Source organism: Cervus canadensis, chromosome 13, assembly GCF_019320065.1.
Source record: "Cervus canadensis isolate Bull #8, Minnesota chromosome 13, ASM1932006v1, whole genome shotgun sequence".
In the NCBI taxonomy this organism is placed as follows: domain Eukaryota; kingdom Metazoa; phylum Chordata; class Mammalia; order Artiodactyla; family Cervidae; genus Cervus; species Cervus canadensis.
Genome location: NC_057398.1, coordinates 73,653,134 through 73,722,874, shown reverse-complemented (window position 1 = coordinate 73,722,874; position 69,741 = coordinate 73,653,134). Strand labels below are relative to the sequence as shown.

At 53.1% G+C, this 69,741-nt stretch overlaps 2 protein-coding genes across 3 annotated transcripts; both read right to left on the bottom strand.

Moving 5' to 3' along the window:
* Positions 1–15,055: 15,055 nt before the first annotated feature.
* On the bottom strand, positions 15,056–32,781 carry NUAK2 (NUAK family kinase 2). The gene is made up of 7 exons (XM_043485800.1): positions 32,398–32,781; positions 23,214–23,334; positions 20,656–20,807; positions 20,262–20,327; positions 18,278–18,397; positions 17,749–17,881; positions 15,056–16,927 (listed from the first exon to the last, which is right to left on the bottom strand). The coding sequence occupies exons 1-7, from the start codon at positions 32,647–32,649 to the stop codon at positions 15,864–15,866; spliced, it is 1,908 nt and encodes a 635-aa protein (XP_043341735.1). The 5' UTR covers positions 32,650–32,781; the 3' UTR covers positions 15,056–15,863.
* A 14,520-nt stretch (positions 32,782–47,301) lies between these two features.
* KLHDC8A (kelch domain containing 8A) lies at positions 47,302–53,995 on the bottom strand. 2 transcript variants are annotated; one of them, XM_043485367.1, is made up of 5 exons: positions 53,135–53,988; positions 50,342–50,506; positions 49,896–50,111; positions 49,207–49,308; positions 47,302–48,344 (listed from the first exon to the last, which is right to left on the bottom strand). In XM_043485367.1, exons 1-5 carry the CDS (start codon positions 53,508–53,510, stop codon positions 48,151–48,153), a joined length of 1,053 nt encoding a protein of 350 aa, XP_043341302.1. In that variant the 5' UTR covers positions 53,511–53,988; the 3' UTR covers positions 47,302–48,150. The 2 variants fall into 2 exon arrangements, with proteins under 2 accessions (XP_043341302.1, XP_043341303.1); XM_043485368.1 differs by lacking the exon at positions 50,342–50,506 and having other exon boundaries at positions 53,135–53,995.
* Positions 53,996–69,741: the final 15,746 nt, after the last annotated feature.

Here is a 69,741-nt window from a genome sequence, read left to right as displayed (position 1 = left end):
CCAGCAGCACCCAGTACTCCTGGCCACGCCCAGTGATACCAGCCTGTGACTTCAGCAGCTAAGTGAAGGGCCGTGAGGCCTTCATGAAATCTCTGGCCAATGCTCCCATTATACAGACGTGGAAACTGAGGCCCAGAAAGGGCCAGTGACTTGCTTGAGATGGCCACAGTGAGGTGCAGCTGAGTCTGGGCTCTCACTGCAGATGACACACACACCTGGAAGGGTCTGACTGAGGAACCCCTGTACTCTGCACAGGGTCGGAGAAGGAAGGTTAGGTGGTTGAGGGAGGCAGAGGGGGTCCAGACTCCACCCCTGACTAAAGGAAACGCTGCAGACAGGGAGGAGAGAGAAGGTGGGAAGAAGGCCCTTGTCAGGAGAGGTCGGATGGGGACATGGCAGAAAGCTTACTTCCAAAGCCCAGCAGCATCATCCACTGTCTTACTGAACCCTCAAAATCGAGGCCTATTTAAGCTAAATGTAAAGTAATAAAAATTTGATAAAATTAAAAATCCATTTCCTCAGCTGCACGGGCGCATTTCAAGTCTCAGGAGCCACATGCCGCTGCTGCCTACCATACTGAACAGCCCGGATGGAGCACATTTCCATCACGACAGGGGTGCTACTCTAGACACTGCACCTATCAGTTCGGTTCAGTTCAGTCACTCAGTCATGTCCGACTCTTTGCGACCCCGTGAACTACAGCACACCAGGCCTCCCTGTCCATCACCAGCTCCCAGATTTTACTCAAACTCATGTCCATCAAGTCGGTGATGCCATCCAGCCATCTCCTCCTCTGTCGTCCCCTTCTCCTCCTGCCCCCAATCCCTCCTAGCATCAGGGTCTTCTCCAATGAATCAACTCTTCGCATGAGGTGGCCAAAGTATTGGAGTTTCAGCTTCAGCTTCAGCATCAGTCCTTCCAGTGAATACCCAGGGCTGATCTCCTTTAGGATGGACTTGTTGGATCTCCTTGCAATCCAAGGGACTCTCAAGAGTCTTCTCCAACACCACAGTTCAAAAGCATCAATTTTTCGGCACTCATGTATAATCTCATTTAAATAGCATTTCCCGAAGATCATTAATACATGTTTGTTGTAGAAAATTGGAGAAAACTCCAAAACAGAAGACGCCGTCCACCCACCTTTATTCTTTCTTTAAAAGAAAATTCAAATAATGCACAGTTGGTGTATGAGGGCACAGAGAGTAAAAATGTCCCTTCCCAGAGGAAAGTTTTCCCTGGGGGCGACTTGGCACACGTGGCTCCCGAGTCTGGTTTCCCTCTGCCCCAGTCTCAGGAGCACAGAGGGCCGGCTTTAACCACAGGGCCGCCATTGCGCTAGCTCTGCCTCCAGCAGACTTCCGGCGCCCTCCTCCCACTAACCGGAAGTGCCACCGGCCCTGGACCCAACGCCCTCTCAGTGGCCCCTGCTTTGGACCCGGAAGCCCCTCTCTCGTCTTCCCTCACTTGCGCCGTCATCTCTCCCGGCCATCCTGGGGGGACAGGAGCAGAATTGTGGGGCGGCCCAGAGCGCAGGCGCTGGGAGCAGGCCGTCGCAGGTGACGTCTCAGCTCTACCGGTCATGGGGTTCCTAGATCCTGACGGCGGATGTGACCTCTGAGCCTCGGTTTTCTTATCTGAAGGTTGGAGACAGCGTCCACCTCAAAGGGTTACTGTGAGCGTTCCGTGAGATGCGTGCTGAAATACATTCTGCGTTTAGAGATGCTAAGCAGTTGTCGTTTTGCAGATGAGAAAACTGAGGCTCAATGAGAACTAGACACGGCTCAAGTTCCGGCTGGGAGGAGGTAGCAGGAACTGGGGTTCTGACCTCGTGTGTCAGGCTCCAGGGCCCACGCTGCTGTCCCCACAGGCCACCGCTCTCTTTTGCCCCTTGGAGCACCTTCATGTGGGCCCACAGAGAAGCAAAGAAGCACGGATGACAGAAGCCGAGCTGTACCGCGGCCCCACCCCTCAGGGCTTCCCCCAGTCAGAGGCTGCCCGGGCGGGAGGACAGCAGTCCCCGCCACAGCAGACTGGGCAGCCTGCTCCTTGCGTCTGCTCTCTGACGGCCTCAGTGTCTCCGAACATATAACAACTCTCCGAACATATAACAACTCTGACAGCCCGTCATTCTGCGCTTCCGCGACCTCCAACCCCAGGAGGCCTCAGGGACCCAGACTCGCCTGGAGGTGGGAGGCCTGCCTGCCCAGAGCAGACCAGGCTCTCCCGGGGCCCTGAGGCGGGGGCGGGGCTGACAGGCCTGCTTGATGAGAACAAGTTTGGAAGGAGGTTTGGGATGGGTGTGGTGGAGAGGGCACGCCGGGCAGGCTCAGGTGTGGTCACCAGAGCGGGGGCACGCCCGCCAGCTTCTTCGGCTGTGCCAGACGGGCCGGGCAGCTTCTCCCACAGGCTGCGCCCCTGGGCTGCCCTGTGTGACCCCCGCCCCCTGCCCTTAGTGAAGAGTGGCGGAGGTGGACACCCTCCCCTCAACACGCGTCCTGGGCCCTGCCCCACTGGGTGGTGGCTGAGGAGGGGCCCCGGAGCTGTGACGCCAGGCGTGGGAGACCTGTCCTCACAGGCCCAGCTGGCCAGAGGCCTCGTCTGCCCCAGCCACCCTCCCCCAGAGGGAGCTGGAGCAGACAATACCCATGGGTGACTCACCAATGAGCCATCTTCCATCCCCAACCCTGGCCTGGCCCAGGACATCCCAGCCTGTCTGTCAAGGGGACTGGAGACTAGTCCCTTCCTCTCTCCTCACCCAGCCCTGGGTCCCGCCCTGTGCAGAACATCAAGGTCCGCGGAGGGAGGGATTTGACCACAGCAGATCCAGGCAGTTAGAGAAAAACTCATTTGTGAAAGCAGACACAGGGTCCCAGGCCTGCTCTTCCCTGCACTGCCCCTCCTCCCCTCTACAAAGCAACACCAACTCTCCCTGAATCCCAGAGGAGGAGTAGTCATTGTCTCTTCTTCTGGGATAGAGCTTGGACTGCAGTTTATTCCCTTCCGCAAGACCAAATATGTGGGGCAGTGAAGAGTTCCAGTCTGTCTACTCCCTGAAGGACTGAGCTCACTGTTAGAAAATATTTCCTTTTGCTGAGTTTCTATCTGCCTCCCTATAGAATCCACTATATACGATTTTTTTTTCCCACTATATACGATTTTAAGAATTTAATGTCCACTCCTCCCAATCTTCCTCTACTCAACCAAAGTCATTCCTCCTAGAAGACTGGATTTAAAACATTTTGACACCTTGGCCTGTGTCCTCTGGAATCATTTCCATTTATCTGCTTTTTTCTTGTAACATGGTCTCTAGAATGGGACTTGGCTTTCCAGCTGAAATCAGGCCAGCACAGGTTATAGTACAGAATCATCGCCTCCTAAATTTTGGCATGATGTAGATCCCATGAGCTCTATCATCTTGCTGGTCTGCATTGAACTTGGGGTCAACAGACACCTCTTAGGTGATTTTGGACTCGTGACTGTTTAGCCATGTCCATGTTGAGTGGGTACACAGTTCACCCAGCTTGCGTGACTGTGGCCTCCAATGGTTTGGGGCTCCTCTGCCTTCCTGGGTCAGGGTTCCCTGGCAGAGTATCCCCAGGGATGAAGCCCAAGGCTCAGGCAATGGCTTTCAACAGATCTTCATTGTGGACTTTCTTGAGGGTCTGATGAAAAACTCGGCACCCTCTTCCCAGAAAATGTACCTTCTCAGAAAACCTTGCAAATGACACGGACTCCCTGAAGAACATCTGGATCCCAGGTTAGGAATCCCCAGCTGGAAGATGGTGCCTGAAAAATCAACTCTGAGATAGCCTTCCTCTTCAAACTGTAGGATCTGAGGGTTCCCACAAGTTACAGACTCTCACACCAGTGCTTTATAGCTCACAAAGCATGTTCACAGATACTGCCTCAGACAGACCCTTAGAGTACAGATTGTGTGCTAGGTTGCTTCAGTTGTATATGACTCTTTGCGACACTATGGACCGTAGCCCACCAGCCTCCTCTGTCCACGGGATTCTCTAGGCAAGAATACTGGTGTGGGTTGCCATTGCCTCCTGCAGGGGATATTCCTGACCCAGGGATTAAACCCCCGTCCCATGTCTCCTGCATGGGCAGGCAGGTTCATTACCACTAGCACCACCTGGGAAGCCCAGAGTACAGGTTACAATTGAACAAACAGGAGGTCAAGGTCCAGGGACTTGACCAAGGTCATGTAGACAATCTAGGCAGAGTCAACACTCTCCTACTTACGTGGGGCCTCAGAAGAGCCCACACAGTCTGTCCGCCAGCGGGGAAGACGCAACAGAGAAGCGGCTGCCCTTGGCCACAGGGGAGACTGGTCCTGACTGGTCCTGACGGGCCTAGCGGGCTCCCACCGCTGCTCCGGGAAGACACACCCAGCTGCTTCCATGCTGAGCTGTGCTTCTCACAGCGTCCCTCCTGGCTAAGCAGTGCCAGGCTGTGGCCTGAGGGAGAAGAGAGACAAGGGCAGAAACCAGGCCTGGAGCCTGAACCCCAGGAACCCAGTGGACCGGGAAAGAGCCTTTGGACCCTGCCTCTCCTTGGGGTGCAGACACCTGGGCAGATCAAATGGGCCTGGGAGGGAGTGGGAGTCAGGACCCAGAGAATACCCGAGGGATTAAGGTTTGCATGTAGGCACCAGATGACTATTTGAGGTCAGTTTTAAGTTGTCAAGGAATTCTGGCTTCCCTAAAACACCGCTACTTGATCCAGAAAACTCTTCAGCTTGCAACACCCAGCTCATTCCCGCCAAGAAGCTTCCCCCTCTTGCCTTTGATGCCCGGCTTGCTCCAGCCCTGTGCTCACACCCTCCTCAGGCGCTGTCTGGTCACTCACTGACCCCTGTAACGGCCATGTCCCCAGCAGGCCAGGGCTCTGGACTCAGCATCTCCCCTGGCCCCTGGCAACAGGGGCTCAATCCATGTTTATTCAGTAAGCTAGAGACCAGAAACAGGGAACTGTCTTTTGTCTCTACCTGTTGTGTGACCTCAGGTTGGGTTCTAAACCTCCAGGGTCAAAGAAGGCCAGCCCCGCTCACACACACCCCTTTAATCAGAAGCCAATAATGACCTTTAGAAACCCTCTCAAGAAGCGTCTAACAGTTTTTCCCAGGCTGGCATGGGGTGAGGGAGAAGGTTCAAGGAAGAACACTGTCATTTTTATGTCTTTCCCCAAACTGGGATTATTTTCCTTTGCTCCAAGCAACCAGCAGAGATGTGTGGGGAGAGGAAGGGTCTGGAACTTGGAGCGTTGCTCTGCAGGCCTCTGGGCTGTTTTCTGTCCTCAGCTGGGTTGCAGCCTGGCCTGGACTGGTGGTTGCTGATGCAGAGGCCCCGGTTTGCAGGGGGTGGGTGACTCTTAGCACAATGAATTCATAAATTCCTGTCGGTTTTATACACCTGTCTTCTCTACTGGACTTCCTCAACTGCTCTGGAGGGCAGGAATCACATTTTATCCAAATTGAGATCCTCAAGGCCGGATACAATGCCAAGTACACATTTGATGCTCAGTTACATAGTTTAAGGCCGTTTTAAAAAAAAAAAGCATCGTAACCTCCCTGCTAGTCTTATGTCTGGGGCACCCTTGCCTCTCTTTATGGAAAGAGCTTCTTAAAGTTTCCTCATGCTGATGGGAGGAGGAACCTGTCACTGGCCTCCATTCTTTTAGCTGGAGGGGTGGGCCTTTCTCCTCTGGGCTGCTCCTGAGACTAATTCTTTGTTTCTATTTATTTCTAGCCCCAAATATGCCTCTTAGGTTTTCCTGTCACCTGGCCTGACACCCCAACCACCCCAGCTGCATCTCTGCAAAGCCCCACCCAGACATGAAGGTTCACCCCTGGCTTCCTGACAGCACTCACCCCATGGCAGCCACAGCTATTTTTAGCAGAGCTAAGTGACCTCACTGCCTCCTGTTTTTGACATCCTCCAGAGACCTCAGTCCTTGCCTGCCCCCACCCAGCATCACTTCCTCCTTTTAACAACAACAGATACTGGGTTTCACTTTCCGTTGCTTTTGCTCATCCTCCAGCTGCCTGGGTTTCCTCCTGGAGGGTGAGTGAACCTCAGGCCAGCTCAGGGAAGATCTCTGGTGCTCGCACCCCCTCCAGGCTGGCACCTCCAACCTTAAGCATTTAGGGCCCTCAGACCCATTTGTTTTTGTTAAAAGCTGTCAGAAATTCTCCATTTCTGGGTCAGGATCCCAAAATCTGATTCAAGTTCTCAGCCTGACCTAAATCTTTCCTGCTGTCAGGGTTGCCAGATTAGTAAATAAAAATACAGAATGCCCATTTAAATTTGAATTTCAGATAAATAATACATACTTTTTAAGTTTAGTATGTTTTAGGTAATATTACACTACAGAATTATTCATTGTTTAATTGAAATTCAAACTCAACTGAGAAGAGAATCCTGCATTTTGTCTGGCAACCCTACATGCCATACTCCTTATTGGTAGAGCAGCAATTTTTAATGTTTCGGTCTCTTTAGACTAAAAAATTATTGAGGACACTCAAAGAGCTTTTATGTCGGTGAAATGATGTTTACCATATTATCAATTAAAACAGGAACTTGAAAATATTTATTAATTTATTTTAAAAGAACAGTCTAAAAAAGCAATGGTAATAACTCACTACATGTGTATATATACAAAACACTTTTTACAAAAAAAGCTATTTTTTTCAAAACGAAAAAAATTAGTGAGAAGAGTAGGATTGTTCTACGTTTTTGCAAATGTTTTTAATGGTTGGCTTAATGAAAAAGAGATAAATGTTTTTTTAATTAAAAAAGTTAATTGCCGTAACAAAAAACATAAAATTTACCATCTTAACTATCTTAAGTGTGCGGTTCAATAGTATTAAGTATGTTCACGTTGTGCAGGACTGGATGCTTGGACCTCCTCAGCATTCAGCCTGCTATAATAGCACACACCGTGAAGCTTCTGGAGGATTCCACCACGCACTCATGAGAGCATGAGAGTAAAAAGGCAAATGACGTTTTCACATTGTGATGAAAACAGTTTGACCTTGTGTATCCTGTGAAAGGACTTGGGGATCCGCCAGGGCACCCCGACTACCCTTGAGACCCGGTGCTCCAGAGCGACACCAGAGACTTCACTGATGACCAGTACCTGACTTTCATCTGCGCTGGGTACAGTACGACACACCACACATGGCTGAATGTGATTCCAAGCTGCGTCTTATTTCTGAGCTAAGCGGTGGGGGTGGGAGAGACTGAGGCTGGGTCTTGCCTAGTGCCCTAGCAGGGATGAAGAAAAAATGGGCCTAGAAAGACTCGTGACCTAGGGACCTAGCAATGTCACACAAGCTGTGAAGCATACCAGGCTGGCTTAGAGAGACAATTCTGCCTCATCTTGAGGCTCCGGGAGACTAAAGAAGGCAAACTCCTCCAGGCAGGGAGGAAACAATGGATGCTTTTCTTAGGACATGGTCAGTGAACCAATATGCTCAATGCCCCAACCCGCCCTCATCCATGGCTGGTGAGGCGGGAGCTGTCCCTGCCCGATGCCTGCTCATTCTGACCCTCACCCTCCTTTCCTGCCACAGCTAGTGGCTATGAGGAAGGACCGCTGGGCCCTCACGTTTCTACTGAGTGGACTCAAGCAAGACTCGGTCTTGGGGCCTGCACACCGTGAGACCCTAGGGGGGCTTATTCCTTTCCTGACCAACCTAGTGACAAAGGACTGGTGGCCCACGACAGCCAGGGGTCTACCCCTCAGCCACACGAGTGGTCCCGTTACAGCCAAGTCCAGGGGAACCTGGACACATTTTCTGTACCAGACACACACCCTTAGCACGCGCACGTCTGTGCTGTTCACGGTCATCCTGTGGGTGTTTTTTTATGGCTTCAACTTTATTATATACACATTCCTTGAGGGAGGGAGCCATGCCTTGACTGCCTCTGTCTTCCATGGCGCCGGCAACAAAGTAAGGTCTCAATACGTGTTGATGGGTTTATTAGGGGGTGAGTTTTCACTGGTGTAACTATCAGATTCCCTTTTCTAAGGGGCTGGGGCCATGGAAGCAGGCGGAGGCCCTTTATTAAACATTTATTGAGCACCTTCTCCCACTCCTTCGTTTTCTTTGGGGAGGTGTTGCTTACAAAGCACGTTTAGGAGTCATCCTGTGATATCCCGGGGCAGCAGAGCTGACGTGAGTGCACTGGGAAAGTGACTGTCTAAGTGATTGCACTGTGCTCTGCCTACAGGAGGAATGTGCTAAGCCAGGGAGCTTGTCTCTGGGGTAGTGTGCGTGTGGGAGGCTCTCCAGAAGCCTGCTGGGGGAGGGCACCCTGAACCAGCCACCTGGTGTGTCCTGGCTGAGAGGCTGCCATGCCACGCAGGCCGTTCATGGCCACAGTCTTCTCTGCCCAGCTTCCATGCTGAGTAAGCTTCCCTCTGAATCTCAGCTTCCCATTGTGTGGAAGCAAAGGGTGAACACGCTCATCAGCAACCCAAGAGCCTGGTTGGTTTGACAGCAGTTTACAAACCAACAAACTGACGTTCTGGCTGTGTCTGTTCATCTCCTGTAGCTTTGTAAGTCTGCCCCTGAGTCTCCTGGGCCTGTGGCTAGCAAGATTTCTGAGCAGCCATGGGAGGCTCAGACCCTGAATTGAGAAAGCGTCTCAAAGGGGACCTGGCCACCACGTGAGACTCTGAGGAGGAACCAGCCAGCTCTCCCCAGGTGCCATCCAGCCAACGGCTTCTCCATTCCTAGAGCACTGGGCTTAGAGACAGAGCCAGGCCAGGGGTCCTTCAGCAGAAGGGGGGCTCCATGCCAGGGGCCGACCTGCTTCGGTAGGAAGCCAAAGGACCAGGAAGACACTGCAGACCAGGCTGGAGGTGGATTCGGAATCCAGCCAGAGAACTTTGAAAGGTCACTGCACCCTTCTCCCTGCTGCTGGGTGAGGCATTGGTCAGCGCTGCTGGGGAGCTGGGTCAGCACCCCTGGGAGCTGGCGTCCTCCGAGGAGGGGGAGGTAGGGACGAGCAGGGAGGAGGTGGAACCGGCTGGGCCCTCGCTTCCACCCGGAAATGAGATTTTGGCCTCTCCGGCTGGGAAAATCCCGCTGTGCTTTTCTGTTTATTAGGGAAGCTGAGTCAGTCTCCTATCTCCTAAAAAACTGTTGTTTCTAGAATCTCATTGGTCAAAGCCGGCACTCTCCTCTCCCAACAGCTTCCTTTTCTCTGGGGAATTCCTGTGGGGGTAGGTGACAGAGGGGAGGAATTGGAGAGTGAGACCTGAAATCAGAGTTTTTGCCCATTTATGGACTTGAAGCCCCCTCCCCAGCTCTAGGATGACTCATTCCCCCAACCTGACCTAAACATCCCCAGAGGGGAAAGGGTGAAATTGAGTCAGGGGATTAGCCAGAGTGAGGAGCGGAGAGCCTGAGAAGCATAGGGTGCAGTGCTAAGTGGCTTCAGCCGTGTCCGATTCTGTGCGACCCCATGGACTGTAGCCCCCCCAGGCGCCTCTGTCTGTGGGATCCTCCAGGCAAGAATGCTGGAGTGGGTTACTGTGCCCTCCTCCAGGGGGTCCTCCTGACCCAGGGATCCAATCTGGGTCTCTTATGTCTAACCTGCCTTGGTGGGTGGTTCTTACCACGTGTCACCTTCTTATGAAAAACAGTCAGTAAGGAGGATTTTAGAGCCAAAAGCAGGCAGAATAAAAGAGAGAGAAAGAAAAAGAAAGAAGTTTGCAACCTAGAGAGGAAGCTGCCTGCCCAGTGGCATGAAATTTCTCTAAAGGCAGCAGCTCTGTAGAGATAGGCCATTAAAAGCCCTCACTTGGAGTCAGTCCTCCAACTCTGGAGTCATCAGAGCCACTCACCAGGCCTGTTAAAATATGGGCTGTGCAGAAGCTCGCCCGTGATCTGAAGCAGAAAGTTCTGAAACAGCGGAAGAGATCCGGGGATCCGGGAGCTGGCTTGTTCTCTGGGGCCTGGGCTGTACAAGGCGACTCCCCTCCCCTCTGCCAATGTCAGAGGCAGAGCCCTGGCCCAGGAGTGGCATTTCCAATGTGCTTATAAAATCTATAAAATCTATAAAGGTCTTTTAGCACAGCCCTCTTGTATGGGAAGACAAAGGACGATCCGCCGCAGTCTTCTCCTTCCATCCCTGGGAGAAGCCTGTGTCTTCCTCAGGAGGAGAAAGTCAGTTGCATACAGGCAAAACTGCCTTCCTGACCCAGCAACACCCATCTCCCCCACTGTGGAGCTTTCACAAGCTGATCAGCCACAGAATAACTGCTTTCCTAGTCAAGGCGTGCACGCTAAGTCGCTTTAGTTGTGTCTGTCTCTGTGAGACCCCACAGACTACAGGCCGCCAGGCTTCTATATCCATGGGATTCTCCAGGCAAGAATACTGGAGTTGGTTGCCATGCCCTTCTCCAGGGGATTTTCCCGACACAGGGATCGAACCCGTGTCTTTTTCATCTCCTGCATTGGCAGGCAGGTTCTTTACCACTAGCGCCACCTGGGAAGCCCTTCCTAGTCAATGAAATCCAGGAATCTTTAGCTCAGGGACTTCAGAGATCAACTAAGCTGATTTTCCACCCAAAGCAGAAATTCTTTCCTAAAAACAACTCCTAAGTCTTTATCTCCAACTCACATGTCTTTCCAAAATTCCAGACTCCTTATACCGTTCATCTCCATTGGAGATCTAAGTGCTCCCTAGCTTCCTGCCCCAGCCCCAGTCTCTTATAAATGCCAAGGCTGCTCAGCTAACCCTTTGTCCTGGGTCCTTCCCAGCTCAGACATGCTCTGGCTCTCAATGAGTCTCCAGGTTCTGACTGGCAGAGCTGAGCAGAAGCTCTGGTGGGGTGTGCGCACTATGTCATGCAGAGGACTGCCGTTCCCCACCCATCTGAGTTGCCATTTCCCCTTCCTGCCAGCCCACCAGAAGGGTCCGAGGCAGCCCAACTGGATGGGGTCCCGGGGGGATCGGATGGCTCCTTCTGACTTGCCGCAGGGGTCTCAAGTGGAGCCCCCATGCTCCCCAGCGAGGGGGTTTCCACCCAGGGACAGCCTGGATGGACTTGCCCCAGGGAAGGGCTCAGGGCGTGGAGAGAATTCTGACCAAGACTTTCTGGTCTGGTTTCTTAAGGCCCTTTCCTGTCTCCCAAAGTTGCCCCCCGGTGGTTGTCTGGGTTATTCACATTCCGGAAGCGCTGATGTGGCACTAAATATTCCTAGGGCCCCAGACATCCCCCCTGGGGCTCAGAGTCATCTCTCTGAGTCTACTTTCTGGAATGTTTTTGGTATGAAGCATCTGGCAGGTGAGGGGAAGGGCCCAGCAATATGGAATCCATATCCCCAGAGCCTGGGTCTCTTTACGGACTGGTATAATAGATACTCTCTCCCCCACCAGAGTCTCTTTCCCCAGCGGCCTGCCCACTCCCAGGTCCATTCTCTCCTGCCCACACCTCCCCCCCTCTGGCTTGAAAGAGATTAAGCAAACAAAGCTCAAAGAGGACGAAAGATCTCAGCCCTGGAGAATTCCATGGACTGTGTAGTCCATGGGGTCCAGAGAGTTGGACACGACTGACAGCTTTCCCAGCCACAGCCCCGTCTTAGACAGTCCACCCCCAGCAGTGCTGGTGGGATGTGCTGCTGGAGCTGTGGTGTCCCTTCTGCCATTCTGGCTCCCCTACCAGCTTCTCTCTGTTCTCACTTACCCTCTGCTTTTCCAGCTCCCTTTCGAGCCTTTGGAGGGAAGGGGAAGGCATTTGGAACAGAAATAACTGCTACCCTCATTGTGTCTAGACAAAAGCAGGACCTGCACATTTGTAGTTCCATTCACTGATATTCACGGGTATTCTCCCAACTCTCCAAAGCCTATCTAGATTAAATAAATCCCACATCGCCCACTCCTGCTGAGATTTGGCATTCCCCCAGACCTGGATTTCAAGAGATGTGGTTTTATCCCTGGGATGGGAAGATCCCCTGGAGGAGGAAATGGCAATCCACTCTAGTGTTCTCGCCTGGGAAATCCCACAGAAAACCTGGTGTCGCAAAGAGTTGGACATGACTGAGTGATTAACACTTTTCACTTTCACCTGCTGGTTCAGTGGTAAAGAATCCTCTTTCAATGCAGGAGACACTGTTTGATCTCTGGGTCAGGAAGATCCCATGAAGTAGGAATGGTAACCCATTGCAGTATTCTTGCCTGGGAATCCCATGGACAGAGAAGCCTGGGGGGCCACAGTCCCTGGGGTCACAAGAGTTGGACATGACTTGGTGGTTAAACCACCATCACCAAGTGGTTGATACATAAGCACTTAAATGGTAGCCCCTGTTACCTCCTAAATTGCAATTATTTTCCATCACCCCATTTCCCCTTCACCATTATCTGAATTTTTCTATTGAACTTTATTTTTAATACATGCTGGCTTGCTGTTCAGTCTGCATCCTCTTTGAGGTTAAGATCTGTGTTGCACCAGCAACAGAGCAATTACCTCTGCTTTCACAGAGCTTTCACTTTTTTCCTGAGTCAGTGAATAAACGAACACAGTTGACTCCACATCTGAACTCTCTGCTTCTTGGGTAAAGATTCTCTCTGAAGCTTTTCCAGAGTTTGATACACAGCTCCGCATTCATTTGGACCACAAACAAAGATATCAGACTGAAATATCCCATTTGCAGCCTGAACAGTTTGCTTCCTTTCCCATCCTGACCCCACAGTTACCTGGGCTCCTCACTTCTTTCCCAGACTCAGCAACTTTGCCAGCTTCGCACACCAGGGAAGGGGGAGGAGAGGGCAGGTGCTCCACGCCAGCAGGCACTGCAGGCTGGCGGGAGGGCAGGTGTGTGTGGAGCGGGCAGCTGGAGCTGGGCAGGACTGGGGCTGTTTGGGGGCCTGTGCACAGCAGAGGCGGGTAAGGCATGGGGGTGGGAGCCTGCTTGGAGCCGGAGCCAGCCGGTTGCCGGCCTGCACTTTGTCCTTATCCTCCCTTTCATCCTGGCCCTCGGAGCCTGGGAGTTTCTCAATGGAACTGGCGTCCGGGGAATGCTCTGCAGGGGGTGGAGAGGGCTGGCCAATGAGGGGGGCATTCCAGGCATTCTTTACATCCTCCAGGAGCCAGGCAGTTGGGCGCAGAGTGCCGAGAAGCTGCCCTGAACTAGAGGGAAAAGGATTTCTTTGGAAGGAGAGAATAAAGGTGGCGGGGGGTGCCTTCAAGCAGCGAGGGACAGCGCTGGGTGGGGGAGGAATGGAAGGGCTATATAACCTGACAAACCCAGTTCTTCAGCGCTAAAGGCAGAAAGGGCAAATTGGGACCCCCAGTCCAGGGCTCTCTCCCCTCTGTGCTTACAAGGGCAGAACTGCTGCTGGAGATATACCTGCGAGTCTTTTGGAGCTAAGAGCCGGGTTTTTGTTGTGTTTTGCTTTCATTAAGCAGGTTCTCCATTTTTCACTCCAGAGTCCAAGGAAGTGTTAGGAGAAAACTCAAAGATCTGTGTCCCACTACCCAAACAGAATGACTGAAGCTATTTTCCAATCACCATTCTCATTTTTAATGGGGTGGTTCTTTCTAGTCACAGGAGGGAAGAGGGACCATCAGGTAGCCAGAATCAGGGCATGGAGTCAGGGAGCCAGAGACCCCTTCCAGATAGTGCAATGGGACATGTAGATTTACAAAAGATTCCCACCCCCACAGCTTTTAATCAGTAGGGAAGCACTGCAATAATACCTCCCAGTACACAAAACTTAGATGTCATAGTGGAATTCCCCAGAACATAGGATTCACATTATTGAAAATAGTAACATTAGTTTTTTTTAAAAACACAGAGCTGAAAACATTAAAATAAATAAGAACTTTCTAGGGCCCTAAAGGCCCTAAGAGAAACAGATACATCCATTCTCAATAGCAGGAGCAGCTTGGAGGCTGGAGAAGTTCAGAGTCCTTGAGGTCCAAAGTGGGGTCCAGGGGAATCTGAGCCCCTTGAGATGAAGTCCATTAGCAGCCTGAGCCTTTTCAAGTCTTTTAGATTCACAGCAGCGACTCCGTTCGCCCTGCGGCATGAGGACCTCCTGGCTGACCTGGTCTCTCCCTCAGGTGGACAGCTGGTCCCTGGGTGTTCTCCTCTACATCCTGGTGCATGGCTCCATGCCCTTTGATGGGCAGGACCACAAGACGCTGATAAAACAGATCAGCAACAGGGCGTACCAGCAGCCTCCTAAACCCTCTGGTGAGTGAGGGATGTGGGCATTCTCACCCACACCCTCGGTGTCCTCTGCTAATTCCTGATGCAGGAATTAAACAGTGACAGGAAAGTGAAGCTTCCCCGGTGGCTCAGACTGTAAAGAATTTGCCTGCAAAGCTGGAGACTGGGGTTCGATCCCTGGGTCTGAAAGATCCCCTGGAGAAGGGAATGGCAACCCACTCCAGTATTCTTGCCTGGAGAACTCCATGGACTGAGGGAATTGTCTGCAATTGCAGCCTGGTGGGCTACAGTCCATGGGGCTGCAAAGAGTCAGACGTGACTGAGCTATTTTCACTTTCACTTTCCAGGTTTGGAGGATGGGAAGGGGGAGAGATCCTTTGAGGAAACAGAGGTTGTGTTCTCTTACTGCTCAGGTGAGTAAGGAAGGGCACACTCTAGGAGACCATTCCCAAGCCACCCCAGGGAAAACTGGGGGGGGGGGGCACATTACAGTTTGAGTGGTTCTGTTAGGGGAAGCACATTGACTGGAACCGCCCACCCTGGCCAGGCACCATAGCAACCATTTGCTTGAGTTGTTTTATGACAAGAGATCCTGCTAAGGAACGCAGAACTAATAAGCCTCCACCAACTGGAAAAGTTCGGGAAAGGTCAAAAGGAGACACCACATGTCCGACCACCTCCCAGAATCCTTCTCTCTGGCATCCATCTTGGCTGAACAAGGCGTGCACCACCAGGAAGGACTCTGAGTCAGAATGATTGGCTTAAGACAACCCGGAAACTAATCCCATCACCATAAACCCCGAGACTGCGAGCCACTGGCAGAGCAGTCCTCCTGGGTTCTCTTACCCTCCTGCTCTCCACCCGGGTGCCTTTCCCAATAAAGTCTCTTGCTTTGTCAGCACATGTGTCTCCTCGGACAATTCATTTCCGAGTGTTAGACAACAGCCCAGTTCCGGGCCCTGGAAGGGGCCCCCCTTCCTGCAACAGCTGGTGAATAAGGGAATGTGTATGTGAATGAAGAGCTTCCAGCCCCACCTTGGCAGGACGGCATCACACACAAACTTACTCTTTACAGGAGCTAGGCACTGATAGAGCGCCCTATCCAGCTTCCGTGGCCCTACTATGGGGAGAGCACAGGCGACCCTGTCCCCGCAGGAGGGCGGGCACCCAGCAGCGACCCTGGCCGCGGGCCTCCACGGCTCAGTGGCTGTGACGCCAGCATCTGCTTAAGAAGTCCAGGAGTAAGAACTACATGGCCCAGACCCTCCAGGGGGACGCCGCCCCTCGTCCTGGTATGGGCGGCCTCAAGCTGCCAAAGGCATTCTCAAGAAGAAGGCGTCAACCCCCTCAGAGGGGGCAATGGGCAAGGCAACCTGGAAATTAACAGGCAACCTGGAATCGGCCACAGGCCTTCCTCGCTGCTTCTCTACTCATATCCCCTCTAGAGCTACCTTTTTGGTTCCACGGGGCTGAAGACGTTGAACCCTCAACGCACTTCACTTGCCCACTGCCCACATCCAGCCCTTCCCAGGGCTCAACTGAACCACCTCAGCCTTCTGGGCTGGGATGCGGGTCCTGGGAGGCAGGGAAGAAGGCAGTCTCCCCCTCAGGGTGCATCCAGCTGCATCTCAGAGCCTGCCCGCACGGGCAATGCCCACCCCGCCCCGCTTCAGCTGAGCTCCGAGCAGACCCTCAGTCCCTGCTGGCAGCCCTCTGTCCCCTCCGGGCAGTCCAGCAGGGAAAAGCAGCTAGTCCCCAGGGGGTCCTGCCTCCAGCGCCTCAGGCCTCGGCTTCCAGGGCCCTCCGAGGGGGGTGCCTCCAGCCCCATGAGGTCGTCCACAGACACACAGCCCCGCAGTGGGGGCTCAGGGAGCCGTTCGGGCAAGTCCAGCTGGTCAAAGGACTCAGAGGACAGGATGCTATCCTCACTCACGGCCCCTGAGGGGCGGCTGGCCCGGGCTGGAGGGTGTGGGGAGGTCAGTTCATCCAAAGAGCCGAAGGTGGCAGGGGCTGTGTGCTCCAGGGCCGCGTGCGAGAACTTGCCGTTGTGTTTGAGGATGCCCTTGCGGTGCGGCAGCCGCCCTGAGGCTGGCGGGGGCTTGGGCTCCACCGTATCCCCACTCACAAACACGTCCCCGGCATCCAAGAGCTCCCCAGACTCGCTGGGCTCAGGGGACGAGTAGTAACCGGACTCCCGCTGGCGTGCCTTCTTGAGGATGCCCTTCTTTGGGAGCAGCGGGCCAGCCTGGCCTGGGTTGGCGGGGTTGGGGCCGGGCTCAGGGTCCTCTCTCGCCCCCTCTGTGGGATTCGACGTCTTCTTCTTGAGAATGCCTTTCGGCAGCTTGAGGCCACCCTTCCCAGGGCGAGGGGAGGCGTCGGCGGCCGGGGCCCCCTGGAGGGTCTGGGCCATGGCGTTTTCCTTGCGGGACTTCTTGAGTGAGTGCTGGCGCTCCAGGCCGGGGGCAAGGCCCCTGCCACCCGGCGCCTGCTGCTTCAAGAAGCCGCAGACCTTGGCGCCGTTCTCCAGGAGGGGGCGGGAGGAGCGTCGCAGCCACTGAGCCACGGAGGCCCGGCCGGGGTCGCTGCCGGGGTGCCCGCCCTCGTGTGGGGCCCCCTGCTCCCCAACACGGGTGGCATAGCCCCAGTTGACCCACCAGTGGCTGGCCACGTCCTCCAGGCTGGCCCGGCGGGTAGGGTTTACCATCAACAGCCACCGGATCAGGCCACAGGCATCTAGAAGGAGAGAGACAGAGGCTCCAGCTCCATAGTCACGAGCACGGCACCCACAGTGTCCCTCCCGGCTCACCCCACGGATGCTAAGATGGGGCTCCCTCCCAGGTCAGCTGTGCCCCCAGGCAGGCTCCCCAGCCTCCAGGGCCTCAGGACCATAGCCATGTTTATTACATGTGTGCTCCTTTGTTCCAATGAAATGCAGGCCTCTGGGGGGTGGGGCTTGCCGCTCAAGAATATACCAAGGTCCTCACACCCTTCTCACCTCATACATCGTACATGAAAGGACAAAAAGATTTCTAAGGACAAATGTAGTAGGAAATGAGACAACTGTGGCAAAGAGGATCTAAACTAGGCTTTAGGAAGCACCTCCCAAATAAGCATGCCCATAAAGGAAGATCCAGCCCCTCCATCCTGCAAGGAGACAGACACAGGAGGCAGAGAGATAAGAGCAGGAGGTGGGGTGGAAGGCACCTTCATCTTGAGTGGGTTGCTGTCTTCACTTGGAAAGTGAAAGTGAAAATAGCTCAGTCACGTTTAACTCTGCAACCCCATGGACTGTAGCCCACCAGGCTGCAATTGCAGACAATTCCCTCAGTCCATGGAGTTCTCCAGGCAAGAGTACTGGAGTGGGTTGCCATTCCCTTCTCCAGGGGATCTTTCAGATCCAGGGATTGAACCCCAGTCTCCAGCTTTGCAGGCAACTTCTTTACAGTCTGAGCCACCAGGGAAGCTCCACTTTCCTGTCACTGTTTAATTCCTGCATCAGGAATTAGCAGAGAACACCCAGGGTGTGGGTGAGAATGCCCACATCCCTCACTCACCAGAGGGCTTAGGAGGCTGCCGGTAAGCCCCATTGCTGATCTGTTTCACCAGCGTCTTGTGGTCCTGCCCATCAAAGGGCATGGAGCCATGCACCAGGATGTAGAGGAGAACACCCAGGGACCAGCTGTCCACCTGAGGGAGAGACCAGGTCAGCCATGAGGTCCTCATGCTGCAGGGCGAACCCAGAGCCCAGTGCATCCGAGGACCCAGGGGCAGAGAGGGCCATCCTGTAGAAGGGACTGAGATTCACGGAGAGAGGTGTTGTCATCTGCCTCAGCTTGGGGAGGCTGGCCGGGGGCCAGGAGAGGTAATGGGAATGCAGAAGGTGTGGGGCACAGAGCCAGGCTGTCAGGGGTCAGGGGCCTTCAGCTCTCATGCCAGTTTTGCTACTCCCAGCTACAGAACTGGCTAGGCACTGCTTTGGCGGGGAAGTGAGGCTTGCAATCTGAGAAAGGGAATCATTAGAAAACCAGCTCATCCCTCTCTCAAGATCTAAGCCGAGAGATTAGGAGGAGGCCAGGCACTCACCTCTGGTCCCGTGTAGGGCTTTCCATTGACGATCTCGGGCGAGGCGTAGAGCGGGCTCCCGCAGAATGTCTGCAGGAACTTGCCTTGGTGGTAGAGGTTGGAGAGGCCAAAGTCGGCGATCTGTAGGATTGGGTCAAACACGGACAGGGTCACGCCAAGGCCTGGACTGTTCTGTAGCTCCTGGTCTGCCCCTCTCCAGAGCACGAGGAGACACAGGCCCTGGCAGGAGCAAAGGGTGCCCATGACCCCTGCCCCATACTGGGCACCACCAACACAGCTCAGGCCCTGGAAGAAAGAGCCCCTCAGAGGCTGAGTCAGTGAGGCGTGCCTGGGCAGAGGTGAGGGGAGCCCCGGGTCCTCACTGTTCCCCTGGCCCTTTGCTCATACTGCACTCCACTCCACAGATGCTCACTCTGCCTACACACGTCCTACACACCCAGAAGGCCCACCTCCCCCAGGAAGCCTTCTACGGCCCTGCGATCTCCTCTTCCCATTGAGCCGTTACAGCTTCCAGTGGCTCACAGAAGCCCCAGCTTGTCAGTTCTGTCTCCTCATGCAGCCATGTCGATAAGCTGCCCTTGTGGACCACCTGCCCCCACCCCTCCTGCAGCTCCCAGCACAGCTATGACCCGTTGACGGGACTAACGGCCACTTAGTGACTGAAGGCAGGCTCTTGGTTGGAGGGGGAGAGACAGTGTCTCACATCAGCGCCGAGGACCTCAGAACACAGTCACCCCATGGGCTTGGGGTGCCCTTCCCAGCAAAGGGCTCATCTAGGCCCACATCCAGGCGGGAAAGTGGTGGGGGGACTGGGGTCAGCCCAGGAGACCTGAGAAGCCACAGTGAAGGCAGAGCAAAGATTAGGGCCATCGTCATGGCCCAGGAGAAGGGATCGTCCTACAGGACCTCCTGAGCCCTCTGATACTGGGGGTTTGAGGGCCCCCAAGCCCATCTTCTCGCTCCTCAGAGAGACCCTTCCCCCAACTCTCCTCAGACAGAGGCTGAGACCTACGCCCTTTTGCTCCCAGCCCTCCTCCCCAGCAGAGGGTCATGTGTGCCCAGGGTAGAGAGGGGCTGTTTATGAACTCTGGCTCCTTCATTTATGGGTTTTATTGGCCTCTTATCAAGCAGTTACCTATTGACGCCCATAACGAGGCAGATGACTGGTACAGATGGGAAAGTTCAGGCCTGCCTGGATTATGTGTATTTATTGGCTCTGGCATCCCCCTCCCTGGTCAGCATCAAAGCGAGCCCCACCTACTCCAGGAATTGGAAAGGAGAATGAACTCAGGGCACCTCAGGGCACAGGTCAGGGGCCACTGGGGAAGAGGCTGTGGCCTGAATTCGGGAACATTCTGAGGAGGGTCCAAGTGCAGAGTCAGAGCCCTCCCAGGTGTCTGCAGGGCAAGCTCTTGCTCCCTGCCTCTTCCAGCCCTGAGATCCGAGCTTACCACCTCAACACGAACTTCTCAGACCTAAATTTAACTACTTAACTATGGGAATTCAGCAGCAGAAGGAAGCAGGAAGCTGCCGCTGGAGTGCTTGCTGTGGTGAAAGGTGCCAAAGGGCTGTTTAATTGTAGCAGATTAAAGTGCGCATGCATGCGTGTGTATGTGTGCATGCATCTGTGCATATGTGCAGGTGGGGCAAATGCAGGCCATGGCCTCTCCCTGCCAATCCTAAGGCTGTGAGCGAAACCAACCCTCGATCTAGACTCCTTCAGCCTTGTGACGTTGAGGGAGTTAGAAGACTTTGGTTCCAGCTGACCTTGCTAGCCATGGGACCTTGTGCAAGACACTCCTTATCGTGAGGCCTCAGTTTTCAACCCACAGAGGGAAGTGTTGAAATGGAGGACGGCTGAGGTCCTTACCAGTACTCAACTCCTTCTGCAACCCCCTAGAGACATAAAGATGCTTAGCTGGAGCCAGTGCAGAAGGTCTGGCGAGGGGAAGGGGAGCAGTTTTAAACAAGAAGTGAGGCTCACCTTGATATTTCCGTTGGCATCCAAAAGGATATTCTCCAGCTTGAGATCCCGGTGGACAACCCCGTTCTGAAAGAGGGAGGGCAGGGGTCAGGGGAAGGCCATCAGGAGAGACGGACTTGAGGACCTATCCTGGACAGTGAGGAAGCGTCAAAGGGGGGTAAGCTCAGATAGGTAGGGAGCCCATCTTTACCGGTACAGGCACAACAAACCACAGGTCCTTCCAACCCCGGCCAAGAGACCTGAAGCCAGAGACGCCAACACTCCCTCCGCTGAGTGAAGAATTACCCCTCGCCTTGGCCTCCTCCCTGTGTGATCCCGGTGTCGCGGGGCCTCTCTGGGGAAGCCAGCCGCCGGGCCCGGGGACCGCCCCCTCGGCGCCAGCGGGCGCGCGCACCTGATGGCAATACTGCACAGCGGAGACGATCTGCCGGAAGAAGTGCCTGGCCTCGCGCTCGCTGAGGCGCTGCCGCTCGCTGATGTGGTCATACAGGTCGCCTCGGCTGGCGTACTCCATGACGATCACGATCCTGCTGCTGTTCTCAAACACTGGGGCAGAGGGGGGCAGCAGAGTCAGGCCTTTTGGAGGGCTCGCTCCCGCCAGGGGCCACACCCTCCCGGCCCCAAACCAGACGTCTGTAAGGGGGCGGGGAGGCTGCCCGCGGATGCTCCCAGCACCTTCCAGGAGCAATGAGTTCAGGCCAAAAGGACTGGCTCACCTCCCTCTCCTTGGAAGTTCAGGCTTCTGAGCATTCTTACAACTACCCTATGAATTCCGAGACATCACTGGATAAGAATGAAAAGTCAAGCTCCCTAGTTCAGAATTCAGTACTTTTTTGCTTGGGCAAATCTCTTCCAGATAGATCAGTAAAGACACAGGTTTGGGATTCGAATCCTGGCCCCATCACTTACAAGCTGGGTGACCATGGCAAGTTATTAACTCAGTGCGCCTCAGTTTCCTCATTTGAAGAGGGATAATGACAGCAATTTCATAGGGCTGGGGCGAGAAATAGATAAAAACAAGTGACAGCTCTTGGGCTGGCTGAGTGAGCTGGTGTGGAGCCTGACAAACAAGCCAGCATTCAATATATGGTCCCTATTGTTATAGTTATTATTAGCATCCTCATGTATAAACTTGAAAAATAATACCCAGAAGATCAGAAGAGGGATAAAAGCATATGAAAGTGGTTTGTAACCCACGGAGAGCTGAGACACTCATCACTCTTAACTTCTTTGATTTCCCGTCCAGAGTACTCAGGCCCGGGCCTTGTACACAGAAACAATCAATAAATATTTGATAATTAATTGACTGGCTGGGCTCCTGGCGGTCAGCCTATTCTAGCTGGCTCATCTCCACATATGGGAGGGGCCCACTTGCCACCACAGGCCTTGTCTGTCCTCCTGGAAAAGCAGGGAACGGCTGGTTCATCAAACTGGCCCTTCAGCTGGGTGTGTGTCAAAACATGCATGTCCATGACACCGCATCTCTGTGTCAAGTGGGTCCTATGAGTCTGGCTTGCTCAGCCAACCCCAGAGCGATTCCTGTCTAGGCTGGGAGAAGGAGCTGAGAGAGGAGGCTACTGCCAGGGAGAGTCCGAGCTCCCAGGCAGCTGGGTATCTGGCCAGGAAGACTGTGCTTTTCCCCAGGAGAGCACCGTGGCCCAGACTGCTGGGGCCTGCCTGGAGACTCCAACCCATGGGTCTCTACAACCCTGCAGGGTGTGTGTAAACTCTGTGCCACGGAACTGGGGGTCAGAAGCCAGCCAGGGCACATTCTGGAGAGCAGCTCTGTTAGAGGTCAGTTCCCAGGACTGGAGCTTTCTCCTTAGTCCAGATCTCTTGAAGTCTGTGGATGGGGATGGATCTGGGACAGCTCTGCCAGTTACATAGTAACTATGATACCCCAACATCCCCTGACTCTGAAGGTGCAATACAGAACAGTTACATCCTAAGCTTCAAAGAACAGTTCCCAGACCTAGCTGGAGATACGGGTTGGGGGAAGATTTCACACACACACACACACACCAACCACCAAGCTTAGCCTGGCTTAACCAATACTCTATCATCTGCCCACTCTCCCCTGGGGGGAGATACAATTAGCCTTCTCAGCCACTTGCTTGGCTTCCTCATGGGACAGGTTCAGGCCAGGGGACCATGGCAGTGTTCTGCTCTTAAGTCTTCTTCTAAACAGAACTTGAGAGAGGAGACCTCTCTTCCTCCCACCAGGAATATTCAGGCTGAGGGCAAAGCCACAGGCTTCCCTCCTCCCTCCTGCTGCTCCTGCCATTCCTCGCTTCCTAAGTGATATTATGTAAAGGCTGCCAGCAGACAGGCGTGTGTGGGAGGCTGCTCCCTGTCTTTCCCGCGTCACCATCTCTCGCTCACTTTGTTGTCTGGGTCACGGGGAGCAGGGCAGCTGGAGAGGAGAACCAGCACTGATGTCAGTGCAAGAAGAGGCTGAGAGATACGAGGACGGGTAGGAACCAGCCTCAAGGCGGGAGTGATTCAGAGGATAGGAGGCCTGGCTCTTGAGACGCACAAAGAAAAATCACACCCACACGCCTGAGACAGGTGCAGGTCCTCCGTGTGTTTCAGCTGCCCCCACAGTGCCAAGGTTCTCACTGGGTTTGGGGAGGCAGTGTTTAAGTACAGAAAACCTAAGAACAAACATGCCTACAATCTGTGGAGTTCCTCTCTTGAGCTGAATACTTGGTGACATAAAATTTGATCTTTGCAACAACCTTGTGACGCAGGTGAGATTATCTCATTTTACAAAAGAGGAACTGAGACCCAGAGACTATATTAAATTAGTTGCCCAAGTCATATAGCAGGCTTCAGATCCAGCTCTTGCCCAAGCCTAAAGCCCGTGCCTTTTTTTACTCCTGTGTGTTATCTGTTCTGACTGCGCGTGTGCACGCACACACACTCTCAGCTTCAAATGCTCTGCCTCTGTACCTTCGTGGATGGCAATGATGTGGGGGTGGTTGAGTGATGACATGATCTCAATCTCTCGCCGAATGTGCATCAGATCTTGCTCATCTTTGATTTTGTCTTTCCGGATTGACTTGATGGCCACCTGGGAACAGAGGATGCAGGAGGGTGAGGAGAAAGTCCTGGCAGGCAAAGGCATCCCTGAGGACACTCTGGGGGAGCCCTGACCCTGGTGATCTGCCTCCAGCTGCTACAAAGGCCATAGATTGCAGCCAGCGAAGCCTCTCCACACTTCACTGGGGCAGGCATCAGAGAGGCTAGAGAGAACCTTCTCTGGCGAAGATTCTTGCCTGGGTTGGATGCAGTTTATGTAGCAGGAATGAGGATAAGTCAATCACCTCACTTGGAGTACGGATAGGTGAAGACGGTAGGTAACAACGTGTACTTGTAAGGCTGATACTTCATGATTCAAAGCAAATTTATCTTGCTCCACCACGAGGAAAGGACTGGGCCTCTTTTGCTCCCCACTGGGTGGTGAGCACAGCGCCTGGCACACAGTAGGCACTGAATAGCCATTTGTTGCAGCTGTCACTGAGCTGGCCCTCTCAAGCAGCCTGAGAGGCAGGCGCCGGAAGCACCCCCATCCGCATTTCCAGGTGAGGAAGTGCGTTCCTAGAGAGGCTGTTTCCTTCCTGTTCAACGTCACACAGGCACTCACTGGCAGACTGGCTTGCACTGTTGACCCACGTCTGATACTTCTTCCACCAGTCCTCTAATTTGCTACAAACAGTCTCCAGCTAAAAGGTGGGAAACAACCCAGAGGTCTGTTAACGGATGACTGATCAGACAAGATATGGTATGTTCACACAATGGGAGAATGAAGTACCAATAAATATGTGCCCAACACGGACGGACCCGGAAAGCATGCTCAAAGAAGCCAGACACACAGGGACCAATGCTGCATGACTGTACTCATCTGAGTCACTAGGACAGACAAACGCACTAGAGAGAGGAGGAGGCTGGTTACCAGGGGTGGGGGTGCGGGGACGACGGGCAGTTATTGCCTAGTGGATACCGAGCTTCCATTTGAGATGACGAAAAGGTTTTGGAAGTGCATAGTGATAATGATGTACAGCACCGTGAATGTACTGAATTGTACACTTAAAATGATGACAATGGTAAATTTCATATATGTCTTACCCCACATACAAAAGTGAAGTCGCTCAGTTGTGTCTGACTTTTTGCGACCCCATGGACTGTAGCCCACCAGGTTCCTCCGTCCAGGGGATTTTCCAGGCAGGAGAACTGGAGTGAGTTGCCATTTCCTTCTCCAGGGGATCTTCCCAACCCAGGGATTGAACCCAGGTCTCCCACATTGTAGGCAGACGCTTTACCGTCTGCACTACCAGGGAAGTCCCCGCTTACAAAAAGATCACCCAAAAAAGTTATGAAAAAAGTACTAGCCTTTTCAGTCCAGGTGAATAGTAAGGTCTCTCCCCCAGCAACAAACCACCAAACAGTTAAACAGAGTCCTCTGGGCTTTGCTATCTTGTCTGTAAAGGTGAACATTCCATATAAGGATTAAACTCTGGCTGGTACGTGTGGTGGGTTCAGGAAGGGTGGAGTGAGGCAGAGGAAATGGAGAAAGAACTGCCAAGAAGCCACTTCAGCACAGCTCTTAGACACAGAGGGGTCCGGGCCTCTGTCCCGCCACGCGGAGCAGGGTGACAGAGGAACAGCGTGTGTGGAGCGCGGGCAGTCGGCAAACCGGCCCTCCAGGCTCTGCTGTCCTCCCGCGGCCTCGGAGCTCCGAGAGCAACGGGCTGCACTAAGGAGGATGTATGCCATGCTCTCCTCTGCTTCTGGGAAACGGCCGTATACATGCCACGGGCCGCGGGAGTCGGCCACGCGGGCGCCAGGGCCGGGGAGGATGAGGTGTCGCCAACGCGGGCCCTGACAGCTCCTGTCCCAGGGCACGAACGGCAAACACGAGCCTCCCCCTTCCCCGGAGCCTGGCGGGCTGTAAGAAACCTGCGGAAAACGGCCCCTAGGTCCTTCCCCGGGAGAGTTTGCCGCCCCTCCAGGTTCAAAAGGAGCCCGCGGGCCGGCCGCCCACCCCCTTTCCCAGGGCTCCGGGCAGACAAAGGCTTCCTGCTTCCGACGCGCCCGCGGGGCTGTGTCCCCTCAGCCAGGAATGCGGAACCGCCGTAATCCGCAGAGACGCGCTCACAATGGCCGGTCACCCCAGCAACGGGCCAGGGACGGCGTCCCCGAGAGAGGGGCGGCCGGGGAGCGGGGCCGCGGCCCGCGAGAGGGGAGGCCGGGCGGGCGCGGACAATGGCGGCGCGAGGGGCGGTCGCCATGGCGCCTTCTGCCCACGCCCCCGCAGGGGCCCCGCTGCAGCTGCCCGGCGGCTGCGCCTCAGCGTCTCCTCACGCCCTCCACCCCTCCTGCTCCAAACGACCCCAAGGAGCCAGCGGAGCAGAAAAATCCCCGGCTTAGAACTGGACAGGGGCTGGGGATGGGGGAAGGGGCTTAAATCCTCCTCCAACTACGGGGCTTCAACCTGCAGCTTGGTTCCTCATCACCTCTCCTATACCCTTTTTCTCCCCCTGAAGGGGAGATGTTATGGACTAGTTCTTTTCTCTTTAAATTCTTTGTTTTAAAAATCAGGTAATACCGTGAGCTCTTCAGAAAAAGGGCCGTAAATTGAATCTATTTATGTAAAAGGAAAATCACATATAAATCACATACTTAGATAATGAAACAAATATTTGAGAATTTAAGATACATATGCAAAACCTAGGCATATCTCAGATGTACAACTGTACACACTCAAACATATACAATGAGCAAATCACTGTAGGCAGGGTCAGAGCTCTAAAGAAGACAGGCAGAACAGAAGACAGGTCTCAAAAAACTAGAGGGCCCTGAGGGGTGCTAGGAGGAGTCACTGCATGGGTAGAGGGTGTACAAGTTGAATCCTGAAATCCATTCTGGAAGCCTACGATTAAAACCAGAATTGTTAATCCTCCATGGACAGTTCCATCCCCCTGCCAGCTCATGCTCTGGTCTCAGGGGGCAAGGTAAAGGTCCCTCCCGCCATTATCTATACTAGGTCTTAGGAGACCACAGTTTGGCTGGCACTTCCCAGGAAGGAAACAGGTTAGGTCATTCCTCAAGCAAGTGACAGACAAGAAAGGCAATGTGTCACTGCCCGGGTGGGCTTGGGGCACTTCCCCCACCCACCCTTGCCCCACCAGACAGGCCTCTAACTGCTGGAGAGCCTGTCAAAGTATATGAGATATACCAACAGCTCAGGCTTAGAAGGAGCTCAGCATACAGAAAACACTCAACTGTTTACTGCTGAACACAAATCACAAATAAATATTTATTGGTTAAGTTGCTGGGCTGATCCCTGGGACCGATGGGACCAGTGCCCAAAAAAGATTTTCTGCCCTTTTGGTGAGGCATGGGTGGAGTCAACCTTGTTTACTAGAACTCATTTCGAGGGACCTTTGTTCTTATATGCAAGATAGTTGAGCAACCACTCTCTAGAATTAAAATATAGTGACCAGAGTAAAGGAAGAGAAAGATAGTTGCTGAATGGATCACCCAGAGACAGGAAAGCCACCTGCGTATGGACAATCCTGGTTCATCCTATGTAATTAATAGTGCCCTTTTTACTCTCTGAAGTATTCAGGCTGAGATGTTATATTACATGGCCACCCTACTCAGAAGGGCCAGGAAACTGAAACACAATAATGACAATATAAATGTGAACATTAGATCAGTGGAGGGGTGCCAAGAGCCCAGGTATCTAATCTTTATTTGCCCCTTTGGAGCTATGCAACTCAAGACAAGTCACTTAAATGATCTAGTTAACTGGTCTGGCTAGTTTTAATGTCCTCATCTGAAAAATAAAAGGGCATTTATTCTCCAAACATTTGCTGAACGCCTACTACATGTCTGGCACTATGGTAGGTATTGGATTCAGACAAAAACCAGACAGTCCCTGCACCAGGCCTTGATCCAGTCAAGTGTGATTGAGATCCCTGCCTGCCCAGGGGCTCCAAGAGCACTGGAGAGCTTTGCCTGGAGGAGCAAGGCGAGTCACCCCTGGGAGAAAACTTCGTTTTAGATCTTGAAGGAAGAGTGGGGTTTACCAAGCCAAGGCACATAGGCTTTTGGAGGGGGGCAACAAGGGCATTCCAAGCAGAGAGAAAGGTTTAAGAACACACCAGAAAGAAAGGAAAGGAACTATTCATGAATTTGCACACTAGGATCTCTAAGCTTGCTTCTAAACTTCAGCATTTTCTGTTGAGCTTCTTTAGAAATGGGTCACCTGCTACCATGCCAGGAAGGTGCTGGCCAAGGATTGTTATAATGGGCTTATTCAGAGGCCCCATGCCATAACCGTGTTAACCTGCCTGAGCAAAATTCCTATTGATACCAGCCCAGTGATTTTCTTGATTCTGTGGCCCTGCCTGCCTGAAAGGCAGCATGGCTAATTCCCCATCCCATTTTGCAAATGCAAACACTGAAGTCCAGAAAGGTGACTCTTCCCAGGTTCCTCAAGAAGGCCAGGCTGTCAGGATCCAAGATGGAGGGTTGCTGCGTGGAGAAGCTACCATCTCAGAAGACAAAAGGTCCTTACAGATGCTCTGGCCTGCCTTCAACCCCTGGAGAAGGGAATGCCCTACACCCTGCCTTGGGCCGGGCTGTGCAGTACCACCAGCCACCATCAACCAACTTACAGACAGACAAACAAACATGTTGGACAGACGGGTGCTGAGGTCAATTGGTTAAACACTGCCTTCTCTCCTTCTAATCCCCACAGGAACTCAGATCAAGAATAATATGCATTCCCGGAGAGGATGGCAGAAAGATCTTAGAAAAAGATGACCTACAGGTACTGGCTGCAGATGACAAGAGAGAGGGTACAAGCTGGGCATCTCTGGTCATAGCTATCACCCAGAGTTGGAGCCATGATCCTTGACTCCTTTTTGGCCTTTCACGGAGCAGGTGCCTCTGAGAGGCAGGGTGAGGAGCTGGAGGATGACCCATTTAGATTACAGAGGAGAAGCTGGGCTGGGCTGGCAGAGTGGGGATAGGCCTGGGGGTGGCTCACCATCCCACCAAGCCTTCCAGAGAACCAGGCAGGGACCAGGAGTGGGTTCTGAGGGGAAGGGCGCCACCTCCCCTACATTCCATGCTGTGCCCACCCCTCCTTTGCCACCCTCCGGCCCGTTCTGCTAGGCAAGGCGCTTCCCTGCCCAGCCCTCCTGCACAGCTTGGCCAAAGCCCAGGAACAGGAGTCACCTGCAGCCAAAGTCTCTCCCCCAGCCCTGAGCAGGCAGGTGCAGCAGGAGCTGGGAGGGCAGCATCGCACAGAAGAGGCCGCTGGCAGCTGGCCAGGTGGGAGCCCTTCTCTGGATCAGGGGCTAAAGGAGAGACTGGGACTCTGAACAAGGCAGAGACCAAAGGGCTTAAGAAAGTCGAGCACAAGCCATTCTCTGCCTCAGGGCAGGACAGACCCAGGATGGAGGGACTCCCCCTTCCCTAGGAGAGGGAGAGGAGGACCGTGACAAAGCCGGCCTTGCTAGGGTAACACTACTGTGTGTGTTGGCTACTGTGCTGACATGCATATTACCTTATTTAATCCTAGGAGAACCCCATGAGGCAGGAATTATTATAATCCCCACTTTACAGATGAGGAAACTGAGATACAGAGAGGTCCCACAGCTCGGAAGCAGCAGAGCTGGGATTTTGAATGCTTGCACCCTGATGCTGAGCTGAGCAGTTTTCCTGACAAAGAAAAAGCCTCGAATGTAGGGTAGTTCACCCACTCAGGATCCCTGGGCGCAGGCAGTGAGGACGCGGGGGTGGGGGTTGTTCCCAAAGACTCCTCCCATACTGTGTGTGCCTGGAGCTCTGGGAAGGGCAGCTGGAGCTCGCTGCTGGAATGACAGAGCAAACTGAGGCAAGCCCGGGCTCAACCCAGAGCCAGCTCCCAGTCCAAGACTCAGTCCTGCTCATCTCGCACTGGGTGGTCAAGTCAGGAGCCGATGTTGCAGGCGTGCCACTAACCAGGCCCAGGACATGTCACCTGCCCTCCCTGGGCTTCAGTTTCCCCATCTGTCAATGAAGGAATCAGACCATCTCGGTCATGTTCAAACATTTTGAATTCCCACACAACAATCCAATATATAAATGAGACAGAAGCTTCCCTGGCCCAGATCACTCTCCTCTTGGACTCCCCTCTGCTCTGCTTGTGCAGATAAGAACTCTATGCAGACCACCCTAACAGCTGCGGTGGCCTCCACCATTCCAGGCACCCAGCAGGTGCTTTTCTTCCTGCGGGAGGGCGTAGGTCAGGAGAGCTAGGAGAGTCACAGGAGGAAATATCATGTGGATACTAGGAATGTACTCAGAGCTAGAAGATCCAGAGCAAATATTTATTTTTCCTTTAATGTCCTCCTGGAGTAGCCCTTAGTCCTGCCCACCTGCCCCTCCCCCCAGACAATCCCATCAGGCCCCTGAGAATCCCATCAGACAGGCTGGGAATTGGGAATGGGGCGGAAGTCACCCAGCAGGCTTTCTTCTGACCCTCTTCCCCAAAGACCTTGGTTCATTTTGGGGGAGGTTGTGGGCTGCTCCCACAACTCCTTTCCTGGGGCACCAGGTCGGTCTCTCTTCAGGGAGGACAGTGAAGAGACAGGAGTGGGGTGCAGTGGAGAAGAGGATTCCTCTCCAGAATTTAGAGAAATCAGAGTTTAGCAGTGTGCAGAACTGCTCTCCCAGGAGGACGGAGGCCCTGAGCAAACTCCCAGCAGAAGTACAGGGTGATCTATGGATCAGGGAGCAGGTCCCATTCCTACTCATCTTGGCTCCCTGGAGACAAGAGACTCGAAGCCAGGGAGCACCTTCTGAATTCTCTGTTCTGATGTAATAAGAGCTGGGATCTCTGCCTACAGCCACTGAGGTTTGCAAACTGAAAGCTGGTTTATCTCATTCCAGAATCAATGATCTCTCCCTTTATCTCTTACACACACACACACCCCATACACACGCAGTGACCCAGGTCAAGAGCTTAATGGGATTTCTGAATTTCAGTCTCAGTTTCTGGCGCCCCCCCCCCCCCAACCATCCAGTCTGCCGGCCAACAAGAGGTATGAGCCACAAACCACAAGAAGCTATTTTTCAGCTGAGCCCCTAACAAAGCCTGGGTCCAGCAGTCTCAAGCCTGGAGGCTTATTGGGCCGTCACACTTTATAAAAAGAGAAAGAAAAGGAAAGTCAGGAAGTACATGATTGCCCAATAGCTGTAACCTGGCAGTGGGCACCTGGGGACTGTGCCAGGCGTTAGCAGGAAAAACATACTCGGTTCTATTGATGGGGCCATAATCCACTCCCTTTCCCCAGCATCCACTCTCCTTCACCAATGAAATGACTTCCTGAATTTCAAACCAGCTACTGGCTGCAAAAGCAAACAATCTGGGGAGGTGACTTGCTGCCAGAGCCAATAGGCAAACCAAGGCCAAGCATACATGTACATCTCATAACCACCCAACTGGATTTGGCAAAACAATCCCTAAACCACCTGCTTTTAAAAGGCTTCTTAAAATACAGATTATTTAGGGACTTCACTGGTGGCTCAGATGCTAAAGAGTCTGTCTGCAATGCGGGAGGCCTGGATTCGATCCCTGGGTTGGGAATATCCCCTGGAGAAGGAAATAGCAACCTACTCCAGTATTCTTGCCTGGAAAATCCCACGGATGGAGGAGCTTGGCAGGCTAAAGTCCATGGGGTCACAAAGAGTCAGACATGACTGAGCCACTAACACTTTCACTTTCGACCTTTCTGGAGGTTCAGTGGTTAAGACTTGGTGCTTCCACTGTAGGGGCACGGGTTTGATCCCCAATCCCACATACTGCACAGTGTGGCCAAAAAAAATTCAGAGTATTTGGCCCCATCCCAGATCTTCAGAATGAAATCCTCCCTGTGCGGAACCAGAGAAGCGGTTTCAATAAGCACCCAGGTGATTCCAATGTACATTGAACTCAAGTTAGGGAACCACTGTTAACTTCTGCAAACTTGCCATCCTTTTAGGGCTGGTCTTTCCAAATATAAATATCAGTTCTCATTGCGGGTTCTATTGTCAGAAAACAATTTACTTATTTATTTTTATTGTCAGAAAACAATTTAAATTCATATTTGTATCTCATTCAATCATCATAGAAACTCTGAGGGAGCCCATATTTTCTTCATTTTTGCAAAAGGAGAAACTGAGGGTACAGAGAAAATAAACTGCATAAGGTCCTACACATTAAAGGACTCCCCCGGTGACTTGGTAGTAAAGAATTCATCTGCAATGCAGGACATGCGGGTTTGATCCCTGGGTCGGGAAAATTCCCTGGAGAGTGAAATGGCAAACCATTCTAGTATTCTTGCCTGGACAGTCCCATGGACATGGGAGCCTGGTGGGCTATACAGTCAATAGTGTCACAAAAGAGTTGGACATGACTGAGCAACTAACAACAACCCACAGATTACTACTACTATACACACCTACATCCCAAATGAACAGGACACGTCCCTGAAAAGGCCCCAGATCCAAAGGTATCTTTCACCAGAGCCTGGTTTCACATTTATCAGAATTAAAAACACATCATAATAAAACTTTGAATGTCAGAGCTGGCAAGGACCTAAATGTCAAACCCACCCACGACCCTCAGGAGGTAGGGATATCTCCATAGTCACCTGGGCTGCCAAACTACCAAAACTGAACTGAGAAACTGGTCGCCTCATTTCTTTATTTACTCGGCTACACATAGGCACTACTCCCCTACTAAGATCAAGTGCGTTTTACTTCCTCTTCCCATGCTACTCCACTGGATAGTCTGTTACAAACAAAATCCCACTAAAGTCTCATCTCTAGGGAGCCTCCTCACCCTGCCTCACTTTGGAAACCATCACTTGCTGACCAGTTGTTGGGGTTCTCAGGTCCACGACCATTGTCCCTACACTCATGGACAGACAAATGTACAGAGAACACCATCAGCGCGCGCGCACACACACACACACGAAGACTGAAGGCGGGCAACCCCACCAAGCAGGGCTCTGGCCCCCGGCCCACCCTCCGCCCCCCACCGGCGTGGCCGAGCCCGGAGCCCGCCGGGCGGCGCCGCTGAGGGCGCCGCACTCACCAGGCGCCCGGAGCTCTCCCGCGCCTTCTTCACCTTCCCGTAAGTCCCCTTGCCCAGAGTCTCCAGGAACTCGTAGCGGTGTCGCAGGTTGTGCTTGTGGTGGTGCCGCTTCACCGCCTGCTTCTTCATCAGGGGCTTGGGCGACTTGAGAAGCCCGTCGGCCAGGGGCCGGACCAGCTCGGCGGCCAGCGCGGCAGTGGCCGAGGGCGCAGGGCCGAGGCGCCGGGGGAAAGGCAAGGACTCCATGGGCATACGGCTGGCGCGGGCGGAGGGGGATCGGCGGCGCAGCAAACCCGGGGACCCGGACACCTCTATAGCTCTCGCCCGGGAACCCACGGTTGCACCTGCGCTCGCGAGCCGGCGCGGACCTGCAAGCGGTTATGAACTCCCGGAGCCCGAGGGCGGGCCACGCCCCCCGGCGCCCATTGGTCGGGCCGCCCGGAGCGCGTGACCAGGGCCGCTGGCATTGGCTCCTCCCGCGCGGCGAGGAGAGTGACAGTGAAGCCCCGCCCACCGGGCTCCAGTGGGGCTTGCAGGGGAAGGGGCGCGCGGGGCGGCGGCTGGGGCGGGGCGGGCTGCGGTCGGTGCCGCCGGCACCCAGAAGCTTGGAGAGCCCCTGCACAGCTCTCTGCCTCTCAGAGGCTCTTGGTCCTGCCTCGAGCCACCTGTTGTCCTTTCACCGTGCTGTTCTGAGTTGGCAAGAGGCAAACCGACAATGATACAGTTCCCCAAAGATTTCTCCATCCTGAGTAATTTGCTTCTCCCAAGTCAAAATCCATAAAGTCACTCGACCACTTCTTGGAGATCTTAAGGAGGAAAAAAGGGATGGATTGGAATGGAGGCAAACTCTCAAGTTGGAGGGCTAGGGGAGAGCCCTTTCAGGGTTCTGAGTTCTTCCGCCTTCGGTCGGATCAACCTTAACTGTATCCCAGACATGCAGTTCTGGGACGTTCCTAATAAGGCTTCTAAGGTTGAGTGAGTTCCTCAGGATGTGGTAGAACTGATGAAGCAGGGGAAGGAGGTAGAGCCAATGGGAAACATCCATTCATTAAAAAATATATTACACTCCTACTGTTTAACTTGTAAATAGCTGCCCATTCAAGTTTTCCTTTCTGTGGTTTTCGAGTCTGGTTTTTAAGGTCTGAAGCAGAATCCTCAGTCCAGAATCCCCATTGTGAGTGTCATATAGAGTGAAAAGAGACTATCCATAGGCTCTACTCTTTCCTCTAAATGTGGGATGTAATGGGGAGAAAGGAACATCTCTCCTTGAGTCTTCATAGTAGATCAGTCCTGTGAAGGGTGTATTATTCTGTCCAAGGCCACACAACTGGTGAGAAACTGGCAGAGCTGGGATTCAGAAGCCCCGGGAGGATGCTGCCTCCAGCTGTGTATTCAGGGCAGGCTGAGGATCAAGAAGGACTAGACTCCCAGTGTCTGAATTTTGTATTTAGTCTGCCCACTTTCCTACTTCCACTGTCCTTTATAGTGTGAGTTAGGGCTGGAGAATGGGGCCCTTGGCTTCCTTTGTAGCTGCAGAGGATCCACTTATTCAGGAAACCAACCCCAAATCTGGAGGGCCACAGGAGGTGGTAGCCAGTTTGGCATTCTCCTCTCTGCAGCCTCCCCTTTGGCTCTGAATTATCTGAAAATAGAATGAGGTCCAGGTGAAAGTTCCCCTGACCTGCTGTTTCCTTTCCGCAATGAGATTAACATCCATTCCTGGGATCTAGCTAGCTGGGGCCATTTAGATAGATAAGGGCTCTCAAGAGGAAGCATGGGTAATGTAAGAGCAGCCACAGGGCTGAGTGTTAGGACCCCTGAGTTCTAGTTCTGACTGATACCTGCTGCGTCTGTGGCCTTTGACCCCATCATTTAGTCATTCTGCAAATACTGGTGCCTACTAGGTACTACCTATGGATCCGAAGGTGACAGGTGGCTTCTGCCCTCAGAGAGTTCTCAATCTAGTGAAAAGTAAACAAGCAAATCCCAGACAGAGGCAGATGTATCCATGATGGGGGAGAACAGAATGCCCTTGGGGTATATTTCTGGAGGGCGCCTCTAGCCCTCTCTGGAAGAGGCTGGTCTGGGGCAGCTTCCTGCAGACAGAGCCTTTTAGGCTGAGACCTGAAAGATGTGAGACAGTTAGCCAGATGAATCAATATTTTCTCATAAGTAAGGTGAAAGAATTGTACAGATGAATCTAAAATTTCCTTTCAAGCTTGATCTAGACCCTTATGAAGTCTAGACTAATCTAGACCTAATCTAGACTCCAGGTATCCCTAATACATAGCCCATTGCTAGGCACAAAAATGCACTCAGTAAACTTTTGTGAACTAGAAGAATGCATATGCAGTGGAATTCAAAGACTTGAGGGATTTCCCTCTGTTCCCACCTAAACTGACTATTGCAGGGCTGGGGGATGAGGTGGGGGGATCCCTTGTACCTCTGGGACCTTCCCCACCCCTACTTCAGCTTCCTTTGATCAGAATGTGAATCTCCTTTTAGGGGGCAAGCGGAGACAGCCCAAGTCTTCAGAGAAAGGAGACGTCCTCAGTTTCAGACCTGCTGTGGGCTGGGCTTTGGTCATGAATAGATGTAGTGCTGTCTCTCTGCAGCAGACAGGCTGGGGGCAGACAGACATAGAGCCGGAACAGCATGAGACTCGGAAATGATCCTAACTGCTGAAACTCAGTGCTGGGACTCCCGGAAGGGAGACCTGGTCTGCCACAGAGCGAGAATGCCTGACCAAGGATCGGGTTACGTCAGGGAGCTTGGTTGCTGGCTGCCGCCAGGCGTGGGGGAATTCCTGGGTCTTGTGCGCGGATGTGCCTAGGAGTCTGGGCTGAGCTGTGCCGTCCGGTTGAAGGTGGGCACGCAGGAGCTTACCCTTGGTGATCATGGTATGAGGGGCTCTGGGATTAATGGTTTACTGAGCCTGCTAGATGCTTCGCTGGGAAGACAATTAAAAACAAGCATCCGTCCCAGCTCTGACACACTTCACAATCTGTGCCCGTGTCTGGGTGGGTCCAGACCAGCGGAAGCGGATGTTAAGACGGCTCAGAGTAAGGACCGCCCTGATGGGTGAAGCGCAGGGTGCCCATGGGAGGGCCGGAGAGGGACACCAAGGCCTGCTTTGGGGGTGAGGTGGGGAGTGGTGGGAAACCAGTTCTCCTGGAAAAGAAATACATCTCAGGTGACTCTTGAGGGATATTGACAGTTAGCTCCTTGGTCTCAGGAAGTTTACAGTTTGGCAAGGGATATAAGATAAGTAAGCAAGTTACCATCTAATCCAAAGCAAACAGTGGGAAGGCTCTCAAGACCAGCGTATAACACAACATTGTAAATCAACTATACTCCAATAAAAATTTTGAAAGGTAAAATAAAAAATAAGAAGAAAACTAGATAGGTGGTTTGGCCAGTAGCACAAATTTGGGGCACAAGAGGAGCACTTAAATGCTTGAAGAAAGTATGAAGGAAAAACTTTTATGTGTTAACCAAAAAATAAGCAGCTTCTTGCAACCAATTGTCCTATGCCTCATCTCATATCACAGATTTCACATCCCTGTATCTATAGTGTTAATTCTGTCATTCTCTTGGACAGATGAAAACAAACTAATAAATTTAAACTATGTATGTGTTGTTTTTAACAGACAGGCACAAAATGCCATGTATAGTTAAAAGGATGGGTCTTATTCTGGCTCAGGGGTTCGAGGGAGGGCTTCACAGGAGGCCAGTTGGACCAAAGCAAGAGTAAAATGTGATGAAAGACGTTCAGGGATGGGGTAACCGGGTGAGAGTGAGGGGAGGTACCGAGAGAGTAGTAGGGGAGAGAAGTAAACGAGGGCCAGCTGGGCGCTCTCTGGGTCTGCTGAGCTTTAGGGGGGCTCCCAGGCCCTGGAGCATCTCCTGCCTTGGGGTTTATCTGAGTATAGGTGCCTGGACCCTCTTTCCTTTTCTCTGGCAAAAGGGCTGCTGCAGGCTGGAGGGCTCAGCTTACCACTGCTTTGCCTGAGACCACAATCATTATACTTCCCTTCCTCAGAGCTCTGAGTTACAGCCCTCTGTAACCGTCACTCTCGGGTGGTGGACAGTATGGCCCTTTCTTTCTCAGGGGCTAGTGGAACTGCTCCTGCTCATTAGAAGCAGCCTTCCAAGACTGGGAGGTGGGCTCCAAAAAGAGGACTGTGACTGAATTGTTCAAGTCGCTGACAAATTTGAAATGTTTGACTCAATGCTGCTCTCTGCTGACAAAACTAAGTCTAGCATGTTTTATGGAATGCCCAAAGCTGTGACCATCGTAGACAAAGCAAGGGAGTTCTTGAAAAATGTCTACTTCTGTTGTATTGACTACGCCAAAGACTTCGACTGTGTGGATCACAACAAACTGTGGAAAATTCTTCAAGAGATGGGAATACCAGACCACCTGACCTGCCTCCTGAGAAATCTGTATGCAAGTCAGGAAGCAACAGTTAGAATAGGACGTGGAACAACACACTGGTTCCAAATAGGAAAAGGAGTATGTCAAGGCTGTATATTGTCACCCTGCTTATTTAACTTATATGCAGAGTACATGATGAGAAACGCTGGGCTGGATGAAGCATAAGCAGGAATCAAGATTGCCGGGAGAAATATCAATAACCTCAGATATGCAGATGACATCACCCTTATGGCAGAAAGCGAAGAACTAAAGAGCCTCTTGATGAAAGTACAAGAGAAAAGTGAAAAAATTGGTTTAAACCTCAACATTCAGAAAACTAAGGTCATGGCATCCGGTCCCATCACTTCATGGCAAGTAGATGGAGAAACAATGGAAATGGTGAGAGACTTTATTTTGGGGGGCTCCAAAATCACTGCAGATGGTGACTGCAGCCATAAAATTAAATGATGCTTGCTCCTTGGAAGAAAAGTTATGATTAACCTAGACAGCATATTAAAAGGGAGAGACATTACTTTGCTGACAAAGATCCATCTAGTCAAGGCTATGGCTTTTCCAGGAGTTATGTATAGATGTGAGAGTTGGACTATAAAAAAGCTGGGCGCAGAAGAATTGATGCTTTTGAACTGTGTGGTGTTGGAGAAGACTCTTGAGAGTCCCTTGGACTGCAAGGAGATCCAACCAATCCTGAATATTCATTGGAAGGACTGGTGTTGAAGCTTAAACTCCAATACTTTGGCTACCTGATGCGAAGAACTGACTCCTTGGAAAAGACCCTGGTGCTGGGAGAGTAGGAGGAGAAGGGGACGACAGAGGATGAGATGGTTGGATGGCATCACTGACGTGATGGACCTGAGTTTGAGCAAGCTTCAGGAGTTGGTGGTGGACAGGGAAGTCTGGCATGCTGCAGTCTCTGGGGTCGCAAAGAGTCGGAAATGACCGAGCAACTGAACTGAAAGCTGTGACCACATGTATATGTCTGCTTAGGCAATTTATTCATTTAATGAGCCAGTCGTTCACTCATTCATGCATTCCTTTGTTCAACAAATATGTACTGAACAACTACAATAATAGGTATAATATTATGCTTCCCTTGTGGCTCAGCTGATAAATGTAGAAGACCTAGATTCGATCCCTGGGTTGGGAGGATCCCCTGGAGAAGGGAAAGGCTACCCACTCCTGTGTTCTGGCCAGGAGAATTCCATGGATTGTATAGGCCATGATGTTGCAAAGTGACTTTGCAAAACTGAGTGACTTTCACTTTCACTTTACTTTCTATATAACTTTTATTGAGGCAGTCCTGGTTCTAAGCATCTTCAATATAGCATCATGTCCAAGACCACCCAGCCCTAGCTAGAAGTAACAGAGCTGGGAGGCAAACCCCGCCAGTCTGACATCACAGCTCAAGTCCCTAAGAATCACGCTGTCTTGTGGTATCCAAACGGGCTCTGGAAATACAAGATGGAACTGATGAGATACTTATAATCTAAATTCTAGTAAGCCTTAGCAGGAGTTTGGGAAATTTTGTGCCTCCAACTCTGAAAACAGTCCCCAAGCTACCCATTAAAATGGGAAATTTAATGTTATTCACAGGCCAGGCCTAGGAAGGATGTGATCAAGGAGAAGCTAGCTCTTCTCTGCAAGTCAGACAACCTGCACTGGCCCCCACCTGCAGCAGCAGGGAAAATACACATAGATGAACAGAAGTCCTGGGTGTCATGGCAGTCCGAACGCGGGTATTGCAGAAAGGAGTGGGTTTATTAAGAACAAAGAGCAGAGATAATGCGAGGGCTGTGAGCACAGTGAGCTGACCTCCTAACAGCCCAGGGAAGTCGACAGGACACAAGTTAGAACAGCAAGCTGGCTCAAGAGAGAGCTGACACTTGGTGGGTTAGTAGTCAATTTTTATAGCCTCAAGACAAAGATAATTCCAGCTGGAAAGTTGGCATAGGTCATTGGTTAGGGTGCTAGAGGGTGAGTACTGGTGTGGGCACTTTTGCCGAGTTTGGGGTCAGGAAGCTGGCGGGTGATGATCAGAGGCCCTTTTGGCAACGGTTATGAAGGTGCTCAGTCAGCTTTGGAGGTGATCTTGGTTCTGGGCTCCGTGTCTGTGGCCTTGGTGAAAGGTCTTGCACCTGTGGCCTTGGCGCAGACTCCACACCGGCTTCCAGGGAATTCCCTGGCAGTCCAGTGGTTAGGACTCTACACTTTCACTGCCAAGGCCCAGGTTCAATCCCTGGTTGGGGAACCTTGCAAGCTGTGAGGCATGGGCAAAAAAAAAAAAAAGTGTTAGTCAGTCGTGCCTGACTCTTTGTGACCCCATGGACTGCAGCTCACCAGGCTCCTGTGTCCATGAGATTTTCCAGGCAAGGATACTGGAGGAGTCCTGAATTCCAGCTCCTTTTTTTACCACTACCCATGTGTGGTCATGGCTGAGGACTTTCTCTCTGGAGGGCAGTCTCTTCATCTATAGCAACATATTTGGATTAAAAAAAACCGAGTTCCATTTCAACACTGCTGTAACTTGTCCCATGGTATTTAGCAACATATTACAAATCTCAGTCACACCTTTTTTTTTTTTTTCTCCCATTTGGCAACTGATTGCCTCCCTACAGGACACTCAGGAGCCCCATTCCTTCTGCTACCCCTGATGCAATGTTTTGGCTCAGGAGTCTGACACCCTGCGCTCCAAGCTCCACTCTGCCACTAATAGCCTATCTCTTGGCACCTCTCTGGATAAGAATTATTCTCTTTTGGGCTTCCCTGGTGGCTCAGTAGTAAAGAAACTGTCTGCCAGTGCAGGAGACACAGATTCCATCCCTGATCCGGGAAGATCCCACATGCCTCGAAGCAACTAAGGCCACGCGTCACAACTACTGAGCCTGTGCCCCGGAGCCTGGGAACTGCAACTGCTAAGCCCACTACCACCACTGAAGCCTGTGTGCCCTAGGAGGGTGCTCGGCACAAGAGAAGCCACCGCAGCGAGAAGGCCTCGGACCGCAACGAAGAGCAGTCCCCCCCTTGCTGCAACTAGAGAAAAGCCCGTGCAGCAACGAGGACCTGGCATGACCAAAAATAAATAAAATTATATAAAAAAAGAATTATTCTCCTTTGTACAGCGAACACTTACTGTGCACTAGTCACCGTGTGAACGCATTCACTCCTGATCACAGTTCTATGAAGGAGATTCTAACATATGATTATCCCCATTGCACAGATGAAGAAACTGAGACACAGAGAAATTAAGTAACTGCCCTTGTGGGGTTACACAGCTGGCTAGTGGCAGAGCCAGATTGGAGCCCAGGCAGTCTGGCTCCAAGAACAGCACTCTCAGCCAGCATGCCTTGGCTCGGAGATGATTCTTTTCAATGATTGTTTCTTGGCTGTGCTGGGTCTTGGGGGCTGCTCGGGCTCTTCTCTAGCTGCAGCAGCGGGAGCTGCTCTCTCTGGGGTGCGTGGGCTTCTCTCTGGGGCGCGTGGGCGGCTCCTTCTGTTGCGGCACATGGGATCTTCCCAGACCAGGGATTGAACCTGCGTCTCCTGCTTTGGCAGATGGATGCCTAACTGCTGAGCCACCAGCGAAGCCCGGAGAGGATTCCTGATTGGCTCAAGTCTCCAGTAGCCTAAGCGAAGTCATCATTCATTCAACCTGAAATGCGTCTCACGACCTCGTGGGCTGGCTGTTGGATGAAACAAGACATGAAGCTGTCAGATGGGTGTTTCTTCACTCTGCTCTGGGTTCTGCTGGACTCTGGTCCTCCCAAGTCTCCTTCCTCCCCACCCCCATGTGGCAGACACCCAAGCATGTGTGTGTGTGGATGGGAGCTGGGATAGTGCGGAGCTTATCAGGCTCCCCGAGCTACAGCTGATCTGATCCGGGACAAAGAACTGTCAGATAAGCCCAGTGCTGGGAAGTGGTCCTGGAAACTGCCCTAAGCGGAGCTCTGTGCTGGGGGAAGGAGAGAGCAGCCTTTCTGGGGTTGGGGGAAAGGAGGGCCTTTGGATTACTCTCACTGCTGATTTTTAATGCAGACAAGGGCTCTTTCTGAGAGCTGGGAGGTGGGGTGGGTAGGTATTTGTGTTGATTTAGGTCTAGAACTTCTAGTCAGTATTTTGGAAAGGGGTCTCCTTACCTCATTTGTTCACAGCTAATAAAAAGATCTTTTTCTGCCCCTCACTTCTGTATTCTTTTCTCAGTCTCTGAGGTGTAACTCGCATTGCTGTGGGGTTGGGAGGTGGGGGGGGCACTTATGCTTATGACTGGGGCAAAAGCTCTCATGGGATTCATCTGCTGGGTATCCAGTCACCAAGTTTGAGTCCTTTCCACCAAACAACCCTAGTGTGTTACTGAGATGCTTGATGGACTGAGATGGAGAATAAGAAAATAAAAGTAAACTCCTACCTTGACAGGGGTCCATGCTTCCACACCCCATATTTGACTGATCCATCACTGACCCTGTGAAGTCAGAGCCTTGGGTTAGATCCTGGGGCTGCTGATTCAGATGAAGCAGGGGGTTCGTGAGACTCAGAATGGCAGCCAGAGAATGGGTTTCATACTGAGGAGCCCCACGCCTTGCTGGCCACGTGACCTGGGGCAGTTGACTCAGTCCCCTTGAGGCTCAGTTCCTGTCCATCAGAGGAGATCCTGAACTCAGATGCTCTTTGTCAGCCGGAAAAGGCTCCCTAGTAGCCGGGGATTTACGGCTGTGCCTACTGGGGGTCAGCACTCGGTACTTCAGACTCCACTGACATGCTGTTCCCTTGCAGGGACTGAAGGCTCTCCTCCTCCTGGCCTCTGCCACAGCTGCACTCGGGGAGGTCTGGGGAGGTCCACACAGGCAGGGATGGGAGGGGTGCCCAGGAGGAGGATCTGCCCGTGCTCGGCTCCCACCCATGGCTCGCGCCCTTTGCCACCCAAGCTGATCCTGGAATGTACACCCCTGGCCAAGCACATTCTTTCGCCAGGTCACTAGCTCCTAGCCCTCGGGAAGGGAAAGCACGAGCTAGCATTTCCTTGGCCCTGAGTGACCCTTGCACAGTCTGGCGTGGGGCTGTTACCTCCAGCCTGGATTACCAGGCTGGCCCCTCACCCATAGCTTTTGAAAAGCCCAGTTCTTAAGGATCACTCCTGTCAGAGCCTGAGGCAAAGGGGAGAGGGAACCCACCCCCTAAGCAGGAGGATTTGAAATCCTCTGATTTCCTGGCTCTGGCTCCTTGCATCAGTCAGACATCTGTGCTCAGAGGATGGGGGGCTTTGTAAAGGTTATTCTCAAACCTGGTGCTCTCTGCGCTCTTGGACATCTGACGTTCATTCAGTTCAGTCACTGGCTGCATTTATTCCATTCAGTTACACATTTGGGCTCTGGGTACCCAGCGAGGGTTAGCACAGAGTATCGTGGGCCCACAAGGGTTAATGATATCGCCATGTCCTGAGGGGAGCCTGTGTGTAGGGGGTGAGGTGGGTGTACACAAAGGAGGGGGCATTCTACATTCTGGGGGCGACTGGGCTGGGGCGGGGAGGGGAGGTGAGCAGCAGGGGTGGTCCAGGGAGCTGCCTGCTCCCAGTGGTCTCCCAGGGGCCGCCCGAGGCAGAGGTGAGGAGGCATGGCTGGAAGGGCAGGGCTTTGGTGAAGGGTCTTAGGAGCCAGGCCTGGGAATCACCTGGAGGACCAGGGGTTCTGGGGGAGGGTGTCTAAGCTCTGTAACTAGGATGGTGAACTTGTAGATGGGAGCAATTTCCCAAAGGGCAGGGGAATCCAGCCACGATCTGTTGCGGGTGAGGGAGGTTGGAAGAGAGCAATGAGGTGGTCGTTTTCCACCCAGGGCTGAGTTGACTTTCCTGAGGCACTGGGGCTTGAGGTCTGGGGTAAGACCAGTTTGGAAGGCGAGCTCCAATCCAGTCCCTGCTTCTATAGATGGGGTGGTGATCCAGAGTGGGGAGGCTGGGAAAGGCTTTGGAAATTGTACGTGTTTTTAAGAATGTGAATTGCTAACCTGAGTTGAGACCTCAGAGTGTCAGACTCAACTTTCTGCGAGGCCAGGGCCCCCAGCGCTCCCTCGGGCCCTCCAGATAAGGCAGATAAGTCACGGAGATAGTGGATGGGCCCGGGGCCCTGCCCTCCTGGGACAGCCACACCCTCCCTTCCCCGGCCGACCCAGGCCAGAGTCTGATCGGCCCAGTCAGGGCCCCAACAGGTGAGAAGGCCACCAGCAGCAAGTCTGGAGCTCCCGTCCACCTGTCACCTCGGGGCAGCAACGTGGAGGGCGCAGGGAAGGGAGAGCGACCCCCCAGCCTGAGAGAGACATGCTCTCCTGAAACCACCTAGAAAGCCCATCACTTCTAAAGTGTCGCCTTAGGCATCAAGACATTTCTGGCCTCCAGCCCCGTACCCCACTGACCTTCTAAGTCATCTGTCAGATATTTCCTCTTCAGAGGAGGTAGGTGTCTGGGAGGTTTTGCATGAAAAAAACCATAAAGGTCTCAGGAGCCAGAAGCATCTGGTCTGGCCAGACTAGGAACCGGGACTGGGGCGTTAGGTCTTCCCATGCACTTGCTCAGTCCCTGTGCTGAGCGTGCGAAGGTAAGCAGCGAAGACCTCGTTCAGTTCACTCAGTCGCGTCCAACTCTGCGACCACACGGACTGCAGCACGCCAGGCCTCCCCGTCCATCACCAACTCCTGGAGCTTGCTCAAACCCATGTCCATCGAGTCGGTGATGCCATCCAACCATCTCATCCTCTGTCATCCCCTTCTCCTCCTGCCTTCAATCTTTCCCAGCATCAGGGTCTTTTCTAACGACTCAGCTCTTTGGCTACATCAGGTGGACAAAGTACTGGAGTTTCAGCTTCAGTAATCAGTCCCCCCAGTGAATATTCAGTCTTGATTTCCTTTAGGATGGACTGGTTGGATCTCCTTGCTGTCCAAGGGACTCTCAAGAGTCTTCTCCAACACCACAGTTCAGAAGCATCAATTATTTGATGCTCAGCTTTCTTTACGGTTCAACTCTCACATCCATATGCGACTACTGGAAAAACCATACCTCTTACTATGCGGACTTTTGTCGGCAAAGTAACGTCTCTGCTTTTTAATATGCTGTCTAGGTTGGTCATAGCTTTTCTTTCAAGGAGCAAGCATCTTTTAATTTCAAGGCTCCAGGCAGCATCTGCAGTGATTTTGGAGCCCCGCCCAGAGATCAGCTTCTCCCCCTGGGCCCTCCCCCACCCGTCACTCCCTGCACCTTGGGTGGGGAGGGGCGCTTGGAGAGGCTGAACCATCCTCTTATGAATACTTCGGCTGGCCCACTTCCCCAAACCCTTCTGGAGGCGCTGATCCACCGTTCAAGGTCTGAGTAGGCTCCAACTTGCCTTCCAGTCTTTTTTCACATCACTCCCCACTCCCGTGTGCACTCTGGCACCAAATCCCCACTTCCCCTGAGGCCCAGTTATTACAGCAGGATTGCCAGGAAGCCTTCCCAGGCCAGCGCAGTCCTCTGGTCTGGGAAGAGGCAAGGAGACCTCCCCAGCCCCCCATCCCCGGATCCCAGACCACTAGCACTGCGGGACAGCACATTTCTGTCGTTTCTGAAGCCGCCAATCTGCTGTCCTTTGTCGTGGCAGACCTAGGAAACTCACCTGCCCGACCTGTCTGCGTGCTTTAAGCACCGACTCTTCAGCTCCCGCCGGCCCCGCCTCTTGCCTTCGCTTCTGCAGCTGTTCAATTCCAAAAAGAAGCGCCTGCCCACACAACTCTTTGATCTCACCAAGCAGATTTCTCCAGCTCTCTGGAGCTGGAAGCCTTTGACCTGAGTACTGGTCCTGCTCTGCAGACACTGGGAGTGGGGGTGGGGATGGGGTTGCCATCTCTTCCTGCTGAGCTCAGAACGGTGGGGGCAGAGGTTTGCACTCCCCTCCACCACAAGCTGAATTCGAATCTCCTTCCCGTCACTTGTTAGCTGTGCTGCTTGGTTTAATCACAGGGTTGCTGGTTTAGTCTCTTCTACAAGATGGGGGTTGGAAAAGGCCGACGGCACCCCATCTCCCGTGAGGGTCTCCATGGGCCAGAAAGCTCAGTCAAATGCAAGAGATCATTAGAAAGAAATTCTGGGGGAGAAGCAGCAATGGAAAGGAGGACTAGTCCACTCCCTGTGGTCCCAAACCCTCCTGCCACTTTGACTGCACAGCAGGTGGACCTCCCTCCAGAGGGGGCCTGAAAGGTTTGGCCCACATGTTTTTCTGAGTATTGCAACACCAACTGGACTTCTTTTTTTTTTTTTTAATTATTGATATTATTATTATTCCTATTTCGCTGTGCTGGGTCTTCATTGCTATGCACAGACTTTCTCCAGTTGCTGTGAGCAGCACGGGCTCTGAGCTGTGTGGGCTTCAGTAGTTGTGGCTCGCAGGATTAGTTGCTCTTGGCACGTGAAATCTTTCCAGGCCAAGGATTGAACCCATGTCCCCTGTACTGTCAGGCAGATTCTTTACCACTGGACCACCAGGGAAATCCACTGGGGTCCTTTGTGATCTTAGATATGTCCTGGTGATTTTCCTCACTTCATTTTTCTCTGAAGAAGACCCCATGATGCTTCTCCAGTCAAAATCCTTAATTTCCTCCCAGTTTCCCATGTGGATCAAGTCCAGAGTCCTTAGCAAGGCAAGCAAGGCCCCTAGATCGGCACTGCCTGCATCTCCCTGGATTTTCTGTGTGTGTGCTGTCCCCCAGTGGGCTTGAGAACACCCTGTCTCTCCCTCAACAACAGAAAACATTCATTCCTCAGGAAACAGTCTTCATCATTTTAGGTTTGCACGGTGCAGCACAGCTGACTGTCTTCCTTTTTCTATGTGCTATTCCATTTGAGGCAATGCAGTGCTGTGGTCACAGGCTTTGGAGTCAGACTTGGTTCAGTCACTAGCTTGTGACCTTGGACAAGTTATATAACCTCTTGGAGCCTTAGTAGTCTCAAGTGCAAAATACAAGGATACTGCCTACTCCAGGGTTAACCCGAGGACTGAAGCACCCTGTGAGATGGCGTTGTCCTTGCTGTTGTTTCACAGACTGGGAAATGAAGACAAGAAAGCGGAGGGACCCCGAGAGGCATGGGGATGAGAAGGCCTCCGGTGGCGGGGGGCCGCTAGACCCCAGACGCTGAGCGCACTCCGCAGCAGCACGGGGCACGCTGCGGCATGTGCTCCCGACACCCCCATTTCCCTCAGTGCTCGGTGAGCTCCCCCAGAATCCTCCCAGCATGGACTCCGGCAGGCGAGTCCTGGCAGACGCCAGCTTGAGTCCGACGGCCCTCACATTCCAGCGGCCAGTCCCCTATTCTCATGATGGGAAGAACCTTTGGGGCTGGCTGTACCCCTAAGAAACCCCGACTATTTGAAATGCCTCAGTCCAATCCACACGTCTGGTGCCATTTTGGGTGCTTGGAAAGCCCCCTACACATAGGCTAGGCTTCCTATCAGAAAGGGTGGAGGGGCCCCAGTTGTAAATGTCTTTCTTGGGCAGGGGCTGAGAGGGAAGGAGGCAAAGCCAGGAGGCAGACAGGGGTGCGTTTGGCAATGCTCCCCCTAACTTGCCATCCATTCCTCACAGTGCTGGCTTCCGCAGCCCCCTTTCCTAAACTAAAATGGGCTAAACTAAATGGGGCGGGGGTCTGGATGCAGTGGGGAAGGCCTCCTGCAGTCTGCTCACCAGGGGGCGCCCGCTGCCACGCAATGCCAGGGTGGGAAGGAACGGCTCGGTCAGCAGGTGGCAGTGTCCTTCCAGGGCCCGGGAGAGACGAGCAGGTGCCCAGAGAAAGGGAAGGAAAACCGCATCCTGTCCAGAACCTGGCTTCCCTCGTCTGTGAAGGTTTGGTGGAGGGGTTACCTCCTCCAGGAGGCTCCCCCGGCCCCTCGGACAGGTGTTCCTGCCTCAAGAGACATAACGATACCCTTGCGTAGTGAGTGCTATCTGACCCCCACAGCCCCTCCAGGGCACATATTTTTTTCATCTTTGTAGTCCCGGTGTTAGCACAGCTTTTGAAAACAACTTGGAATCGGGAAGAGGCGCTGTACCAGCTAAAAGGAAGCACGTACTTTATGTTTTTACATCAGTGAGCCATTCCCTTTCTACTCTGGGCAAAACAGAAATGAGCATGAGCTGAATGAAATGAGGCTAGACCTGACAAAGGTGGGGTCGAGAGTAACCTGACAAAGAGGTCAGCTAACAAGCGCAACCTTTTCCTAACACACCCACGGCGCGTCAACGCTCCAGAGACGGAAAGCGCGCTGTTTTCCTAGGGGTGAGGCGACCGCTCGGGGCGAGGTGGTTTGAAGGAGGAGCCTTCTCAGAGTGAACAGCCAAGAACGAGTGGCCCCTGAGGGTCCTGCGTGGCCTGAGAACGTCAGAGGGGCTGCTCTACGGGGTCCCCTTCTCGTGTCCAGACCCCGTCCACCCAGCCCCGGCATGAGGGTGCCACGGAAGACAGGAATATAGGTTTTAATCATTGTGCTGCTGCGGTTAACCAGAGTGCAACGAATCCACCCTTCACGGATGTGGATGCCACAGTGTAAACAAGCTAGTTTCACACGGAAGTGCTCTGGGGCCACTGGTGACCAGGGGCCAGGCCTCTGGTGGGGAGGGGTGCCCGAAGGAGAAACGGGGTGAGGAGAAGGGTGGGGAGCAGACCCTGGGCCAGCAGTCTGCCCCTGCCACATCGTTACATTCCCGCCAGGACCCCAAGCGGGACCGGTCCTTTCCGGCCAGGGCGGCCAGGCTGGGCCAGCCCCCACGAACCCGACTTCCCTCCCCAGCCCGCCGCCTCCAGCTCAAGGGCCAGTTCTTGCTGGGCAGATGAGGTTCAGGGCGGGCCCACAGTCAGCCACCTGCGGGGAAGAGACGGAGGCCAAGGGAGGCAAGAGGGCTTTGGGACGGCCCTTGTCCATTTTTCTCCATCTCAGGAGACTCTGGGACAGGTGCAGAGCCAGGGAAAGGACAGCGGTGAGCAGCCAGCCTCTGGGTCAGAACCCAGGAGATGGCAGAGGTGAGCCCACTGCAGGGAGGCGGCAGGCGCTCCCGTACCTTTCTCTGCCTGAGCAGCGAGGACTCCCCGCCTTGGTCACCTCGGCTCCAGTGGGGGAGGAGGGGTGGCCGCGTCACTGACACGTCTTCCAGCTTCCTCGGGTTGGTAGGGTTTGGAGGTGGAGAGGTCACTTAGAGCCCCGGGGCCTGACCCCACTGGCTGCAGACAGGAGCTGGTACCCGGGGAAGCGGCCCCAACTCTTGTCCAGAGTGTGTGGTCTAGTCCGGGACGCCGTGGCTGGGCCGAGGGCCAGCTAGGAGTCCGAGACACACAGGGCCTCCACCGCGTCGCTCAGACCCTGGTTGACGCCGCCCACGGCCAGTAGGCAGTTCCTGAGGACAAGGCTGGAGCAGGCGCAGCGGGGCGTGGGCATGGCGGGGAGGGCCTCCCAGCGGCTCTTCCCCGGGTGGAACGCCTCAGCCGTCTCCAGGACCGTGGGCTGGTTCCCTGAAAGTGCGAGGGGCCGGGCCTCACCAAGCGGTCCAGCCACCCGTCCCCGGGGGAAGGGACCCACCTCCCACCTCCCTCGAGAACCACAGGCAGAAGAAGCGCAGCACCCTGGACTCCCTGGGCCGCAGGTCTTCCCCACCCTTTTGTCAAACAGCCACTTCGCCCTTCCTGCCTTCTCAGTTCTTCTATCTCCTCAAGATGGAAGACTCAGCTTTTTTCCCCCACTGCCTGCTTTTACCACAAGTTTCTAGACACTATTGCCTCTCCTGCCCGTGACGAAGAAAGCTGCTCACATGGTCTAGCTCATGTCAAGTTCCTTTCCTACGTGGTAAAGTTGGGGAATCTGCCCACACTGAGTAAACTCTGGGTTCCGAGGAGCCCCACTGCCCACTTATCTCTCCAGTTGACGGTGGAGTCCCACCGTTAAAGACCCTAATCTCTGGGAGGGCTCATCCAGCAAATCTTGAGTCCATCAGAATAGCTGATTTGATCAGACTGCTTTCCTATTCCCTGACAGAGCTGAGTGTCCAGGGAGAAGATAAAGAGGACCAAGGCCAGTCCCTTCTACCTCCAGCCCTTCCCGGACAGGGCCCCGGGGACCTGGGCTCAGCCAGCCTGTGTCACGTGGTTCTCAGCATGTCCCTTAAGCTCTCTGAGCCTCAGTTTCCCCCGTGTAAGGGGACAGACAGACCATATCTGAGGCCCACCCACGGAGGCAGGACGTCGAGGCTGGGAGGAAGAGCATGCTTTGGCATCAGGTGGTAGGCAGGCAGTGTGGCAGGAGCCAGCACCCTCTTCTGCTCATGCATATCCAGAGTCCACGCAGCACCAGGCCACAGCCTGGAAACTCTATCCTTACCAAGTCCTCCAGCCACGATGACCCGACCACTCAGAGAGCCGGCCACAAAGTCTGCCCGCCGCTTCTTGAGGAAGAAGGAACGCTCCATCTTCAGCCATCCCCCTGCAGGCCGTGGGCCATGTCAGGAGAAACAGAGAGAATGAGATGCTGACCGCCCCTGCCAAATGCGCACGGGTGCCAAACCGCTCTCGCCCCGGGCGGCACCTCGATTTCATCTACCCTGTATGCTCAGGGCATGTACGATGCCTCCTGCTGTGTGAAATGGCACTCAACCTACTCTCTGCATGCCTGCTGCAGGCCAAGGAACCATAACCTCTTGCCATGAATCACCTTGTCCCACCTCTGTCTTCACGGACTTTAAGCTGGAAAGGAGGCAGACTCGAGGCAGACAGTGTCCGAGTCAGCATCCTTCTGTTTCAAAGCCCTCCCTCACCTGGCCCTGGCTGGATGTTGTAAGAAGGAACAACAGCTGGGAAAGGCTTTGATTAAAACAGCCAGCCAATCAGAGGGAGCCCTGGACAGATGAAAGAATTTGATCCCAAGAATAGCCCTGAATGCAGAGGAGCATTCAGACTTCTGAAAGGCTCAAGCCACTTGGTGAATGGGCCCGGGGCAGGTGGGTGGGGTGGGGGTGAGGTGCAGGGTGGGCAGAAGGGAGGTGGGTCGCTAGGGCCTGGTGTCCAGCTTACCTTGCTCCATGTCGAACACGTCCATCGTCCGGAGGAACTTGGGCTGCCGGTAGAGCCGGCCCTGCCGCAGGCCCCCCAGGCTATACAAGCGGTCATCCAGGGTCACAAAGCTGGAGAAGGCCCGCTTGCAGGGGATGTTGGGGAACTTGGTCCAGGAGCGAGTCTCAATGTCAAAGACCTCAAAGGCGTTGACCGCATACTTGGACTGCCGTCCTCCTGGAGGCCAGGGCAGGGCAAAGGTTGGGTGGGAGAGTAAGCCCCTGGGACTAGGGCTGGGTTCCCCCTTCTCACTGTTATTTGATCACATAGGAAGTTCCCTGAGGGTGGAGGGCAGTATGATTAACCCCCAGTGCCCAGGAGATGCTGCGCACACAAGCACTGCTTCCAACAGGAACTGATCCGGGAGGGAAGCAGAGACGGACATGCTCCAGGCAGTCTGTCCTTACCCAGCACGTAGATCTTGGAGCCTCGAAGGAAGGAGGTGGCGGCATATCTAGGGGTGGGCATGTGTGCCAGAGACACCCACACATCCTTGAGCATGTCATAGTGTTGGAGGTGATTGTGTGGACGGAGGTCCAGGCCCATCCCGCCCACTGCGTACACGCGGTAATCTAGGGAGAGAGGCCACACGACAGACACTGTGAGACAGGCCCATGGCGCTCAGCTGCTACCTTGGCCAGGCTCTGTCAACCCCTTGAAGGCCGGCACTGAAGCTGGGCCATGTTCCCAACCACTGCTCTGCCAGAGAATGGGTTGGTGGCACCATTAAAAGCTCCTGTCACAGTCAAGCCTGGGTCTCCCTGAAGCCACGTCAGGCCTACGTGCCTTACCTTCCTTGCTGCCTGGCCCTTGGTTAAGCCCAAGATGCCAAGCCTTACCCACAGGTGGACTGCGGTGGAGTCCAGGCCTGGACAACACTTTGCAGGTCTTGTCCCCCCCATTCTCCTCCTTCCTGGCAGCCAGAGAGATGCCAAAGAGGAACAGTATTCCCCTGACACCCTCCAGGAGCCTGCTGCTGGGCACTCCCAGACCAGAAGTCGAGACCCAGAGGGAGCCTTTGGAGATGAGGTCAGCCCTGCTGCCAGTGGCCTTGGGGGATACTGGCCTGCTGCTCTTCCTTTCCTTCCCGGGTAGGGGAAGGCCATCCTCCTGGACACACAGGAAGGCTTGTGGGCTCCAGAGGCAGCTTGTACTGAATGGGATAGGGCTGGGGGTGAAAGGGGGAGAGGCTTTGGATGAAAGAAGCTCTGAGCAGGCAGCGAGCTGGGCACTCTGAGGACAGGAGAGCTTCTCTACTGCTTGTGGGGGCAGGTGACACAGCACACCAGGGAGGATGCGCACAGCCTCCAAGCTGCCCTCACCCCAGGACCTCAGGCAGCCTGTTCAGGACACAGCCCTACCCCCAGGGCCCTCTTCTCCCAGGGACCCATCCCTGCTCGGCGTTCTGTCTACTAGAGGCCAGTCCTCACCACTTCTGGCTCGAAGAGGTTTTTATTTTTCAAGGCAATTGCAGGAATGAGTCCTTCTTTCTACTTTCCAATCTTACTAAAGAGAGAAACAAAGAAATCCCAACCCTAGCTAGGAGATGGGGCCTGCTAAAGAGACCTCCCCACACTGCGTCTCCCATCCCTGCTCTCACCTACACCTCTGAAGCTGGGAACCCTCCCCTCCACTCCAACCACCGATCCTGCACCCGATTCTTACTCACCCTTTCAGAATCACCTTGGTGTCCCTGAACTGCAAGGCTGGGCTGAAAGTGGTGGCTCCTGTGGCCATCACCCTGCCTGCTACACTGTTACTGAGATAACCTTTGTTATGTTTCTTTCAATAGATTGTTAGGTCAGGGAAATTTGTTAATCTGTGGCCCCAGCATCTGGTATAAAGCCTGGCACATGAGCATGTAAATTTTTAGTAAACTAACTGCTGAACCCATTCAATGCCATAGTTAAGAGCACACACTTGACCATCATCTGCAAGCTGTTACTTGGGCAAGTTACTCAACCTCTCTGGGCCCCACATTGCTTCTCTCCAAAATGAGGATAGTGATACTACTTGCCTCATCAGACAAGTTCTGAGGGTCAAAGGGGTTAATACCTATTAAGCACTTATGGTAAGGACTCAATAAATGTTAGTTCTTAATCTTTCAGCACCACTTCTTGCGGCCTGAGGATAAAGGGCTCCCTTTTCCCTCTCCATTTCCCCACTGGCCTCCAGGCCTTCCATCTTTCTTACTGAGAGTTCAGGAGTTGGCTACTCTGCCCTGTGGGCTTCTGAATTTCTCTGTCTGATCTTCATCGGTAAGACCTGGGCTCCTCAAGGCAGGGATCAGATCTTCTGCCTCTTTCCTTCCTCCCTGGGACCTAGAACTGTGTCAGGAACAGAGCAGGTGCTCAAGACATACTGATTTCTGACCTACAGGAGACCTGACAGGCAGCTGAAATAATTCTGCGAAAGAAGGAGGTAAGGTTGCAAGCTGATAAGCCTGTCTGATCTGTATTTGGGATCTTCTAGCTCCTACTGGGCCATTTCCCATAAAACTGTATTTTAGAAAAACAGTTTTCGGAGCCCCTGTCTACTCTGGGCTATACCAGGCCTGAAAAGAAAGACAGGATGGGCTTGGAGAAACTGAGATAAGAAGCATAAAGCTATGTGGTGAGCATCCGCATGTCCTGAGAACCTAGTGAACCTGGGCAAGAAGCTGCGGGAGCATGAACCTCAGGAACGTTCTGGTCTCCACTCAGTACCTCTGAGATCAGGAGGCAGACTGTAGGGAGAGGGTCCTGGAATCAGGTCCCAAGTCCCTCCCCTTGGGGCCTGGGGATGGTATGAAGATGGCATGAACATACCCAGGACCCCAAATATGTGTCTGGAGATGGTGGCACCTGCAAGGCAGATTTCAAGGGATTCGGTGCTGTGGGTGGGAGGCCCAACCATTCTGTTGAATGAAGGTGTCCACAGGGACATCTACAGAGTGCCCTCTGGCTCTCCCCTCTGGCCACGCCTGCCCACCTTGCTGGGAGGAGGCTGCTCGGGTGGAGAGGAGCTCTGGCATCATGTGGATTTACTACGCACTTCACTTGCCTGACTCAATTTTCCCACCTATAAAACCAGGCCAGCGGGTCTTTAGTTTTAGTGTCCATGTAATGTGACAGTGGCCTCCAGTCCAGGGCTGGCTTCCACCCCTTTCCCTCGGGCCTCCCACCCCTCCTCCGCCCGCCCTCGGCCCTGGCCCCACTCGCCTTTGGCGGTGACCGAAATGCCCATGGCGGCCTCGCGCAGCGAGCTCCTCTTCTTCCACTTGCCCTCGTCGATGTTGTACATCTCCACGACCTTCAGGGGCAGCTGACTGGCGCCCACACCCCCGATCACCATGATCCGCTTCCCCAGGGCGGTGACGGCCACGCCGGCCCGGGCCGTGGGCAGCGGGGGCAGGGCGGTCCACTGGTCGGCCTCGGGGGAGTAGACCTCGAAGCAGTCCATGGGGACGCCGTTATCGTCACAGCCCCCGATGGCATAGACCTGTCCCCCGGTTTCCAGCAGGGAGCAGTACACCCGGCGGCTCGGCAGCGGTGCCAGGCGCTTCCACTGGAAGTCCTTGACGGTGGGCACCTCCATGGCAGTCCCGGGGGGCCCCGCCCGCCGCGCCCCCGAGGAGCGCGGAGCGAGCCCGGGGGTCGGTCAGCTACTCCGCGCCGCCCCTCGCCGTCTCCATCTCGCTGGGGTCCGCCGCCGCCCGCCCGCTGGCTAGGGCCCCGACGCCGGCCAGCGCTTCTCGGTCCCTCAAGACTCGGCGGCCCGGCGGCGTCCGCGCCCGGCCCCGCGGGATGAGCGGGGCGAATCAAGGGCGGCGGGGGCCCCGCGCGCGGCCTCCTGGCCTCCCAGCTCCCCGCCCCGGCCAACTTTCAAGGGAAGACGCGGCGGCGTCTCCCCGGCACCGCTCTGTCTCCCGCGGGTCCGAGACCCCGGGGGCGCGCGGAGGACCGGGAGGGCCCCTGCGCGCCGGGCGCCGGGCGGCCTCCCGGCAAAGCGAGGAGCTGACACCTCCGGGCGCCGCCGCCCGTCCCCGCGGCTCTCCCCGCGCGCCGACTCCCGCCCCCGCCCCGCGCCGCTCACACAGCCAGGCCGGAGGGTGCGGCGGGCGGCGGGGCGCGGAAAGCGCATTACGCGAGAGCGGCGCGGGGCGCAGGGGAGGGGGCGCGCCGTCCTGCCCGGCGCGCGCCGCCGTCACCCAGGCGGATGCGGAGAACAAGTGAGCAGCGCGAGGGAAGCCGAGCGGCCGCCGGGGGTGGGGGCGGCCCCGCGCACAGCCTCCCGCGGCCGCCACACCTGTGCGGGCAGCCGCGTGCGCCCCGCGGCCCCTTTACATAAGCCTCGGTGCTCCGGCCGCGGGTGGGGGAGAGGGCCCGGCGGGAGGCGCGCACCCCCTTGCTTACTGTTCAGGGAAAGCGGGGCCCTAGAGCCAAGTATCCGGATGACGGGCCGGGACTCGCTCCAGGGCGGGGTGGGCGGTTTGTGAGTGTTTGTTTTGGGTGGTGAGGAGGCGGCGAGTCCAATTACCCAGTTTATCTACAGTACACAGACCCAGTTCGTGACAGACTGGCTCAACAGTGGGCTCCGCTTTGGGGGAGGTATTATCAGAGGGTTTAACCTAATAGGAACGAGTTATGTGGGTGTCATCCAAACAGTGTACACGCTTACCTGTGCACACATGCATAATTTACACATCGCCACCACACCCTCCACCCGGAAATGGTCATATCCATAGAGAAACTGACACATGCAGAGTTTGGCGGACACACAGCCAGCCAGAGACAAAAGTGGAAAGGCAAACACGGAGTGGTCCCTTCCACATCATCCTTCTTTACACACCTTAGAAAGGGAAAACCTGGTTATCAAATCTGGGCCCTCAAGCACCAACCCACAGGGCTTGCCACATAATTCCTTCAAGACCTGCCACGGCTTTATCAGGACAGCAGCCCTCAGTAACAGAGGTGCCCCTGAGGCCGGTGAGCGGCCTGGCGTGGGGAACTGCAGGCTTCCGGGGTCCCAGTATGCAGTTCTCCTGAGCAGAGCCAAGTCTTGAAACAGTCAGGTCTGGGAATCTGACAGACCTGGATTTAAATTCTGGCTCTCAGGGACTTCTCTGGTGGTCCAGAGGCTAAGACTCCACGTTCCCAATGCACAGGGTCTGAGTTCGATCCCCAGTCAGGGAACTGGATCCCACATGCCACAACTAAGACTCAGTACAATCAAATAAAAAAATATATTAAAAAAAAAAAATTCTGGCTCTCAAAGAATTTAACTACTTACTCTGAACTTCAGTTTCCTTATTTTGTTTAGGTTAAACTTTGTATTTTGAGATAAATTGTGGATTCCTTCGCAGTTGTAAGAAATAACGCCTTTTATCCAACTTCCCTCAATGGTAACATCTTGCAAAATGTATAGTATAGTAATATCCTAACCAGAATATGGAAGTTATCAGTCAAGATACAGAAAATTTCCGTCACCACGAGAACCCTTCATGTTGCCTTTTTTTTTTTTTTTTTAAAGGTGAGGCATAGTTGATTTACACTATGTTAGTTTCAGGTGTACATGTTGCCTCCTTATGCCCACACACTCTTCCCTCTTGCCTCTGTCTCCCCAACCCCTGGCAACCACTGATGTATCCTCCGTTTCCATAGTTTTGTCATTTCAAGAATGTCATGTGGAGAATTGTCTGGCAGTCCCGTAGTTAGGACTTGGCACCTTCACTGCTGGCTCCTGGAGTTCAGTCTCTGGTTGGGGAGCTAAGATCCCACAAGCCGTGCAGTGAGGCACCCCCCCCCCCCCGCCAAAAAAAAAGAATACTATTGGGATTGGCTTTTTTTTTTTTGCTCCCAGCATAATTCTGAGGAGATTCATCCAAGTCGCTGCATATATCACCAGTTCACTACTTTGTTTCTGTGTAGCAGTCCATCGTATAGATACATCATTGTAGATTTTTGCAAAGATTAAAAGAGATGACATTGGTAAACTGTTCAGTTCAGCTTCTGACACACAGCAAGGGCCTGGCAAATCACCATTAATGTCGTAACTATTACAACTACTGTCAATAAAACCAAGAGAAAGGAAATTTGCCCCTCGCTGAGAAATGACTTCCTGTGAGAAAGAGAACTCACAGCTCCCAATAGGCCCATCTTAACATTTTGAGTTCTTGGCTTAGAAATTCCACTGCTTTTTAGTTTGAGTTCTCTATACTTACATATTAATCACCTCTAGAACCTCACAGAGGATGGTTGTGCTGGGGCTCAGAGCAGGCCACCCTGAATGGCATATTGACTGTTTTAAATTAGTTCTTTAAGAAACAGGCGGCGGGAAAAAAATTGATGTTGAAAAACACTCTGAACCCCTTCTTTACCCCTGAAAGTGGGAAATAAATCTTCCATGTCAAAGTACCCTACCCAAACCAAGAGGAGAGAAAGCAACCTCATCACCAGAGGTAGGGAATTCAAGGCTGAGAAATCTGTATAAACAAATTTTGTTTATTAGTCTGCTACCCCAGGCATGAGTTCCTTCGTTAAATTTTCACAAATAGTTGTTTCTTTGTCTAAACATGATGTATGAACAACCTGCCCTGGTCACTTTGGGGGTCCCATTTCTATGGGACCTCTGGATGTGTGAGTTAAATTTTTTATCCCTGCTGATAATCTTGTGTCCTTTTAATTATTAGACCAGTCAAAAGAACTCAAGATTGGGAAGGGAAAAATTTCCCCCTCCCTGAAAGTAATGTTCTGTTTATTTAATAAAAAATGTATAAATTTTTAAAAATGTGATGTGCATTAATGAAGTTTCACTGGAAGCAGCAAACATTTTTCTTTTTCATGGAGGTCACAATCTGCCCAGAGGAATTGGGAAGAAACCCTCAACCATCAACTTAAACTGTCTTCACAAAATCTGGACAGTGATCAGGAGTATTGAAAGCCATACATATTCCTCAAAGGGGTTTGTTGGGTGGGTCCGCCTTCACCTCTTTTGCCCGCTGAGCCTTCTACCAAAGCAGCGAGGTAAGGCTTCTTGTGGCCCCACCCACCCCAGCTGGGGCAGCTCAGTGAGCAGGTATATAAAGCTCATACTACTTTATGTTTGCCTAACTTGAAATAAACTTGCACATCCGCTTTCCCATAATCTTGAAAACAACCCTAGGAAACATTGTCAGTCAGGTATCAGTATCTGCTTTTTAAGATGAGGACTCTGAGCCTTAGTGAAATTAAGTAATTGACTGATGACCATGTGAGCCATTCAGGGTGGGTCTAGTTGGTGAATTCCAAATCCAGTGCCTCTCGCTGTATTCCAGTTAAATCACAAATGAAAGAACTGTGCATTACTAAGGACATCAAACCTCTCTCCTCTCACTTGACTTTCGGCCCAATTACAGTGAAGGAAGGAGCAGGGCCCCTCAGAGGTTTCAGGGACTACCCTCTCCCCGTTGCCATGCTGTCTGGGCCAGGCAGCTTAGCTGGGAGAGGATCAGAATCAGCCCCCAGAATAGGACAGTTCTAACCTAACGTTCGTGTCCTGCAAGCATCACGCTCTTTGAAGACTGTGGGATCCAGGGAGTCAGACCCTTGGAAAGGTACTCAGACAGGATGCCTTCCAGGCCACGGCCTCATTGCTTGTTCTGGAAGTCCTGGCCTCTCTGCATCGCCCCGACTCCTTCCCCCACAGCTCTGTCTCCCGGCCAGGTGACATCTTTAGTCCTTACACCCAATGCACACTGAGGAAGCTTGTAACCTAGCAACCGCCACTTAGGATTCCCCTGAGTCACCTGCCGTTCCCATGCCGGGGCTGAGTGCACCAGACTTGGGAGTGCCAAGCAGAGGTGGGGGGTCCAGTGATCCTCTTTGGTTCCCCACCAGCTCATTCCAGTGTAACCAACATTACCTGCAAGAAAGGTCTTCCTCTTTAGAGGAAGGATTTAGCAGCCTAAATCCTTCTTGCTTTCAGACTTTGTGTTGCATTGGTCTGGGTTTCTCTTCTTTTTTAAATACTGTTTGAGTTTTTGCCTTGGTTATAAGGTGGCACTGTAAAGGTAAGAAAGTGGGGAGAGGCAAGTTCATGAAAGTCTCTAAACATGAGGCCTTTATTAGTGTGATACTGATGCATCAGTCAAATTGGTTGAAGGGATATTTAGCCCCAGAAATACTTATTAAGTATATTTTTAAAGAAGTCTCTTTTCGGGTGTTGTTTAGTCACTGAGTCATGTCTGACTTTTTTGCAACCCCATGGACTGTGGGGTCATCCATGGGATTTCCTAGGCTCCTCTGTCCATGAGTACTGCAGTGGGTTGCCATTTCCTTCTCCATATTTTGGGTTTATTAAGGCCTAATTTACATACAAGAAACTGCACAGTCTGACTCAGCATCAATAGAGTTTATTAGATATTCAGGGGCTGGCCTTCACTGAACTCTGTGGTAGGTAGTGGGGAAGCTGAGGATGTTGGTGAGGGGACAGCCTCTGCCCAGGAAAGTAGTCGGAGTCCCAGTGTGGCATACTGTGGGTGACGTATCTGTGTGCAGGGCCTCAGGGGATTGGTGGAATGCCAAGTGTAGAACGCAGTTGTGGTGGGGGTGGGAAAGGGGAGTTGTGTAGCTCTTAAGTGCTGCAGTAGCTTCTTCTCCATCTTCAGAAACACAGTTTACCCTCCCGTCAGTGGGTGCAATGCTGGGGGATGGCACCCTGCATTCCCCTGGGGCCAGGTCACCATCCCTGTGCAGTTCTCTCTCCACAGGCAGGCGGTGTTGGGAAGGTGTGTGCACTTTGGAGTCAGACAGACAGGGCTGAATCCTGGCTCGGCCACCGCCTCCACGCCCCCCCCCCTCCCCCCCCGCCTGTGTGACCTTGAATAAATCCCTGACGTCCTGAATCTCAGCTCCTCATCTGTGGAAAAGGGAAGAAGGAAGCTACTTTCCAGCATGATGGGGGAACGAGACGCCAGGCGTGGCTCAGGGCAGGCAGTATGTCCTCTGTAAAGAGTAGCGTGCTTTCTTCTCCGTGATGGCAGGTTTCTGGACTTCTGGCCAGAGAGCCTGAATAGCAGGAGCCAATCTCACAAGGGAGGCACCTTACCAGAGCCCACACCTGTCCAGAAATCCAGCCATTTCTGGGTCTATGTCTTGAAAAGGATATTTCCTCCTAGCTAACTGGAATCTCTTCCACTGCAGCCAGAACAGTGTTCTGATCAGGAGAACAGGTAGTGCTCTTCCTTTAGATAATCACCTTCTTATTCCTCATCTAAGGCTTGGGCTGGATTCAGGGAGCCGGGGGCGAGGATGACTCATCCAACTAGGACAGAGGCCACCAGCAGACTAAGGGGAGGGTAGATCCCTCCCCAACTTGGAAAAGCCTCATTAGGGCCCCCTCCTGCTCAGCCCCGAGGAAGGATTCAGGGCTCGAGTGGACCTGAGTGGAGCCGGGCGGCACCGGGGTGGCAGTCACAACCGCCATCTGCGTCTGTTCACGGGGCACCACCAGCCTCTGGGGTGGCAATCTGGGGCCCCTCAGGATGGCCTCGAACGAGGGGGCCTCACCTCCTGACCATGCAGCCTCAACGGGAGGGCTGAGTTAGCCACGTTCCTTCCGCCACCTGCCCCCCTGAGCATGGAAGGGAGCGCACTGCGCGGAGCGTGCACACAGCACAGAGCGCAGAGCCTGGAGCCTAGAGGGACGAGACGGGGGCTGCTATAAACGCATCTGTCTGCCTGGGAGCCACTTCTGCCCATTTAGGTAAAACCAGGACATTGGAAAGTGGATCACAGATAAGACCTTGGCAGGGTGGTCATCTTGATTTTCAGACTCACAAGATACACGATTTAAAAGGACGAGTTGGGGAGCACAAACTCCTCTGCTCCTTAAGGCATCAGATGATAAGGACAGCAGGAAGAGGAGCCTTCTCTGAAAGACCTTGGCGACTTCCCTGTGTTTACTGAGGAAATTGTGAGAGGAAATGGGGCTTGTAATAAAGCCTGAGGATCTGGGTTATAAAAAGGAAGAATTTCCTGCCCCGGGAGCATCAGAAAATTAAAATGCCAGCATGAGGTGAGGTGAGAGACGGTGGTGTCACCTCCCCTGGGAGGCACTGGAAATAGGAAAGACACAGGGCTGAACGTCAAGAGATCTCTGTTCCCGCTCACATCTGTCATAACCGGGCTGTGCACCTCTGGGCCAAGGATGTCCATTCCGGTGTCTGTAAAGTGAGAGAGGAAGGGAGAAGACAGTGGCCTGAGGTCTCTCCTGGCTGGAGCGTCCTTCCTCAGTGGGCACACAGGGTGGGAAGTCCTAGAGAAATAATGGTTTAACTGTGGCGACAAAGCAGGAGGTTCCAGACGGACGGGTGGGGCAACCGTACAGAGGTCTGGCCTCTCTGGCTCTCGTAGGCGCTCCCCACCGCCCACGGTTCTGTCACCAGAAGGGACTGTATTAGGGACCTCCCCCTGGTGCTGTTGTGGCCACCAGCCTCGTTTCCCCAGCTCAGCCAGGGACCCGGGGACCTGGGCACCTGGGCGAGCTGCCGCTGCTGCTAAGGGGCTGACTCCTGGTAGACTTGGGCACCCACCCAGAAGCCTGTCCTCTTGGACCCTGACATTTCTGAGGTGCCTCTTGCCTTTCCACAGGCTGCAGGAACAGGAGGCAGAGGACTCAGGGCTCAAGACACACCGATTCTGGCACCTCCTCTAAAAGTAAAAAAATGGGCCCGTTTATCCCAGGTCACCAGGCAGGGGCCTGGATGGGCTTTGGGGGTGGGCTGGGGCGGGCCATATCCTACACCCTTGCTGACATGGAGGATAGCTAGGCCTTCACAGGGGTCCGGGTGGCTCTGCAGAGGAGGTGGGGGCTGCCGGCTGGGGGCTGCCGGCTGGGAGAGGCAGCCGCGGAGCACTCAAACACAGCTCTTTAAATGCCCATTAGTAAGTTAATATCGCCATTTCCAGAGCCAGCCGCGTCCTCCATTCTTCTTAATTAAAAAGAGCTCCATGTCCTGGCAGAGCTGAGAGAGGGCTCTGAATGATTTACACACCAGTCCCGCTGCTCCAGCTGGGAGATGGGCGAGGAAGATTGATTGGCAGATGGGCCAGCCTGCCTGTCAGGGCGGGCGCCTGCGTGCACGTGTGTGTGTGTGTGTGTGTGTGTGTGTGTGTGTGCTGGGGCCCCGGTGGGGGGATGCTGGCTCTCCGGCTGGCAGGTTCTCAGTGAGCAGGGCAGTGGACACGCAGTCGGGTCCCAGGAATAAGGCCTTCCTCAAACAAAAGGCTTGCCTGCTCACCTCCTGCAGGGGCCCCCACTTCCCAGCGAAACTGTCTCACGGACAGGACAAATGCTCAGGCTGCAAGGCTGTTGTCTTGTCTTCGGCCAGGCCCCCTGCCCAGAGGTGAGTATGGCTCACCCAGCAAATCACACTTACTGCTTTTCTGTTGATCATCGCTGCTTACATTAGGAGGAGGGCTTCCCATGGCCTGACTGTCCTTCCCTGGCTCCCTACGAGCCCCAGATTTTGTCTGAATCTGATGTACAAAGTGTCCAAGGCTCTGGGGCTGTTTTTGGAGCTGGGAGGATGAGGCCAGGGACCTACAAGTTGGACTGGCAGGAGACAGTCCAGGGCCTCTAGAAGGCTGGGAGCTGGGAGTAGCTACCGTCAGAGGTCCTGGCCCTTTTTGCCTCTCCCTTTTTGCCAGGCCTCGGGCAGCTCCTATTATTAGCAGAGCAGCCTCATTCTCCAGCCTGTGGCTCTTACCTCCACCTCCAGGAGCCCACCATCTCCCACGGGCTCATCCTCCAGCTGGAAAGAGTGTCTGTCCACCCTCACTGGGACCTTTATGGAGGAAGAGGGTGGCTTCCCCCGGCACTGTCTGTCCTCACCTCCTCCCCTTGTCCTCTGTGCTCCACGTCACACGAGCGCGCGCACACACACACGCACATGCACATGCCCTCCTCCCCAGAGATTCTGGAGAAGGGACCAGGCGGAGGCACGTTGGGGGCGGGGTGGGCACGGCAGAGCTGGCATCACCCAGCGCCCTGCTTTAACCCTCCCTCCCACGGGAGACCGGCAATCTGCTGCAGAAGCGAGGTTGCCATCTGGCGTGGTGACCTGTGTTCTCTGTGCTGGATCAGAGAGAAGGGGGAGCGTGACAGGCTGGCTGCAAGTGGGCCTTGTGCGTGTGCATGCTTAGGAACAGAGATGAACGCCCAGCCGAGGGGGGACGCAGGCCGAGTCCGGCTGAATCAGACCGTCTGCCTGTCCTCATTAGGTGTGCTCCTGGGAGGGTTGAGGAGCCAGGGGAGCTTGCACCGCTGGCCCAGTTGAGGCGAGAACACACGTGAGCACCCATCCCTAGCCTCTCGCCGAGGATGGCCGCCTGCTCAGCTCCCACGAGTCCTCAGACCTCCCTGGACACCACCAGGGAAGCAGAGTGACACCCCTACTCACTCCCTGACCAGGGTGGACACCCCAGCAGAGACCATCAGCAGGTCCTGTGTGTCCTTTTGTGTTTGGCGGTCCTGGCCCAAAGGGCTGTTTTCTCCCTTGGGTGACACCGCTCTCCTGTGTCCCAGCCGTGGGAGTTATGTTCGGAGGGGTTTCTCAGTGCAGACTCCCCCAAATCACAGGTGAAGGTCTCTCGTGACGCTCCGGGGTTGTGTGTGGGGGAGGTTGAGCAAACTTGACTCCTGGGCCACGCCCAGCGCTCCACCTGTTCTTGTATGGCGTGTGATCTAAGAACAGTTTTTACATTTTTACATGGTTGGGGAAAAAAATCCAAAGGAAAATGTTTTGTGATACATGAAAATTATGTGAAATTCACATTTCATCGTCTATAAATAAGGTTAGACTGGAATACAGCCATGCTTATCACTCACTCGTTTATGTGTTGTCAGTGGCTGCTTTCCCACTACAATGGGGAGTGGAATAGTTGCAACAGGGAGCACGTGGCCCGCAAAGTGTGAAATATTTACTGTCTGGTCCCTTACAGGAAGCGTCTGTGCACTGCCCCCCATTTAGGCCCCTTTAAAGGGAAACTGAGGGATACCACCTTTTTCTTGACAACCTGCTTCTCGCTTACCGTGACATGTTTAGCTGACACAGAATATCTCGTGACAGTGGAAGGAAACTCGCTTTTGCTGGGCACCTACCATCTAGCAGGCACATTTCCTCTGTTTATGACATCCTCTTTACAGCAGTCTTGAGAGGGGCAAGCACCAACAGCTGCTTACATTACAAAGGCCTGGAGGCTCAGAGGGCTTCAGAAGTCCACCCAAGCTCTTATGGCTGATCAGAAGAGGATTCTAGATTCAAACCCAATTCTGTCTGAGAATACTTTCTTCCAAAGCCGGGATCTTCCCCAGGCAAGTGATGCTAAGATGACTCCAATGGCCCAGTGAGGACCCACCCACATAGCTGCTGTCTTGGGCCTCCCCATGCATCTGGGGACTGAGACCCTGGATTGAGGGACCCAGACCCCCCTCAGGCTCCCTCAGCATCAGAGCCTGGTCTTTGGGTGAGGGGAGTGTGGATGCAGGCAGCAGGTCAGCAGCACCCCGGACAGCTGCAGTCAGCGCCTCCCTCCTCTTGTTTCCTCACCTCTTGCCATCTACTTTCATCACTTATTAGGCTTCCTTCGGGAAGGCTCAATTTGCATTTAAATAGAAACCTCCAGAATGGCTCTGATATAACAGTTAAGGTGTTAATTACAAATTCATTCCTCTTTAAATATTAAAGCATTTAGTACCTCTCTGGGGTGATGGAAGGCAGCAGGATTGCATGGTGTTTATTGCTATTTACTGCAAAGCCCTTACAACTCCCCACCAGCAGAGGGCAGAGAGGAGGCGTTCTCAGGACCCATGGAAGGATGTGTGTCTTGGGAACTTAAAATCACCCAAAAATAAACGACCAGCAGCAATCATTCTTGAAAGGAAGGAGAAGAGGGCCAGCAGGATGAAGCTGCTAGCATCAGGCAGAGGGATGTCTTCAGGTTGTCAGTTCCCTGAGTTGCTTATTCATCACTCTCTCCCATCACCAAGCCTAATGCCTGGTATGCAGTGGAGACTCCAGGAATGCCTTACTGATTCAATGAGTAAATAAGTTAGCCAGTCAGTTATGAGAGAGATCATTCATTCAACTACCATTATGACTCAGGTGCTGTACTAGATGATTTTTATAAGTCCCTTGTTAAATAGTTTATTCCTCTGCGTTGCCCCCAGAGCCCTACAGATGATACACTAATTCTTCTTTGTCTTGAAGAATTGTACTTTGTGTTTTACATGTTGATTTATCAGTTCACATTTCTATGCCACGGTTAATGTTTATAGCAAAGTTGAGAGGTGCACCAAGTTTTATTATTCCCATTTCACAGGTGAGAAAATAAACCCAGGGGAGGTGAAGACATGAGCCTCAGAGCATCCAGTTCAACTGGAAGCTCAGTCAGAACCGGAACCTTAGTCTCGGGGCTCTCAGCCTGGATCTCCTTCAAGTGTCACACTCCTCTCCTCTCCGGGCTGGGCTGGTCACTCCAGAATTCACAGTGTCACACCTCAAACTTGGCCCTTGTCCTCAGGATGCTGGGGCCCAAAGTCCAGTTCAGCCTCTCGGCCAGGCTCAGGGCCTGGTGTCCAGCCAGACTGCCCTGGAACTGTCGCCCAGTAGGCCTCTCACTTCTCAGTGCCTCTCTCGTGGCTTGCTGCTGTGTTTATGCATTCTTGCTTGTTGAAGTCCTGTTCCTTCTCCAGTGCTCAAGCTCAATGTCACATCTTCCAGGAGCCACTCATGATCCTGGCAGGCAAGAGCAATCTTCCCATGTTTCTGTAGAATTTTATCTGTGACTTACAACAATTGCCTTGCATGATAATAACCACCACTGATATTCAGAATGCTATTCCAAACTCTTTACATATTTCATATCATTCAAATTTCATATGAACTTAATAATAGTTAACAAGTATATGGTGATTATTAGTGCTGTGAACAGTTTTATATATATGTGTGTGTGTAAAATTTAGCCTGTAAGATAGTTACTATTATAGTGACTATAGTTCTATATATATGCATGTGTATAATTTAGCCTATAAGGTAGTCAGTATTATCCCCACTTTGCAGATGAGGAAACTGAGATTTAGGTTAAGTGACCTGCTGAAGGTCAGAGAGCCAGAATAGGGAGTGAAATCCAGACTGGTTGACCTCAGAGTCCACATACCATTTGGGTAGACGTTCTATCTGACTTCCCAGACGGTCAGCAGTTTGAAGGTGGGAGCCAGCGTCGTGCATCATTCTTGCCATCCCTTCAAAACCGAGCACGGCCACTTGTACATAGCTGATGTTCAGTAAGTTGAGCTGCATTCAGAGCAGAAGCTAGAAGTTCTGGATATTGGGTGTGTGTTGTCCAATCTGGGGAGAAAGCTTTAACTGCGAAGCTAGAATGGCCCAGCTGAGGAAGAAAGGCACTTAGAGACGCTCACCCTTGCCAGTCTCCCGCCAGCCTGCCTACCCGGCAGAGGCTCTGGGAGTGTCATGCTGACAGTGCAGAGACGGACTAAAACAGATCTCGCCTGGCCCGGGAAAGGGATATCAGTGATCATCTGCCAAACACAAAGTGGGGGACGGGCTGGAGAGGCCTGGGTGGGCGTCGGCCCGGAGCGCCTCTGAGGAGCAGGCTGAGGGTAGGGACGGCAGGGGCCCCAGGATCCCAGGGCTTCCTCCAGGACTCGGGTCCCCTGCTGCCGCCTCTGCATGATGAACTAGGATCGGGTCCTATGCAGAGGGCTGCCTCCAGGGCTTGGGAGGGGGTCCTCCACTCAGGAGACGTGATCCCCCTACCGTGAGAGCCTCGGCCGCCGGTGGAGCCGGCAGCTTTGCCTGCCTCTCCCTCTGTGAGCCTCAGCTGCCAGGGCCTGACCTCTGAGGAGAGAGGGTGGGGGCGGACACGCTCGCACACACAGACAATGACTGCCATGGAAACTAACCAGCAAGAGGGTTGAGGGACCCAGGCTCCTCTGCCAGATGGGGGAGAATCGAAGAGAGAAAGCGGCCGCCCTCTGTGCAGGACCTTTATGCAAAAATGACATGTCCACTTCAGCCCTGATCCAGTGACGGCCAGGTTCCCTGTTCCGGGCTGTGGGTAAAAGGCAGAGGCGTGAACTGACCTTTTGGTTTCAGAGCCCCAAGGCCACCCTACACCTTTGTCCTTCTGCACACAGAGTGGGCATCAGCGTTCAGAGAGGGAGAGCAGATCCCTCAAAACACCCAGCACAGCTGGGAACGTTAGACACAGGCTGCCGACCTTTCAGGGCAGTTTGGATCACTTTGCTTGAGGAGATGGCTCACAGAAATGATGAAAAGTGCAGTGTCCCAAGGGGTAGCCAGATAAGGCTGCATTTTAAGCCCCATCTCCTGTCTATGCGGGTACAGTAGACTGTCCAGAGCTTGAAGACAGACAGCGGGGGCAATTGCAGAAATGTGGTACACGTGGCTTCTCCATTCTATGGCTCTTCTATTTTGGGAAGATTGTCTCTCTGGGCAAAAGAAAATCTAACTAGGGTAGCATTTTTTTTAATTGTCTGAGGAGAAGGTACTACTGGGGCAAGACCATCAACTGAGCACCAGAGATCCCACTCCAGTTATTCAGCTGTGGAACTTCAGACAAGTGTGAAAGTGAAAGTCGCTCAGTCATGTCCTACTCTTTGTGACCCCATGACTTTGCAGTCCATGGAATTCTCCAGGCCAGAATACCAGAGTGGGTAGCCTTTCCCTTCTCCAAGGGATCTTTCCAACCAAGGGATCGAACCCAGGTCTCCTGCATTGCAGGTGGATTCTTTACCAGCTGAGCCACAAGGGAAGCCCAAGAATATCGGAGTGGGCAGGCTCCCCCTTCTCCAGCGGTTCTTCCCAACCCAGGAATTGAACTGGGGTCTCCTGCACTGCAGGCAGATTCTTTACCAACTGAGCTATTAGGGAAGCCCTAATAGACAAATTTATCCATCTGTAAAATGGGACTAATGGGGTTGTGGGGAGGATTAAGTGAGGTAATATGTGAGTAAAGTACTTAGAACAGTGCCTGGCCTGCAGTGTTTATTGTTGCTGTTAGTGATTTTTCTAGTCTTCTGTTTCCACAGCTATAAAAGTGAGCCAGTAACACCAATATCTCTCATGGGGGTTAAATGGGAGGATTACGAGATTGTACTCGATGGCATGGTGATTATCACAGGGTATACATTTGTCAAAATCCATCAAACTGTGGATTTTATTGTGTGTAAACGACACTTTGATTTTTATATGAATTTATATAAACAAGTGCATTAGTCACGAGTGTCTAGAACATAGGAAATATTCTCATTCCCCGATCTCTCTCCGTGAAGACAGAGGAGGACAGACAGCGAATACTGGGAGAGGAGGGCTGCGTAGGGAGGGGGCGTTCATACACCAGCCACATTGATTTTGGAGGTAATGGACCACCTGTGGAGACTCAGTTATTCTGGATATTTCCTGAGGCTTGAACGTCAGTCTCTCGGTTACAGAGGCAACACCTGGGTAACTGAGTTTCCTTTATTAACCCAGCTCCTAATGTCATAATCTGGTACAAGACAGTGAGCTGCACCCCAGCTTGCTTCACCCTTTGCTCCAGGGACCACCCCCACCACTGCGTCTGCCCTTTGTCGCCCAGACTCCCCGGAGCTGCACTTTGGCCCCTGAGCAGGGTGGCTGCCCGCTGTCACACCTAATGAAGCATCGGCCTGGGGAGACAGCTGTCCATCAGAGCAGCCCAGGGAGAAACTGTGCCACATTAGAAATGCCTGAGAGAGGTTGCTACAGCCCAGTTAAAGAGGAATTGTGTGTGTGTGTGTGTGTGTGTGTATGCATGAGCACATGTGTAAAGGGACCAGAGGTGGTGAAAATAGCATACAATTAAGAATCAAATAAAACTGATCCCTGGAGACAGATTATAGGCCACAAGCAAACAGCTTGCCTGAAGGATAGCTGCTTGGGTGACGCTGAAGACAGACTCCGTGCTGCCAAATGGCCCCAGAATCTCCCTTGCTTGTTTGTCCTATGGATTGGTGCCTATAAATAAACATATCACTAATCCATAATCTGAGAATAATTTTAAACTCAGTCTGTGACTATCCATTCTAAGCAAATCCATTCTTGCTTCTCTGTACTGTTTGGGAATACAAGACTGAGTAAAAGACAAATGCTGAAGATGTCTCAAATGTGAAATCCTTTCAGGACTACTTCCTTCATCTCTCCAAAGATGCTTATGTCTAGGGACAGGGAAGAGAAGGGAACAAGTTGGGATCATGACAACCAAGATAGCCATTAAGATCATAGCCCTAAACTGCAGTTCTGAATGTGAAACCCTAGCGATGAGAGGGTCTAATGTTCAACCCCAAACCTTCCCAATGATGAAAGTGAGCACTGGGTCTTTTGGCAGTGGTCTGATGTTAGGTGATGAAATAAAGAAAGTTCCAGTTGAAATTAGCAGGCTGGGTCCAGGTTAAAGAGCAAACAAAGGAAGGTGGCCCAGAGTCAGCTGGGGTTCTGGGATACAGATAAGTCACAAAGCTGGGTTTATCTGCAGGTGTCAGGGTTGACCAGCCTAGGGTCTATTTCCAGGGTTCTTCTCAGCTTAGCCATCCCCTCCTCCTGAAAAAGAGGCCCAAGCTGGAATATAAAAAGGTGCTGGATCTGAAATCCTGCCTAATTTAAGCTCTGCTCACAAAGGAGGCCAGAGAGCAGGGAGGGGTGGAAATCAGGTGAGTAAATGTCAGCTCTGCAGTTGGGAAGAAGCCATTAGGCTGGCAGAGCATCCAATTAGCAGCCATTGAATTAGAGCAGTAAAATAGGGGCCTGACATCAAGGCCCGGCAGGGAGGGACAGTCTAAGTGGGCAGGAAGGAGCGCAGGCGGCGGTCAATGGAGGATTACCGTAAGATGTGCAAATGGCAGGCGCAGACGCCTATCAACGGCAGCCCCCGTCCAGACACCCTTCACAAAATGCCCACACGATGCCTTTGTCCTTCCTCAAATCCTGTCTCAGGGAACCCAGCCATCTCATGGGCGATTTTGGAAAATATTTCTCCCTTCTGCTTGAACCCAGAAACAAAATAGGCAGCTCTCAGCCACTCTGGGATTAGTCAGAACAGACAAAGAAGGGGAGCAAATCCCTCGGCAAATAGCGCCCTGGAGATTTCATTTTTCTGCTTTTCAGTACAAACCTACTCAGACAGATGCTGGAATACATCAGTCTGCCTGTGCACGCAAGAAAAGAGAACTCTGTTCACACAGAGACATTTTCATTTAATGCTGTATTTATTTCATTTTGTAACCAGTGGTTTGCCGATGCTCAGTCTTTTCCCCCCAAAACTCTCGCTTCCTTGTCCAGAGTCTTCCCCACCCCCTACCCCCACCCCCACCCCCCGCCCCCACTGGCCAAACTCTCATTTCCTTGTCCAGAGAAGAAAAAGATTAATGTTTCTTCCCTTTATCCTAAATTGGAAGATTTCAGTTAAGTCTCTTAAAAGCCCCATATGGCAGAGGTGCCCAGATTCTGGACTTAAAGGGGGAAATCTACTCTGAAAATGAAAACAGAAAGCAACTCTGATTTAGGACCATTGAGCCTCATTTTTTCATTTAACAAATAGCTATGGGGCACCTCTTGAATGCAAAGCACGAGGTGGCATTTCGGGTCTGGTTTGTGGGTTCAGGAAGCTTCTAGCTCCAGGGGAGATAAGGCACAGGGTATACATGTCCAGAGTAGAAGCAGGTAAGTGACACAGGGTCAGTCTGCTCTGTATTTTGAGAGTGGAGAGGAAGAAGAAAGCAACGTTCT

Excerpts from the sequence above, each read along its gene's own strand:
- NUAK2 (XM_043485800.1), bottom strand. The coding sequence starts at position 32,649 with ATGCCCATGGAGTCCTTGCCTTTCCCCCGGCGCCTCGGCCCTGCGCCC. Across the intron at positions 20,808-23,213 it reads CATCATTGCCATCCACGAAG|TGTTTGAGAACAGCAGCAGG; the intron begins GTACAGAGGCAG and ends CCTCTGCCCCAG. Across the intron at positions 20,328-20,655 it reads CTGTGCAGTATTGCCATCAG|AACGGGGTTGTCCACCGGGA; the intron begins GTGCGCGCGCCC and ends TCCCTCTTTCAG.
- KLHDC8A (XM_043485367.1), bottom strand. The coding sequence starts at position 53,510 with ATGGAGGTGCCCACCGTCAAGGACTTCCAGTGGAAGCGCCTGGCACCG. Across the intron at positions 50,507-53,134 it reads CATTTCGGTCACCGCCAAAG|ATTACCGCGTGTACGCAGTG; the intron begins GCGAGTGGGGCC and ends CTCTCTCCCTAG. Across the intron at positions 50,112-50,341 it reads CTCCAAGATCTACGTGCTGG|GAGGACGGCAGTCCAAGTAT; the intron begins GTAAGGACAGAC and ends CCTGGCCTCCAG.